Here is a 72,089-nt window from a genome sequence, read left to right on the forward strand (position 1 = left end):
CATCACTGGATGAATGAATAAACGACATACGTATGGAATAGTACTCGGCAATAAAAAAGAATGGAGTACAGTCGTGATTGGATGTGTTCAGAGAACTGCATCCTCGGTGATTGCATCACTATATAAGCACCATAGAGTGCGCCTAAGAAACCCACATGGTATAGAAGAAGCTCTTGTTATGGCCTCTTTATGTAGTCAAGAGATTCAGCAATCATGAGAAGTATAGGACTTATGTTGGTGTATCAGGGCATATCCTTTTATGTAGGGGCACAGCATTGGGAAAGGGCGGGGTGCATCTGGTACCAATTGTTGAGCGCAGGCCCCAGGGGTGGGGAATGGGGGGTGGGAAGAAGAGTTGGGGAAAAAACACATCTCACCAGAGCTTGCTGGCTCTAGCCAGGGAGACACCGAAGACTGTTGCCCGCACCCCCATGCCTTAGGGTGGGTGTCTGGCAGTGAGAAGCCACAGGACCCCAGTCCTCAGGGGTGGGGAGGGAGCAGTTCGGGGTCTCTGGACCTCATAGAGGCCAGGGACAGCAGGTTCTAGCTCTCGGGCATCGGGCATCGCTGTATGTCACTGAATACTGCAAAAGAGCTAAGAATGGGTGGGGGTTCCTGGGGCGACAATGGCCCCAGATCAAAGGGAAATAGGGGCGAGCTGGGGGGGGGGGAGGCATGCTCGGGTGGTTACTGCGAGTCTTTGGTCCTGTCTGGCAGCTGGAAACGCTGGGAGGCGATCCATTGCTTTTAGTGCTTTATTGTAGAAGAGGAGAGAGACGGTAGAGAAGCAGAAGCTGGCTGGCCATGTGGAGAGAGGGAGAAGAGAGTGGGGAGAGAGGGGAAGCAAGGGGACAAGAGACAGAACAAGAGAGCAAAAGTGTAAGAGGGAAAAGAGAGAGGGGAGGGGCAAACAGCCCCTCTTATAGTGGGCCAGCCTACCTGGCTGTTGCCAGGTAACCATGGGGCGGGGCATACCTGGCTGTTGCCAGGTGACTGTGGGGGTGGAGTCCAGCCAGAATACTAGGGGCTTGGGGCAGGGCCCTAGAACATGACTAATGGACACAGGGTTATGGAGCATGAGCAAACAGACCCTCCGTCCCTCGTAGATTAATCTCTACTGGGTCGCCGGGGTTTAAACCTAGCTCAACCAGAACACAGACTGCCTTTCACAGTCCGACACCTTTACACCAAACATTAAAAATACGTAAATAAAGCTCACAGGTGCACACCCTAGAATCACGACAAAAGCGTAGCACAAGTTCATAAACAGGAGCATGGTCGCTTATTATCAACCAAATATTATCGTATGGTTGTTTAACTGCATGGGCTGTATTTGTATCCAGTTGGCAGCAGTGGTGCTGAGTTCATCCGTATTATCACAGACACACCAGTCACATGGTGTACCACTACAACTATACAACTAGTTGGAAGGAATTGTTCAATTCCATTGTAATCTTCTGGGACTACTGATTTACATGCAGTCTCTTGTCTGAAATGCCCTTACACATGATTCAGGTATACTGAAGATACACGGTACAACATGGATGGAAAAAACTAAAAACAAACAAACAAACCCAATTATTCTGGGTGGTGGGATGGCTCAGTGGGTACAGGCTCCTGTTGATGATCCTTAAGACCTGAGTTCGATCCCCAGAACCCACTCTGTTGAAGAAGAGAACCAATGCCGACAAGCTGACCTTTGACCCTGACGGTGCTCCTCGGCATGTGTGCCACCCCAACATATACAACATAATAAATGTAGAAAATATGCTAAACGAAAGGAATCCATTCATAAGTGGTCACAAAGTGCACAAATCTATTACAGAAAATGTCCAGAATAGGTAACCGGAAATAGAAGACTGCAAAGAGATTAGTGGTTGCCTAGGGGATAGTAGTGCAGGCAGGACATGGGATTTGTTTGGGGGAAACAAATGCCTTGGCATTACATTGTGATAGTGGAGTTGTGTGTCACTTGAGTCCTATCTTTATGAAGCTGAATTTTTAGGATGCATTAGACAGACTTTTGGCCCTTGGGAAGTTTCCGAGAACAGCGCGCCTTCAGCAGTCTTTGTGAATTAGACTAGAAATCAAGGCAGAAGCCAGCATGATTTCTCCAGGGGAAGTATTGAGCATTAGGAATTCCAAGTTCCTGATAAACTCTCAGGGCACAGTCCTCTCTTAATTGAGAGTGGATTATACACTGAATTGAAAAGCATCCTTAGGGTCTGCACTGAGACCAGTTCAGAGAAAGAGGCTTTGGGACAAAGAGGAGACTGTTCAATTTGTGAGGGAAATAAGAAGGAGAAAATAGAAGCAGAGGCAAGAGAGAGACTGGTCCCGATAGATCCTGACAGATCGGCATAGAATATGGATAATCTCATGAAAAGCAGGTAGCTCAACTCACGATTGAAGGCTTCCTTGGGTTGCGCAATTCCTGCTAAGAGAGATCTAAAAATTAGAACTGCAAAATCATGGCTTGAGAAGGAGTACAGATTTGTGAGGAGGGCAACACCCAGAGTGTGTGTGTGTGTGTGTGTGTGTGTGTACGTGCATGTCTATGTATGTGTGTTTGTCTGTCTATGTGTGTGTGTATGTCTGTGTGGGTCTGTGTCTATGTGTCTGTGGGTCTGTGTCTATGTGTCTGTGTGTCTGTGTCTGTGTGTGTGTCTCTCTGTGTATCTGTGTGTGTGTGTCTGTGTCTGTGTGTGTGTCTCTGTGTGGGTCTGTGTCTGTGTGTCTGTGTGTAGATGATCTGGGTGGGAGTAAGGAGGCCAGTGAGTTCATAATGCCCAGATATTGGGTATGCAGCTGGCGTGCTTCAAAGCTATCATAGTGTGTACTTGCAGGAGACCAAGGTCACACAGCAGGTTCTAAAGTCTTCACTCAAAGAGGGGAAGTGACTGGGAAAGGGAGAGAAAAGTGCCCTAAACCATCCTGGAAGAAACTGTGTTTGTAATGGATGTGTGGAGTTGTTTCAACTTGGTTTTAATAGGAAGAACTGTCTGGAAGTAGCAGTGGGGTCCAGAGGGTATACCTACCCACTACATAATCCTGAACTGTGGGAGAGTAAGAGAATACTGAAACCCTTGAGCTGCTATTTCAAAATACCATAAACCAGTGTCTTACAAACAACAGAAACTCAACCCTCAAAGTTCTAGAGGTTGGGAAATGCAAGTTCATTTCAAGCAGGTTCCTTCAAGAAGGTCTGCTCCTTACAGATGGTGACTTCTCTCTGTGCCTGTGCTCAGGGCAAAGGACAGTCTCCTTCCAATTTCGATCCCTAGGCCTCTAAATCCCATTCATGTGAACGCTACTGTTACAATTTAATAGACTCCCAAAGGTCTTTTCCTCTTAATACTGTCATCATAGAAGCTAGGGGTTCAGCACATGAATGACAGGCCAGAAACACTCAGGTCATAGCAGATGACACAGTTATCTTGTGTTTCATCAAAGGAAAGAGGTACAGCAGATGCTCAAAGTATGTCTGGGAATGTAGGTGAGTTTGCTAATCTCCGAGCTGGTTCTTGGGGACAGACTGGTATGGGATGAGAGAAAGGCAAAAGTAAGAACTAGTTAGAAAAGGGGAATATTATATAAATATTTATTTATTATATATTGTATATGTATGTATGTATGCATGCATGTAGTGTATGCACATGATCATGCACATGGGTGCTTGTGTGTATGTATATATGTATGCATGTAGTATATGCACGTGATCATGCTATGTATGTATGTATGTATGTATATACGTATGTATGTAGTATATGCATGTGATCATGCACATGGGTGCTTGTTGTGTGTAGAGACTACAGGTCAATGTCAGGTGTCTTGTTCTCAATCTCTACCTTATATTTAGAGACAGGGTTTTCAGCAAGCTTAGAACTCATAGACTGGCTCTTGTGATCTGCTTGTTTCTGTCCCCTGAAGCTGGGGCGCCAAACATGCATGTCTGGTTTTGCCTGTGTGCCAAACTCCTCCTTGTACAGCAAGCCCTTTACCAACAGAGACATCTCTAAAATAGCACCAAAATACCTGGGTGTTTGGTACATAACTTAATATAAGAAATTTGTTGTGCCTATACATCTATATGCATATAAAACAATCTCTGCATCCTTTAATAAAACAACTGCAGAGAATCCCAGTGGTATCTGATTTGGTTTTATTTTTAGCCTTTTTAAATGGCTTCCTTTGTTCTTTTAGATATGTTGGGTGTTCCTTGGTGGTTTGTGGCTTTGATTCTGTTCAGCTCAGCTGGAAAATAAACCATTAGGAAATGCATTTGGGCCTCACTGTGTGCCCAGCAGCGACCCAAAAAGAATATGGATTTCATTAGCACACCAGGATATGGGGAGAAATGAGAAATATCTGGAAATGAAACCACGAAAGTCTAGGAGAGATGTCAGGCAAACTTCACAAATTAAATTTTGCCTTTTTCCCAGACCTCACAGAACTCAAAGCTGCCGGACTAGATAAGGCAGGCGGCGTGCTGGGATGGATGCTCAGATAGAGGCAGCAGGAGAGGGATCTTCTTCCTCCTGAGGGAAAAGGTTTTGGTTGGTGCAAAATAGCACATGAAACAAAGGAAGTGCTGTGGTTCCCAAAGAAAATGAGAACAGGAGACGGCCAGAGTAGTGGTTCCCAACCTGTTGGTTGCGGCCCTTTGGGCAAACCAGTCTCCAAGAATATTTACATTATGATTTATAACAGTAGCAAAATAGTAGTTACAGAGAAGCAACAAACAATAATTTTAGGGCTGGGGGTCACCACGACATGAGGAACTGTGTTACAGGCCTGAGGCATTGTGAAGGTTGAGACCCACTGCTGGAGGGTAAAGCGAACTCACCCAGAAGCTGAGCCTGTCCACCCAGGTCTGGCTGCCGCCAGGGGTGGGCTCAGAACTGCTCCAGCCATCACGACTCTGAAAATAAGACTATAGGCATGTGTGATAGCCTGTATTAGTGTGTTTGTGTGTGTCTCTGTGTGTGTACACATGTGTGTGGGTATTCACCTGGGGGATACATGTGCAACTGTGTGCAATTGCATGAGAAGCCTGAACTCGACATCCAGGGTCTTCTTCAATTTCCTCAATCACTTCTCTACTTTATTTGTGTAAGGAAGTGTGTGTGTGTGTGTGTGTGTGTGTGTGTGGTCTCTGTGTTGTATGTAGATATGTGGTATGATGTGTGCATGTACTTTGTTTACAGCTGTGTGTGATCTTTCTCTCCTCTCCTCTTCTCCCTCTCTCTCTCTCTCTCCCTCTCTCTCTCTCGTGTGTGTGTTTGGTAAATGCAAACGAGTGTGACATTATGACCTCCATATGGAGATCAGAGCATGACTTTGAGTGTCCTCTTCCATCTCTGTCTTATTATTTCGAGGCAAGCTCTGTCACTGAACCGGAAGTTTCCCCTCTCAGGTAGTCTGTCAGGTCAGCAGACTCCTGGGATGTGCCCATCTCCAGGCCCCAATGCTGGGGCTAAAGGCACATGTGGAGCCCTTCCTAAGGACTCAGTGTGGAAACCGGGAGAAGAGTACTTATGGAGAAGCCATCTGATAAACATTTCTGAGCCAGGGAAGAAAGTCAACAATATCCATGATCAGTGATGATAGAAGGATAACAGTGGGACTTTATAGTCCCCATTGAAAACCCAGAACCACTGGCTAATTGTGAGAAAAATGTCAGACTAATTTAGATGAATGTACCTTATACAACACAGCTGACTAGCACTCTTCAAAACACACACACACACACACACACACATACACCATATATACACACACCACACACCACATACACACACATACCACATACACATACCACATACACACCACACACACACACACACACACACACACACACCACACCACATATACACACACACTGTGGACACATACACCACACAAACTACACATATGCATGCATACACACTTATACACCACACATACACATACATACACCACACACATACTTATACATACCACAAATACAACACACACACACACACACACACACACACACCCATCACCAGCAGTAGCAATAAAACTGAAAGATTATCATAGCCAAGAAGAGCAAAAGAAGACAAAAAGACTAAATGTAACATGGTATCCTGGATGGGACCCCGAGCACACAAAGGGAATTATGGAAAATGAACAAGGCGTAATCTTCACTTACTAACAATGTATTGATTTTGGTACAGAAACCATGACTAATACACCATCCTGTGGGCTAAGATATCAGAAATAGGGGGTATATGGGAACTCTGTATTACCATCACAGCTATTCTGCAAATCTTATATATATATATATATATATATATATATATATATATATATATATATATATATAATAGAATCAAATTCAAAAGCAAATGTGAATTACAAAATGGCAAAACTTACAATTTGCTAGGAGTCTTTATAAGAACAAACAAGCAAACCGTGTGTGTGGTATGGATGTGTATATACATTGCTACAGTTGGTTTTAATGTCACCTTATCACAGATTTCAAGTGTCCTGGAACTCCGACAAATACATGCGTGTTTGTGCATGTTCATGTGTGTGAGTATGGACATATGCATGCTAAGGGGGAGACCAGAGGACAACTTGGTGGAGTGTTGGTCCTCTGCTTCCACCTCAGCTGAGAGAGTCTGTTGTTTGTTGTTGATCATGTCAGGAGAGAGTCCCTCACTCAAACTTCTGTATTCTCTTGTCTCCGTCTCCCATCTCTCTTTAGGAGAACTGATCTTAGAGACATAAGCTCTGCATCTAGCCTTACTAGGTTCTATGGATCTGAACTCAGATCATCTTGTGTGACTAGCACTCTGCCGTATTCCTAGGATGCTATCCAAATCTTTAACCTTTTGTCCCATGAATTTGTTGGGTTTGTGATGAGCTTTGGTGGAACTAATGTGACTCTGGGTCTTGAAAGATGTATGTGACCTCACAGTGCCTGGAGGATTCCAGAGACATTTCCAGTCATTTGGCTTTGTTCCTCTAGGTCAGTAAGCACATGGGTCATTTTTTCTAGGCCTATCTAGAGCCTGAATATTACCGGCATCATCCCATTTTTGTATAGCATCCAGAAAAGTGTGGAAGGCATATATTTCAGCATTGCTTAAGTGCCATACTGACTTAATCTTACCAACCTAAACCTTTCTTATTCAATTTCTTCACCCATAAAGTGAAGATAAAATGCTCCCCAGAGAAGTACAAGGTTAAGGTTAAGTTATACAAGATTTGTGAAAGCTTTCTGTGACCTAGAAAGGACTTGGCAATCTTATTTTGGAATGTCTTGGGGGAGATAAGGACCTCCTTCAGTTTTTCTCCTTTTAAGCAAGCCCGGTGACTTGTTCGCTCAGTTCAGTCTGTCAGGCATCTGACAAGTGTCGCTGATACACTAGTTACATTAAGAAGTGCCTCAGACAGTTAAGTGCCATTCCTGGGAATATAAGAAGACAAACTTGGTCTTTTTAGATTCTCATGGCAGGAACTCTAAGCAGCTAGATGGAGAAAGTACTTGGGAAGGGAAGACTAACCCATGAGAGACCAAAATTAGCAGCAGTGCCTGTGGCTGCTGGGGACTGAAAACCCAAATCAAAGAAGAAGCTGTTCAGGCAGCAATGGAAAGACCTCAACACCAAGTGTGCTTCAAGGTTCAATAAGTCATTGTCTCAATCACAGCATCAAGGAACCAACTCAAAAGCAGTCTGTTAGCTTCACTGATGGCTTGCTTTATGTTTAACGTCTCCAGAGTGCTGGGATGGCTGCCAAGAGCAAGCAGCCTTCCTTGGCCCCAGTGGATATATCTGGATGGCTACCTCCAAAACTCAAGCCACAACCCTTGACCTTAACCACACTGAATTAATTACCCTCTAGTCCAAGTCTTCTGTCTGACCTTAACTTTAGATTGTTTCCATCTGAAATATGGAACATCATTTATTTTATTTGTTTTCTGTTTTATCTTTTCTTGTTACTAATCATCTCTCTCTCTCTCTCTCTCTCTCTCTCTCTCTCTCTCTCTCTCTCTGATTAGTAATATTCCATGAGCTCTTGTGTCTTATCTTGGTCATTGCTTGTCCTTAAACCACCTCATAAAGAGACCGTGTCTTTCCACAGTCCACAGGAGAGAATTAGCACCTTTTATGAGGCCTCTCTCTTCTCTGTTCTTCATATGCTCACACTGCTTTTTGTTTGGGTTCTCCCTGCTAACAAGGGGTTATGCCAATCAGGAATATTCCTGAATAAGAAAAAGTTAGCTGTCCTTTGGAGAAGGCCTAGCTGAACCCATTATGGGGTAGTATTGTCTGGGTATCAAAACCAAGACCTGTGACTGGAGGAACCTGTGTAGAAATGGGGAAAGAAGCTTGTTGGCAAGATTGCTTTTGAGGACAGAGGAAGAGCAAGAGGAGGAACAAGACGTGTGGTGAAGTAGGCAGAAAACAAAACAAAACAGAGCAAAAGGCCTGTGGTCGCCAGTGCTGCACTGAGCGTCTACTGTGTATGTTCTTGAGAACTTTTGCATATTGAGGATCCAAGATCCCTGAGTTCTTGGAGTATTATTAGTAATAGTCCTTTTGATTTTAAGAGTATTGTATAACATACTAAGCATGGTCTTCAATGTCTCTTCATCATGTGGCTGTTGCAGGCTTTTGAAAGATTCCTTAAGCTGTAATTAGACATAGCACACTTGGTGTGCCTTTCCTAACACCACCCAGATCAGAGCAGGGAAAGCTTGATGGAGACATTCTTCTTCAAGTCTCAAGTTCATTCTATCTCAGTGTAGCTGGAAAATGGGAAATGGGAGAGTGTCTTGAGATAGTAATAGGTTCATAATCTCTCCAGGCTAGGTTTTCTATCTAAACTTGAGTTGTTGAGAACTCCTGTATGCACATGATGTTTTCTTAGAACACAAAGTTGAGTCACTTGGTCAACTCCTGCAGAGTGCAACAAGGAGAGGTCAGGCCCATGACAGTCAGGAATGAAAGGTTTGAGCTTTAGTGCTTTATGAATTAACTTTTAAAAGGAAAAGGAACATTTGGGAATACAGAAATATATACAAAGAAAATCGCATGCATGCTCAAGCAGCTGCAAAAATAAGAAAAGAAAATGGCACAATGGAATGACTTATTCCCCTGGGGTTTTATATTCTCCTGCCAGATCCTTTAATTATATTTCTATTCTTTTTAACCTAAATTTAATTTTACCTCAGACTTCAATAAAGAACAGATGATGCCTCATAGCTGACTTGGTCAAATAGCCTTTCCTAAGTTACTGTGCCTAAGCTCAAATTTTGGCCGGTTTTCCAACTCACTATGTGGCCACTGGTTATTAACCTCCTAGGAGGGTCTGCCTCTCGGCTGTAACATAGGATTTAGGACATGCGCCAGGCGGTGGGATCCAGAAAATCTAAAGAAGAGCCAGAGTGACAGGCATGAGGTGCTCAAGAAATTTCCAAAGAGAGATGTCTTAGTATGGCGGACACTATCATTCCTAAACCTCCCAAACCGCCCTGGGTTGTGGTTATTATAATTCAGGGATCTCAGCTTCTTGAATTAAATGTGACAGGGCCCTAATTGCCTGTGTGGGTGAAAAGGGACCAGAGCTCCCCAGAGTCTCACCTTCTTTCTGGTCCCCTGGTTGTTTGGTTTGATACAACTTTTATCTCACAAGGTAGTATCTGTTCTGATGTGTCATGAAAGAGTGTTCTTGGAGAATGCAACTAAAGAACAGATACTCTGGAAGAGTATGAATCTTTCTATTTCAGCTTTGTAATAGTTAAAAATGGTAATAGGATTATTATAGTCTTTACTTTGCTCTGAACTCTGGAAAATGGGTGAGGGGTTCTTCATTGATGGGGTGGTGTGAAGGTCTTACGTCTATTGAAAGATATGTCCTCTTCTTTGCTGTCATTATTGAAGACTTCAGTATATGCTAATGGCTTAGGGGACAGCCTGGTCTCTTGATTCTTGTCTTCTCAGTACTCTTAATGGTCTTTCAACGAATGTTCCTTTTGAGATGATACCAGATCTTCATGTCTTCAAGGCATTCTTTCCCTCATTTCAGAAACAAGCTCTCAGTGACGCCCACATGCCAAGAACTTCTTGAAGACCGAAGATTTGAGACATTTCTTTCCCTTGCATTTATTATGGAAATGGGTGGGTGAAATGCAGTGCGACACATGATTAGCCTAATGGAATATAGCAGGAGAGTGTGATGAAGGAGCAGATGCTGAGCCTAGATGGCCAGAACAGGTTCAAGAAGGCTACCCTTGCCTTCGGACTTGAAGGCTTAGTGGGGATCTTCAATGTAGATTGACAAAGGTAAAGTTGGGGGCAGGGAAAGCATCCCAAGTAAAGGATCCTTCTTGTGTGAAGGAGGGAAAGTGAGACCAAGCATTGGTGTTTCCCATAGGAGGAACAACATCCGGCTTGGAAGGGGTACGAGACCCGAATCCCAACAGGCAATCTAGTGGCAGATCCCGTCCTGGGATCATCCCGAGGGAGAAGTGAAACACTTCAGAGAACTAAAGTAGATTTTCACATTAGAAAGAAGACCTGGGCAGGAGGGTAGAGAGTGGATTTGTGGTGTGAAACGGAGGGTGTGAACCAGGCAGCACAGAGACCTATTGGAGTGGTCATAAGCCAACTAAGAGTGGATCAAGACCTTAGCTAGGGCAGTGTCTACAGAGAAGGTGAGTCTGAGACAACATTTTAGAAGAGACTTGGGGACAGTGGCATGTAGAGCATAGACATGCTAGAGGGAGACAAATGTAACTCCCAGGTCTCTGACTTATGTGAGTGTATGGATAATTAGGGTTGGTTGGCATGGGAGATATAGTAAGAGAATCTAGATTGATAGAAAAGAAAAAAGATTAATTCATCTTTGAAAATATTAATATTGACATTGGTGTGGTGGGACACCTGTGCAGAAATAGCTAGTAGATAAACGGGTGGTGGGATCTGGAAATTGGAGGTGGGCACAGGTTTCCAGACTTCTAGATAGATAGATGTCAGTGCGATCACCAAGGGATAGTGAGTGGAGAGGGGAAGGAGGATCATGGGAACAAGATTCCAGGGCCAGTAAGTAGAACAGGAGAAAGCAGTAGGAAGATTTACAACAAGAGGTCAGAAAAGAACATGAGAAACAAAGGCGGCCATGCCGGGGAAGAGCAGGGACAAGGCGAGATGGCTCAGGGCGTCACGTGCTTTTTGCTTTTTAAGTGTAAGGACTGGGATTGGGAATCTCCAGCATTCCTGTAAACATTGCACGGTGTCTCACTGTAACTCCAACCCTCAAAAGGCAAAGACAGGGCATCCCCAGAGCAAGCTGCCTAGGTAGACTAACTCTTTCTGTGAACCCTGGGTTCAACTGAGATACTCTGACTCAGTGTATAAGGTGCAAAACAACCAAGGAAGACTCCTGATGTCAGCTTCCGGTCTTCACACATGGCAACACATATGTGTGCACCGTCATACATGTGGACACACATGTGAACAGACATCCATGCACACACACACATACTACACAAAGATACATGCAAAATGTTAGATCGACAGCAGTATGGGTTTTGTTTTGAGACAACACGGTCTTACATAGCCCTAGCTGGCCTAGAACTTGAAGACCAGGCTGCCCTTGAACTCACAAAGAGCCTCTGCCTCCCAATTGCTGGGATTAAAGGCTTGCAGCATCACGCCCAGCCATTATATAGGTTATCAGAGGGTCTGTATAAGGAAGGTGGTGAGACAGTCATTGAGTATGGGCCAAGCAACTCAAGTTGTGTAACAAAGCATCTATACGGGACCAGGGCTGCCTGCCATTAAAATGACACAAAAGAAGCTAGAGCAACACACCTGCACTGCTGTCTAATTCCTAGCCAAGGACAATTTCACAGCTGTCAGAGCACCTCTGACGAAAAATAAGAGGTGGAAATAGAACTTAGCACATCTTGATTGTCAGGTCCTATGCTAGACACTTCATGTAAATAACTATGCCGCAGCCCTTGAAGCGGGCGACATAACCTCTCCCCATCAAGAGAAAGCAATCAAGTCTGGCCGGGCTAAGTTATCCACCCTCTGTTTTCCCTTCAGTGGTTGCCAGGGTTCATCTGCCTAAGCAATGCTTCTTGCGGCCTTTGGCTCTCACCAACTCAAGACTACTAAAAACAGGAATGGCTGGATGTAGGATGTTTATCTCTGCCAGGGAGGCATCCAGAGAGGAATGCAGCCACAGCAGTCAGTAGCAGGGAGGTGCCACCCTCTAGAGAGATTCTATCTTTCAAAGGAGCAGAGGACAGCTAGGGTGGTGCAGGGAGGGGCAGAGGAAGGAGGAGGCAGAAGCCTCCTTCAGCTGGTATAGAAGCTTCCATCGCTGGCAAGTCCATCCCCGGCCTTCCTCCATCTCCCCAAGAAATGACTCTTCAGGGCTCTTAGGAATCTGCTGCCTTACCTTTCTCTGTAGTATCCTCCATTTTAGGGGGTGGAAAGATGGCTCATTCGGTGAAGTGTCTGCCGTACAAGAATGAGGATTTGAGTTCAGGTCCCCAGCACCCTCACAAAAATCTGGGTGCAGGTATGTACAACTGTAACCCTGGCTTTGGGAGGTGGAGACAGGTGACTCAGGTCACAGGCTGGTCAGTCTCGTTGAACTGAGGAGCTCTCTGTTCAGTGAGAGATTCTGTCTTACGAAAACAAAACTAAGAACAAGAATAAAAAGGCAGAGGATGGCAGAGGAAGACTGTGACGTCATCGACCTTTCACCTCTACACATGAATGCACACACACACACACACATGCATACATACATCTACATATACATGTACATGCATGACAGTGCCCATCATACACTGCACACACAATTTTTTTTAAAAAAATAGATTATCATTTTTGAACTAACATAGTGTTGGTTCTGCTCCGTGAGACTGCTGAGTTTAGCAGGAGCTAAGCTGAGACTAAGGGCTCTGTGCACAGATCCTCCACGTTCAGGAGCCAGGTCTCCATTTAGTATTCAGAATAGAGACGCCGAGATAATTATCATACCCGAAGCATGGGAGACTCTACAAGAAATGTCACCAATAATAATTATGCCATGCATATGTGCCTCTGGGCCTTCTGTGGCCCTGTGTAGCCTGTCATTCAGTACCAGTATTAAAGGAAAAATAACTCATGACATTTCTCAAGGATGGCAAGGCAGAGTTTAGCCAGTGAGACTGTAAGGATGAACTCTGAAAACAAGGACAAGAGGTGATTTCTAGCCCAGAAGCGGCGGTGGGGAATCTCTGGATGGAAAATTACTAAGAAGAAACACGGAGGGCAGGCAGATTCACACTGATGGCTGAGCAAGTGGGGATAAGGAACATAACCCACTCTCCACAGTGGGGAAGTTTACAGAAAAGACCCAGGAGGTAGGGAAGTGGTCAGGAAAAGCCTGACTCAGCCTGCTTCAAGGCCTTTGTTATGCCCCCTCCCCCGCCCCCGACTTCATTGCCTCCTCCACAGTACTTGAGTCAGAGTTTCTCCAGCTGAGGCTTTTGCACTTCCTGTGGCCTCTGCCTGGAGGCTTTCCCCAGCAGGCTTCCATGGCCTTTTGCTCTCATACCCCTTCTACAGCAGGCCTTCCCTTATCTGTGGCTATGTCACTCAATCTCAGCATCCCCTAGGACTCTCTCCTGACCAATGCTTCCCCTCAGAGCTCATCACCACCAGACACACTGTGTTTCCATTTCCTCCAGTCTGTAATGCCTACCCCGTGATGCGACATCTTGTCTTGTTCTGCTTTCTGTCTTCACGCTGACACCTGGAAAAGCATGGGGCTCATGGGAAGGGCTCCCTTACTTGAATGAGTTTAATGACTGGATGAAGCCTCTTCTAAACCTTGATTACTCAATTACACATGTCAGTAGTGAAGCATAATAACTCCCAATGATGAATGGTCAATGACCCGTTATACCATGCTGCACGTGAGCGCGCACATGAGACGGAGGGTGAGGGAGGGAGAGAGGGAGAGAGGGAGAGAGGGAGAGAGAGAGAGAGAGAGAGAGAGAGAGAGAGAGAGAGTTATAATTTCAACACAGGCATTAACTCAGATGGACCATAAAATATTTTTCTTTCATAAAAGTTTTATGGAGGTCCATGACCATAGAGGGCAGCTGAAAGGTAAAGGGATTCAGAAATACCTAGACAAAAGAAATTCACCTGGCTGGAAAAGAATGACCATGCTTTCAAAATCACCATTCTCGCTCTCAAAATAGATGAGTCCAATTTGTTGGTTGCCGATTTGTCATTTTGATGGTGTCCTTTGCCTTACAGAAACTTTGTAATTTAATGAGGTCCCATTTATCAATTCTTGATCTTAGAGCATAAGCTACTGGTGTTCTGTTCAGGAACTTTCTCTCTGTACTGATGTCCTCAAGGGTCTTCCCCAGTTTCTTTTCTATTAACTTCAGAGTGTCTGGCTTTATGTGTAGGTCCTTGATCCATTTGGAGTTGAGCTTAGTACAAGGAGATAAGAATGGATCAATTCGCATTCTTCTGCATGCTGACCTCCAGTTGAATCAGCACCATTTGTTGAAAAGGCTATCTTTTTTCCACTGGATGTTTTCAGCTCCTTTGTCGAGGATCAAGTGGCCATAGGTGTGTGGGTTCATTTTCTGGATCTTCAGTCCTGTTCCATTGATCCACCTGCCTGTCACTGTACCAATACCGTGCAGTTTTAAACACTATTGCTCTGTAGTATTGCTTGAGGTCAGGGATACTGATTCCCCCAGAATTTCTTTTGTTGTTGAGAATAGTTTTAGAAAAGATCTTCACCAACCCTACATCAGATAGAGGGCTAATATCCAATATATACAAAGAACTCAAGAAGTTAGACCCCAGAAAATCAAATAACCCTATTAAAAAATGTGGTACAGAGCTAAACAAAGAATTTTCACCGGAAGAACTTCAGATGGCCGTGAAGCATCTTAAAAAATGCTCAACTTCATTAGTCATTAGGGAAATGCAAATCAAAACAACCCTGAGATTTCACCTTACACCAGTCAGAATGGCTAAGATTAAAAACTCAGGAGACAGCAGGTGTTGGCGAGGATATGGAGAAAGAGGAACACTCCTCCACTGCTGGTGGGGTTGCAAACTGGTACAACCACTCTGGAAATCAGTCTGGCGGTTCCTCAGAAAACTGGGCACATCACTTCTGGAGGATCCTGCTATACCACTCCTGGGCATATACCCCGAGGATTCCACAGCATGTAATAAGGACACATGTTCCACTATGCTCATAGCAGCCCTATTTATAATAGCCAGAAGCTGGAAAGAACCCAGGTATCCCTCAACATAAGAATGGATGCAAATTACCAAACATGTGAAAGATCTGTATGACAAGAACTTCAAGACTCTGAAGAAGGAAATGGAAGAAGACCTCAAAAAATGGGAAAACCTCCCATGCTCATGGATTGGTAGAATCAATATAGTTAAAATGGCCATTTTGCCTAAAGCATTATACAGATTCAATGCAATACCCATCAAAATCCCAACTCAATTCTTCACAGAGTTAGAAAGAGCAATTATCAAATTCATCTGGAACAACAAAAAACCCAGGATAGCTAAAACTATTCTCAGCAACAAAAAAAGTCTGGGGGAATCAGTATCCCTGACCTCAAGCAATACTACAGAGCAATAGTGTTAAAAACTACATGGTATTGGTACAGTGACAGGCAGGAGGATCAATGGAACAGGATTGAAGATCCAGAAATGAACCCACACACCTATGGCCACTTGATCCTCGACAAAGAGGCTGAAAACATCCAATGGAAAAAAGATAGCCTTTTCAACAAATGGTGCTGGTTCAACTGGAGGTCAGCATGCAGAAGAATGCGAATTGATCCATCCTTGTCTCCTTGTACTAAGCTCAAATCCAAATGGATCAAGGACCTCCACATAAAGCCAGACACTTTGAAGCTAATAGAAAAGAAACTGGGGAAGACCCTTGAGGACATCGGTACAGGGAGAAAGTTTCTGAACAGAACACCAATAGCGTATGCTCTAAGAGCAAGAATTGACAAATGGGACCTCATAAAATTACAAAGTTTCTGTAAGGCAAAGGACACCATCAAAAGGACAAATCGGCAACCAACAAATTGGGAAAAGATCTTCACCAATCCTACATCAGATAGAGGGCTAATATCCAATATATATAAAGAACTCAAGAAGTTAGACTCCAGAAAACCAAACAACCCTATTAAAAAATGGGGTACAGAGTTAAACAAAAAATTCTCACCTGAAGAACTTCGGATGGCGGAGAAGCATCTTAAAAAATGCTCAACTTCATTAGTCATTAGGGAAATGCAAATCAAAACAACCCTAAGATTTCATCTTACACCAGTCAGAATGGCTAAGATTAAAAATTCAGGAGACAGCAGGTGTTGGAGAGGGTGTGGAGAAAGAGGAACACTCCTCCACTGCTGGTGGGGTTGCAAATTGGTACAACCACTCTGGAAAGCAGTCTGGCGGTTCCTCCGAAAACTGGGCACCTCACTTCCAGAAGATCCTGTTATACCACTCCTGGACATATACCCAGAAGACTCCCCACCATGTAATAAGGATACATGTTCTACTATGTTCATTGCAGCCCTATTTATAATTGCCAGATGCTGGAAAGAACCCAGGTATCCCTCAACAGAAGAGTGGATGCAAAAAATGTGGTATATCTACACAACGGAGTACTATTCAGCCATTAGAAACAATGAATTCATGAAATTCTTAGGCAAATGGATGGAGCTAGAGAATATCATACTAAGTGAGGTAACCCAGACTCAAAAGGTGAATCATGGTATGCACTCACTAATAAGTGGATATTAACCTAGAAAACTGGAATACCCAAAACATAACCCACACATCAAATGAGGTACAAGAAGAAAGGAGGAGTGGCCCCTGGTTCTGGAAAGACTCAGTGAAACAGTATTCGGCAAAACCAGAATGGGGAAGTGGGAAGGGGTGGGTGGGAGGACAGGGGAAGAGAAGGGGGCTTACGGGACTTTTGGGGAGTGGAGGGGGCTAGAAAAGGGAAATCATTTGAAATGTAAATAAATTATATCGAATAAAAAAAAATAAAGACTAAAAACACTATAAAAAAAGAATGGATGCAAAAAATGTGGTATATCTACACAATGGAGTACTATTCAGCCATTAGAAACAATGAATTCACGAAATTCTTAGACAAATGGATGGAGTTGGAGAACATCATACTGAGGTAACCCAGTCTCAAAAGATCAATCATGGTATGCACTCACTAATAAGTGGATATTAGCCTAGAAAATTGGAATACCCAAAACATAATCCACACATCAAATGAGGTACAGAAGAACAGAGGAGTGGCTCCTGGTTCTGGAAAGACTCAGTGTAGCAGTATAGGGCAAAACCAGAACAGGGAAGTGGGAAGGGGTGGATGGGAGAACAGGGGGAGGGAAGGGGGCTGATGGGACTTTCTTTCGGGGAGTGGGGAGCCTAAAAAGGGGAAATCATTTGAAATGTAAATAAAAAAATATATCGAATAAAAAAATAGATGAGTACAAATGTACGAGAAACGTGAAGAATAGGCCAGATCCATCGTGGGAGTGTAATCAGCATTAGCTGTTATTACTGCCTCCCCTTCCAGACATCTCTGCAGTGTTCCTTCTTCCAAATGCACCCCATGCTGCTCCCCAAGCCTGATCCTGCACGCTCACACTTCCCACTTTTAACCTCCACACCTTCTTGTCCACGACCCCTTGCCAACTCAGCCGAGATGGAGCATCTTCAGGGAAAACTTCTGAGTCCTCAAGCAAGTTAATCACTGCTCCTCTGACAATAACCCCCAGTATAAACACTGCACTGTAGTTGCTCATTTGCTCCCTGTTCTTCCCAGGAGACTGTCGGAGCCAAGCAGCAAAGACTTACCTTATTAAGTACTGTATCCCCAGCCACGACTACCAGGACGACACATAGGACTTGTGTGGATAATAGATTATAGGCATTCCAGATGCAACGACAACATCTCAGCCCTGGTGGGTGTTTCTCAGGCATCATCTCTTGCCAGGGGAAATCAGCTCTACACCCAGAGCTCCTGACAGACAAGAGTGGAGCTCACGTACAGTTCAAGTCATCGGCATGTGAAGATTATTCGTTTGAAGGCAGAATTCATCAAAGTGTGTCCTGTTTTGGGTTGCTCAAAAGTAGGAATGGCTTTTCAAACTGGCACTTTGCACTCAGCCTTGTAGATAAACAAACGTGTGGCACAAAGTAAGGCCCTACATTGAAGATCTAGGTAAGTTGGGATTTGTTTCTCTGTGCCTGTGTTGTTTTGTTTAATGGCTGTTCACACGGTGTCAACAAGCAGGTTGTCAAAAACTGGTGCCCACACCCAATACAGACTGCAAAGTGAGGGTAGGGTGTTCCTGAATCAGACTGGATCCTGGTCTTTTGTTATTAGTCTAACATCCCAATGTCTTGACCAGAGTCTTTGGCACACAGCTGACATCTATTTGTCTAAAGAAACTGATATATATCACTAAAAGAGAAACCAGTAAGACCATTACAGCACTACAGCTGGAAGGCACTCCCTTAAGAAACCACTAGTCTCTGAGTCCTCAAGAGGCAGGCTCAAGTACCAACAGATTTTACTGAGGGCCTGATATGTTACTCAGCATACAAACCGACCTGGGAGCAAGATTAACTCACTTAGCAACCTCTATGAATACACAGGCTCTTGCCTGGAGAAATGTTGAATATTTAAAGAGCAACTGATTTTTTTTTAAACCACGAAAAATCTTTAGAAGACATGGACCATTGTGCACCACATGCATGAGGGTGCCCAGGGAGCCCAGAAGAACATCCAGGAAAAGTAGAATTAAAGATAGTTCAGAAGCATTAGATATGGATGCTGGGAACTGAACTCTGGTCTTCTGCAAGGGTAGGACATGCACTTAACTGATAGGCCATCTCCCCAGGCCCCATGGCTATTTTTAAGAGTTAAAAAAAAAAAAGCACAAACATTTTAAAAAGTGTTTCTTCAGGCTCCTTCTGCATGGCAAATCTCCCCAGGTGGGCTCTAGCTATCATCGAGAAAGCTTGGCCATATGGCAAGGAAGCATTTGAATATTTTATCTAGTGCCAACAATATCCCAGGATGCAATGTATTTTTCCCCCTCATGGCTGAACTGAGGGAAGCAGATAAACCCCTTTAACAAACAGGGATGGAAGTTCAATGAAACTTGCCTAAGCTAACCCAGCCAATTTGTTCTGATCCTATGCTGCCCTGATATCTCATTCACCAACTGGATTCAGAAAACACTGACAGTCTTAAAAAAACCACATACTTGTGATGGAAATCGCACCTGACCTTTTCCTTGGCTGAAATCAACTCGGTATATCTAGAATGCTCTGGAACTGCAACCTCTCCTCAGAGATGGCACAAGACTCCAAAGCCGAGTCCTCCAAACTCCCCAACCTACTCAGACTGTTCTGACTTAATGTCTTGTGCCTGCAGACAGAGGAGAATAGCTTCACTCCCGTGCAAAGCAACCGGAGTGCACGGCGGCAGCATTTCTTGGAAAACTACCACCACTGATACACTGCAGGCATGTAGGTGGGAATGATGGTACAGAGAGTGAGAACATATCGGCACTGCCTATTTAAAACAGACAGAATGGTAGAAAAAACGGGAAAGCAGTAGTCCTAGCCTTGTTCAATGAAAAACACTGCCCGGGTCCTGGGGTGGGGGGGCTGCAGTTGGCTTCATCAGGAGGGGGAGTCCCTTCTTTGGGCCCAGAGTCATTCCCTAGTCCACTCTCTATCTAATTGGGCATGTGACAGGAGCTGTGACCCAAAGACACCACACACACACACACACACACACACACACGAGGAGATAGAAAACAAACCATATCTCTAAAATATCTTCCTGTTGGCAAGCCCATCAGTGAAACGTTGACCTAGAAGTTAAACTGACTCTAGGCTTCCTGGCTCTCAGGCATCACCCTTACTCAGGGCAAATACTTACGCCCCGTATTTACTTCCTTCTGTGTAAAATGGGGACAAGATAAACTATCTAACAACTTTTAATTGACTGAATGGAATAGCTAAGGTAAAACAGAACAGTACCTGCCATATAACAAACATGGAGAGACTGGAGAGATGATTCAGTGGATAAAAGCACTGGTCGCTCTTTCAGAGGACCCAGGTTCGATTCCCAGCACCCATATCGTGGCTGTCCAAACTTTTCCTCCAGGAGAATCTAACACTCTTCTGGCCTCCCTAGGCACTGTACAAATGTGGTGCACAGACATACATGCCAACTACACCCTCACACACAGAAAATGAACATAGTTGCTTATTGCCTTTATACTCAAATCAGAAATACGAGCAGAGCTTTAGGTTCCTTGCATCACTGTTTATAATAATAAAAAATTGAAAAGGAAACCTAAAAATTCTGAAGCTAGCAAAATTTTTACTTCTGGAAAAATGGTAGAGCCACTGAAAATTCTGGCTCTGTTGCTCAGCGTGCGTGAGATCTCTGCTTATAATCACAGCATGGCACCAAAAAAAGAATATTCTGCCTACTAAATGATGTTAAACGTTTAGTGTGTATGTGTGTGTGTGCATGTGTGTTGAACATGTGCTAAAACACACACACACACACACAGTCAGAGGAGAACTTTTGGGAACTGGTTTTCTACTGGAGTTGTGTAGGTCTTAGCAATGGACCTCAGGTGGCCAGGCTTGGCAGCAAATGCCATCACTGGCTGAGCTATCTTACCAGCTGAGAGCTATATATATAATACTTTTAAACTTGTATGGCAAGGCAGGGTGGAAAATGCAGTGCCATATAAGCGCTTTTAAATGATTTGTTTTATTACAATGTTTAATTCTGTATATGTGCATCCGTGTCTGTGGCCCATGGATGAAGGTGCCTGCCGAGACCTAGGCATTGGGCTGCCCTGGAGCTGGAGTTATAGGGCTCTGCAAGAGCCATCTGTGCTCTTAAACACTGAGCCATCTCTCCAGCCCCTGCAATTTTTATATATGGGATAGACATCTGCATAAAACAAAAGCCAAATCCTATAAATATGGGGAAAGAAGACTGATTAGAATTATATGAAGGTGTATTCAAATGAGTAAACTCAGGGATTTAATTGTTTTTCTATACTTTTTCAAAAGCCGTACACTTGCATGATGTGGGGATGAGTATTTTAGAGTTACTTGCTTTTTAGAATGATCTGCATTAAGGCTCCAGGGATGCAGAGCCAAGCGCTGATTCTGTTCATTTTATTATTAAGTCAGAAAAGAAGGAAGGACCACAGGGAAATAAGGACGGCAGGAAGCATTTCCCAAGCTCGTAAACTGTTGCTGGGTTTTATGAAAGCATCGATAAACAAGTGTTGCTTTTCTTTATTTAGGATCGTGTCTAATGTTTACATTCCAATTCCCCAACTTCCTTGTGGCTTATACAAACTTTCTGAAACTCAAAGTCAGGTTCCAACCAGTCCACAGATACCTACCTCTGAAATCTAAATAATATCCTCTTCATCTCCTGGGAACTCTCTTTCACCCAACCAACTCTCACCTTGAGCCCAGTGCAATACTAGAAGGTGAGACAGAGGAAGTTGAGACTCACTTCTCTTTTGACAGACTTCCTTCTCAGGGCAAGAGACCAGGAGATAGCAAACACCATCAGTATGTGACAGGCTGTGGAGAGATGTCAAAGCTGGTGTGTTGAACAGAAGGACTTCTAACCATGCCAGGCACCTGTGTCCACGGCGAGGCGCCTGTGTCCTTAATGCAGGTGGAAATGAGCATGCTGCCGGGTATGCAGGGTTTCGGTAAGCTCAACCCACCCCCAGCTGCTGCAGACACAAAAGCAGCAAGTGGGCACAGGCATTGGGTTGTGAGGCTGTCAACGTCACCAGCTGCGGGGCTGTGGGCTGTCATGGACTTCCTTAAGAGAGGCAAGATCAGACAGAGTCTTTGAGAGAAGAGTTCAGTCAGTCACTGAGCAGGAATCTATGGACCCAGCAATGGAAATTCTGAAGCACAACACTCATGCACAGGTCTTATTTTGGGAAAAGGATGCTGGAGGCAGGGTGGAGGCTGAGTTTGGTCAAAGAAGCTTCAGCATCAGCAGAGATACAGAAGAGCAGGTGGCCTCAGGGCTCGGAGGGGTTGCTAGAGCCTTGCAGTTGGGGAGAGAGGGAAGGAGCCCCATTGTGGAGGGATGAAGACGGTATAGATTACCAGCCTTGAAGACTGGTTGTAGGGAAGGGTTGGCGAGAGAAACCGAGGGTGGATGGACTGACTGGTGGGTGTTCATTTGAAAGCCCCAGTCTTTAAAGACAGTGTTGATGGGAGACATTCAGGGGGCATCACCAGGTGGGCAGGCACGCTAGAAATACGTGATAGAATCCTGGAGACAGAGGACAGGATTCCTGGAAATAAGACTTCAAAGTTCCATGGAAGGGTTGTTTTGGTCCTTACTAGGGCTCATCGCCATAGTCCGTGCTCGGCGAATGTTCTGTTCTTTGATTTTGCTGACTACTTTAAGGCAGTGGCTCACAGCACAAGTGGGGCTGGGGAGCTGGGCAGACCTCATTTAGAAGGAAGTAGTCATCTCTCTTACTGCCCAAAATGCAGAGAGGGGTCAAGGGAGCAGCTCAGAGGTGAAACGCTTGTCCAGCATGTCGGTATGAAGTTCAATCCCCAACATCAGAAAAAAGTCAAGAATGAGTTATATCTAATACTGAAGTCATGGTCAGGGTTATAGTATTAACTATAACCTAGTTATTGGGCATATGGAAGCGTTTAATCTGAATCCCACAATGGATTACATAAGATAAGCAAAAGTTCTGCTAGGTAAAGACATATCTAAAAACATATATATTTTTCAGACCTTGAGAGGAAAGGAGGAACATGGCACTGAAGATGTTATAATATACTGAGGAAGGCTGGGTGGTGGTGGTGCACACCTTTAATCCCAGCACAGAGGATTCACAGAAAGGCAGATGGATCTCTGTGAATGTGTGTGTGTGTGTGTGTGTGTGTGTGTGTGTGTGTGTATGTATACGTGTGTGTATGCACACACATATGCATATGCTGAAGAGTGAACAGTGAAAGGGGGTCTTAGAGGAAAGGCCCAGCTTCCCTATAAACCTGGAGAGGAGCTTCATTTGCAACTGAAAATGAGATCTAGAGAGACAGAGAGAGGGAGCACTCAGGACTGTACTGCCGTGAGAGGGCAAATGGGAGAAGGCCAGAAGAGCCTCTTCAGACAGCAATCTTCAGAGCACCTCCTTGAACAAATCCCCAGTGAAGTCTCTAGACCAATCTCCGAACAAAGGAAAACTGGACTTTTTATGACCTTTAAGGGGAAGTTTCACATCAAGTGATTTAGTTCAATAGCATACGTGCCAAAGAGCCTGGAGGAGCCAGGTGCTGCCTGGAATCCTAAATCGGGGGGCTACACTTAGACCACGGCACGGACAGTTTCTTCTTTATCTGAGAGAGATGCAGGGAGGCATGGAGTGATCTCTTCAAGCTGTGGGGCTTGGCCTTTTAAAAGTGACTACTGTCATTTGGTTACACACACACACACACAATCAGATTCTTCTATCATCCATCTATCCATCCATCCATCCATCCATCTCATCTCTATCTATCTATCTATCTATCTATCTATCTCTCTCTATCTATCTATCATCTATCATCTGTCTGTCTATCTATCTATCATCTGTCTATCTATCTATCTATCTATCTATCTAACTATCTATCATCTATCTATCTAATAGAATCTCTCCCTATGGGGCTTGGCCTTTTAAAAGTGACTACTGTCATTTGGTTACACACACACACACACACACACACACACACAATCAGATTCTTCTATCATCCATCTATCCATCCATCCATCCATCCATCCATCCATCTCTATCTATCTATCTATCTATCTATCTATCTATCTATCTATCTATCTATCATGTCTATCATCTGTCTGTCTATCTATCTATCATCTATCTATCTATCTATCTATCTATCTATCTATCTATCTATCATCTATCTATCTGATAGAATCTCTCCCTAGTTAGTTGGGACTGGACTCAAACTTATTGTATAGACCACATTAGTCTCAAACTCACTGAAACCCTTCTGGCCCAGTTTCCAAACGGAGCTGAGATTACATGTCACATCAATGCTCTCTGCAACCAGGAAACTGGTAAGGTGCTGAATGAAGCCTGAGTTGGCTCTGGCAAGTCAGTATTTACAAGGCAGATTAGATTTTTGGAAGACTACTACACAAATTACAAAAGTGTGACTCATGCAAGCTCACAAATACCTAGTATCATTTTCATCCATATGCTCCAGACAATTAGTCAACCCAAATAACAACTTTATTCTAATCTACAGCACAAGTTCTTACATACAGTTTAGTGGTTTTGACAGTGTTGCATGAGCAGACTTTAAATGAATCCACAAAAAGTTAATATATTTAAAGTAAAATATACACAGTAAAATAACAGGCACCTAAGTGTTCAGAATCATGCATCTAGAGGTGTTATCCTTGGGTACGCTTGACTACTGAAGAAATCCCCAGCAGCCAGTTCTTCGGTTCTTCCTTTACAATTTACCAAAATCAGAGCCGAACATGCATACAAAATAAACTTTCTTTTAAACTTACAGCTGTACAGTATTCCCATTAATAAAGCATTATCTTTAATCTGACAGTTTGATTGGGCAAGCCTAGTTCTAGACAAACAGGCTATATTAATATCTGATCTAAAGGTAAGGTGACTTCATTTCTCTTAAACACCAAGAAAGATTAACCAACAAAGCAACTAATACAGCAATCTTAATATAAGACATCGAGAGGAAACTAAAAATTAATATATAAATATCACTCCACTGAGTCAGCATGAAAACCATAGGCTACTGACATGAGCTATCAATCAATGTTTTATGTATGGTGTGAAAAAAACATAGTATATTGAGAAATGCAGAGGAAAAGGCAGAAATGTGAGTTTGTGTGTCTAGTTCCACGATTAAAATGGATATCAAACTGATACAATAAAGCTAACTGGCTTAACCACAGTGACTTGAACCGTTGGGCACCAAAGTGGCGATTCAATTCACCATAATTCAGAAAGCTCATGAGAAGTGTCCAGCAGATGGGCAACCCAACAATACTATCATAATCCGCACAGGATCCACCTCCACTGTGGAGAGAGACCCTGGAGAATACATGGCAAAGGCATACAGCAAAGTTATGTCTTCTGAAAAAGTGGATGGTATCAAAACACTGTCTTACCCCTGGGGGCCCATACCAGGTCAAGGATGTCAGCCCAAAGCATCACTGAATTCAGGGGTCAGAGATTGGCAGAAAAGTTTGGAAAAAACTGCAGTTTTTCTTAAAAAATTGGCAAGTTCTCCATACTTAATAAAACTGTCAGAAGAGGTATAATGTCTGTTTGTGGAATGTTGACCGCTTGCTGCAAAACTTCGCGTGAATGAGGAACCATGGGGGTGCGCTTCGATGGAGTAGCTTCTTTAAAAATTTACAAAAGAACCAAAGCTTCCTTTTAAAAGATAACCATGTTATGTCAAATGAAACATGGTAAAAAGTAGTGTTAAGTTTCCATGATTCTTTTACACAGTGAACGGGAAACGTGATAGAAACAACTTTTGTTTTTCTTAAAAAGTCGTGTTATTGCACTGACTTGGACAACCTGACTTACGAATTTAGAAAAAAATCATCGTAGTTAAAATCTGTAAAACAAAACTACAAAATTCTGGTTTGTAAACATCAGTTGGCCATGTCTCTCCCGAGTCCTTCATGATAGTGGAATGGAATGAAGAATTGATTCACTACCTTCTCTGTTGCCTGTGAAGAGGAAAACTCCAAGGCACAGCTTTTATACTTTCACAGTAATTATATTAAAAAAAAAAAATTAAACGAAGTCAGTGCAAGTTGCTCATCTTCTTCTGTGTGCGACATTCAGCTCCTACCCCACTCAAGTGCCTCAATCACGATAATACTGATCTGAAAACCTAGCACAGACTGGTCACAAATGCCGAATAAAGTCTGTGGGACTTCGGTACAGGTACTTCCAAATGGCATAGTAGTGTACGGCAGCTGCTGTGGCCACAAACAGGTGCCAGATGGCATGGGCGAAGGGGATGATGCCGTCGCTCTTGAAGAACACAACTCCCAAGCAGTAAATCAGGCCCCCACAGGCAAGCTCTTGAAGTCCGTCAGTGTTATTCTGTCAACAGAGGTGGGGGGGGGGAAGGGGGGAGATCTGATGTTACTCTGATGTGACAAGGTAAGAGTTACTTACTGTCCTTGTCCCTAAAGCTGGTTTTTTGCACACTAAAAAGCACAGAGTGAACAACACGCTTTATCCGTAGACATAAAGCAACTGTACAATGCCTCACCCACCCGCTTGCCCGCCCTGCTCTGGGTCTGCAGGCTTGGATCTGACCACTGGGCACATTAGAGGCTCCACAGGACGAAGTGGTGATTCTGCTCATTTAACTGTGCCTAAGCAGGTTGTAATCACGCTCAGCCGTGATGTACCTGCAAAGGCTGCATGACCCTCCTTTCCCAGATTACCCTTTGGAAGCTTCCTTCTACATGTGGCAGGCCCAAGAAACTGGTTTATAATTTATATCTTTGCCAGGCTTGTCGTATGCCTTTGACCTCTCTCACACCCCCTGTACTGATTGTTTTTGTTTTTCCTCCTGGATCTTTGCAGCATGTATGAATTTAGGGCATCTTTACTGCTGACAAAGGACACGTCACACAGTCTTAGGGATTTCTTAATTTGTCCCATACTTCTGGGTGTTAAAACTAAGTCTTATATGTTTCAAGTCAAAAGCAAGACATTTTAAGGCTGTCTTGAGAGATTCAAAGACCCATCTACAAGAGGAAACTCTAAAGAGACTTGAATGCATGAGGATTTAAGGGAGGTGGTGCTGCAGAGGAAGGAGGTGCCCTGAGGAGAAGCAGAAGCCAAGCCAGAAGGTGGCTAGCTCTTAGAAGAGACAGAGAATGTAGCCAGCTGGGTGCTAATGCCAGCAGCCTTGGGGCAAGTCCATGTGGCCCAATGGCCCTAGTGGCCCAGTCAGGCAAAAGCAGGAGTCAGTCACCTGCTAGGAAGGAGCCCATGGGCCCTAGCCAGAAGCAATTAAGAGGGTGCTGAAGGCTGCTGGGAGGACATGGGGCCCAGTGTGATCATCAATCCTATTTCCAACATACCCATGAAGTTCAGGGGTTTGTAGGGTTAAAATATTAGGAAAGACGCAACTCAAAATGACCCAGGCCAGATTTTCTTTTCCTGGTAAGATGAGAGACATTCAGCTAGACATTAACTAAAATGTTTAAAAAAAAAAATTTAAAAAAAAAAAAAAAAAAAAAAAAACCAAGCCGATTAGTTCAGGTCCCAATTCTGACATTAGGAAACACCCTGGCCTTGAGAAAAGTACCTAATCTCTCCATTTCTCATTAGTCAATGCTGTTGACTCAAGCCAATTAATCATATACTTGTATTGCTTCCTACAGGTTACAGGGCTACCGACAGGGATCACTCTTGGAGGTGCGTTAGGAACACTGTTCCAGACGGACAAAGGTTGCCACAGAGTCTTAGGGGGAGGAGGAGCCCCAAGTGGAAGTGTTACTTGGGTAACAGCACCTCCTTATTTGGAAGGCCGGAGGCTAAGAGAGGCAGCCGGACAGAGTCTTGTGGCTGGGCACTGTCCTCAGAGTGATCTGGTTTCTGGGTTGGTTTTGATAGACTCCAATCTTTTGTCCAAATAAGCTAGAGACCAAAAAACACACACCAATCGTTTTTTAAACACAATCTGTAAAGAGATAGTTCCTCAAACACTTCTACCTAGTCAGACTTTCAAAGACAGGGATGGACTTAACTCAAAAGCAAGCCAGGTTTTTGGGGTTTTTGTTTGTTTTTGTTTGTTTTTTTGTTTGTTTGTTTGTTTCACTCATGAGGTTGCAGTACTACCTGGCAGGCGCTATGAAGCACTTATGTGTATTTATCTAGTTAATCTTCTTGACCCTAACTTGGGTACCATTCGTTATCAACAGCATTGACTAACGAGAACGGAGAAGTTAGGTACTTTTCTCAAGGCCAGGGTATTTCCTAATGTCCAAATTGGGACCTGAACTAAAGTGTTCTGATATATAAACTTTCATTTGGCACTGGGGAAATAGGCGTTTTCCAAAACAGGAGTTTGTGTGATTAATTTTGTGAGGTATACAGCCGAGAATGAAACGTGGAACAGGGTGAGCTTGATTACACTTATTATATCTGTTGTGTTTTATATGAAAAAAAGAAAAAGAAAGGGAAGCCAGGGAAATGTCTGGTAGAGGCTCAGTATGCTTCTACAAAGTACGGGGTGCTTTGTGGGACAACGCTAAGGTATCCCTTCCCCCTGAGGTACCAGACATACAAGGGTATAGTACAGAAGAGAGGTTATTTAGGACATGGGGAGAGGAGTTGAAGGGGTGGTAGAGACAGAAAGGCAGAAGGGAACAGGGAGGGAGGGAGGGAGACCGTGAGCATGTGGAGAGGGGGGAAGGGAGTAGGGAGAAAAGGGACAGAGAGGGAAGAGAGGAAGAGAGCAAGAGAGTGAGGAAGGGACAGGCATCCCCTTTTATAGTGATTCAGGCATGCCTGGCTGTTGCCAGGTAACTGTGGGGAGGAGCCTAAAAGAAATGCTAACAACATCCATCCAAATGCTTCTGTAATGTTCTTTGGCATCTCAGTCCCAATCAATTCTGGACCCCTCCAGCCAACAAGGAACGCACTTTTCTTAACACTACCACCACACACAGGACCACCCACTCTAGAACTTCAGATAAATGAAATTATACTGCTTCTTTTCTGAGAGTCACATAAATCCAGGTACATATTTTCAATTCTCTTTTCCTTTTGTTTGCTTGTTTGTTTTAGGTTTTTGTTTTTGCTGTTATTTTGTTTAGTAGTTCCTTCATTTAACACAGTTTATTAGTTCTTGCTATTATGAGAACAGCTATGACTAGGACCAATTTTAACTTTATGAGTCTTTTTGTGATATATGTCTCCATTTCTATTAAAGTAAACCAGTAAGTCCCAGAATAAATGCACGCTTAATTTTTATTAGAAACTAAAAATGTAAAAACTAAACTTTTGGAGGCAGGCTCTATAATTTTATACATCACACGCTGGTGGGACCCACCCTAGTGCAGGCCTCCAATCATAACTGCTTTTTCCGGTATGCTGTGGCAGCTGGCTGGGGCTGGGGTCCTAATTTCCATTTTCTTGACCACTAATTATATCCACATGTTTTCAAAGGGTTATGAGTTTCTTTTTCTTTGCAAGTTTTTGTCAAAACTTTGTATCCCTCTTTAAATGGATTTAGGACTGATTTGGAGGACCCTAGATGGAGCATATATTTACCAGGTGGCTACTTTTAGGGTGCATGCCCTTTATCACAGACCCAGTAAGTATTTCCTGCAGGACTGTGGCTGCCAGTCCATTTTCTTCAGAGAAGCAAAAGCTTTAATTTTGAGGCTTCCCCCAATTTACTTTTTCTTCTCTCAGTCTTTATTTCTGTGGCTCCCAAAACCTGTTCCTATCCAAAACCATTGCAGTGACCGATGTTTCAGGTTTCCTGGTGTTTGTGTTTCCAAGAAATCTTAAGTTTCTTGCTTCATATGGAGTTTCTGCATGACGTGAAACTGACATTCAAATGTTCTTAACCTTTTTCTTCAAAACATTTCTCTTCTTCCATTGACTTGTTTATATATAAATGCCACTGCTTCCCAAATCAAATAGTTATCAACATAAATAATGTTAATAAATAATCTATAGACTCCTGGACGTACCCATGGTACAGTCCCAACAGACAGGGCACAGCCCTCTGTGGGCTCCAATCTTCTTCAGTCATCCTAGGTCCTCACAGAACTAGTGGTCTGGACCATTGGCCAGAAGAATCTGGTTGTATTCTCCATCCTTCTCCCAGACGAGGAACCCGTCTGGGATGTTATATTGGCCTGAATTCTGCATAACAGTAACATGTGTCCCACCCCATCCACCCTGGTTTTCCAGTGTTCTTGGTGTCTGCTTTCTTTATCTCCACACAAACATGTCTTCTCCCCACACCCTGAAGTGCAGTGATGACTATTTTGCACATCCCACTGATGCTGGTGTTGAGTACTCACAATATGCCTCTACTCCTTAGGGATCAACCAGAGACAGGCCAGTGGCACAAACAGGTGTGAGGTCTCCTGAGGAAGGATGTCGCTACTTCTTTTAACATTGTAGCCAACTGTGCTGCTAAACTCATCCTTGACGTCTAGAACTTTTCTGTAGATCCCGGCTTCTATCCAATGATGAAAATCATCCAAAGATAAAAAGTACGTTTCCTGTTCTTTTCCACAGGCTTGCTTTTGTTTCTCTTATCTCTTACTGAATCCCTAGTACGTCAGTTACATGTTGACTAGAAGTTGTGAGGACATACATTATTGCATTGTTACCAACACTGTCTTTCACCAAAAAATACGGTATTTGCTGGTAGTGTTTCCTTAATTGTCTTTTATCAAATCTGTAAAGTTTCTAAGTTTGTTGAGACTTTTAAATGATGGCTGAATACTGAACCTTGTCAAAGCGGTTCCTTCATCATTTGAGAGAACCACTCTTTCTCATTGAGTCTCACAAGGTAGCAAATCTCAATGACTGATTTCTAAGTGATGTACCAATGGCTCCAGGAACTGGCTTCAGGAAAACCTAACCTGATTATGATTCTTTTGCATCTTCATGAAACTAAATTGCTGATATTCTGGTGGAGCCTTTTCTGCTTCAAGAGTACTGGTTTGTAGTGTTCCTGCAATGTGCATTTGATTCTCAGAGTAATCGTGGCTTTATACAATGAACTAGAAAGTGTTTCTTCCAATCCAGTTCTGTTTGTTTCATTCATTAATTAATTTATTGTTCTCAGGTAGCCTAGGCTCGCTTTGAACTCTTGATCTTCCTTCCTCCACCTCCCAGGTACTGGAAATGCAAGCATGGCCCACCTCACCAAGCTCCACTCTACTTGTGAAAGTCTGTGAAGTATTATTACTCTGACCCTAAGTATAAAATTTGCTATAATGTATGACTGGGACCTTTTTCAAAGAAATAGTTTTTGGTTTCATGGATTTTTCTCTAGTTGTTGAGTTTGTGTTCTCTCTCTCTCTCTCCCTCCCTCCCTCCCTCCCTCCCTGTGTGTGTGTCTCTGTGTGTATCTGTCTGTCTATTATTTTCAATACCAGGGATTGAACCCACCACCTCATACATGTGCTGTGAAGTCTACATCACTAAGCCATATCCACGGTCCTCTAATAATAATAATAATTATTATTATTATTAATTATTATTATCATCATCATCATTGCTATACATCATCATCATCATCATCATCATTATTGCTATAATGTTAGTTACCATAGGCTTTACTTATTCTTCCCATCTTTCTTTTTTTTTTCTAAATTCTTTGTTTACATTCCAAAAAGCTTTCCCCTTTCCCAGTCGCCCCCCCCCCCTCCATACATCCCATAAGCCTTCTCTCCACCCATTCTCCAATCACCTCCCTCCTTTTTCTCTGTCCTGGTACTCTCCTACAATGCTGGATCAGGCCTTTCCAGGATCAGGGCCCTCTCCTTACTTCTTCATGGGAGTCATTTGTTATGCTTCTTGTGTCTTGGGTATTCAGAGCTTCTGGGCTGGTTAATATCCACTTATCAGTGACTGCATCCCATGTGTATTCTTTTGTGATTGGGTTACCTCACTTAGATAGATGTTCACATCACTAATTTTAAAACTTCCTTCTTTTTAACAGTGTTACTCAGAGTTCTTTGAAGAAATGGAGCTGTGGAAGCTGAGGAAGTTGGAGTGAATGTGTAACTCCCACAGGCACAGGCAGGTAGGGACGCCAGTGCCTCAGAAGCAAGAGATGGCCAAGCACCCCCGTGGTCCAAATATTAGTGTTCACCAACACCTGACCTACAGGAGTGTGCAAAAGCCAGCACCTGCAGCATCGCCCTTACAGATGACTGGACTCTGAGACTTCTCCCCTATGAAACCCCCAAAGGTTAGCTAATGCCTCCCTACCCAGGCTTGTACATGATGAACTCCCTCAGGTTTTAGGTTGCATCTTTGGTGTCCCACCATCAGAATGAGAATACCTTAGCTGATCCCAGATTTTCTGTGTGTGTGTTTGTTCTTTCTTCATGCTCTTATCATTCTAGTCAGGGTTCCAGACGACCTTGTGCAAGGTGAGAGACTAGGTGCAGAGTCAGTAAGATGGATGTGCATATCTGCATGCAGAACAGGTGTGTGTGTGTGTGTGTGTGACTTGCGTAATTAAAGAGCCGCAAGCCTGAATTCTGCAGGGGGCTGGCAGACAGTGGTCCAGGTAATGTTGCTACTGCAGCTGACACCCAAAGGTAGGGGAGGATCCTTGCTAGGAAGGCCTCTGTCCTTTTATTTTAAGGCCTCAGGTTGGGGCCCACCCACACTACAGGGAATATGCACTGGGTCTACTAAATGGAAAGCTCACATTACTCAAGAAATACCTTCACAACAGTCAGGCTGTTCGTGGACAAACATCTAGGTACCATGGCCTAGTCAGGATGATTCATAAAAGCAACCTGCAGTCTCACAGAGGCATCTAAAGCACCGCACCTCTTTCCCAACCCCGCTTGGGCTGCAGCCCACAAATTGTCAGGCTGCGTATTCATTACGAGTCACTTCAAAGACACAAGTGTTTATATAGAAGCGTGCATTTAATCTTTAAACATTTGGAACATCTCTATCTTTTTGTGGAACAGTTCTAATTCTTTAGTACCAAAGATTGCTTTATTGTCTAGGCATGCTGTCTATTTTAATCAGAAGATTTTGTATGCTGACCTATTCGCAGGCGGGGCCTTCTGGGAGGAAGCTGGTTGGTCAGAGCATGCCTCTCAAGGGCTTAACTTGTCCTGACTCCTTAGCTATCTGTCTGCTGTGAGGTGCTCCACCCTGCCTCACCATGTGCTCCCTCCACAGTGTGCCTCCCCATGCAAGAGCTCACAGCTAATAGTCAAGTAACTACAGGCTAAAGCCGCCAACACTATGAGGCAGGATAAATCTTTCCTCCTTTTCTTTTTTGTGTTTTGTTGTAGTTTTTATTTTGTTTGCTTTTTGAACTTTTTTTTTTCTGTTACAGTGATAAAAAGCAATTAAGACACAGGGGCAGAGGAACTCTGTCCTAAGGTAACCTGGCCACCCGAATGCCAGAGATGTTTGATATCTGACGTGGTTTTACCACTTGGGATGATGGGCTTCACTCTTGCCCTGAATTCAGTGCCTCTGGAATCACTGTTTGGCTCCTCACCTTTAAACGGTTATTCTCAGCGAGGGCTTCCAGAATTTTGCCCTGCACAAATCCAGCTTGATGCTTGGCCAAGCATATTCCTTTGTAGATTCCTGGAGGTCGGTCTCCTCCCCGGGTCCCTGCCCCACCAACTGTGCCCTGTCTGATTTCTAGGAAGACAGCTGTTCTCTGTGCTCTCTTTTATTTGCTATTTGGAAAGTCTACAGGAAAACAATGGGGGAGGCGGTGAAACCCAGCGTCAGCTTCTGGTTTCTCTTCCTCGAAGCATCACGCTCCGCACTATCTGTGCTTGATGCTTGAAAAGCCAGAGGCTTTAATTCCTTATCGAGTCCCATAGCTCTCTGCAGCAGGAGGGTGAAGTCTGAGATCCACGCCTCAGCTCCACAGCCCAGCATTCACTCTTACATAATCTTTCTGATCTGGACTCCCTCTAGATCCCCAGATTATCAGCAGCTCTCCAAAGCTGGCGGTGCCCTTCCAGGCACGCTGTAGCCTCTGTTGGTAACACCTGTCTCACTCTGACTGCCTCCTGCTTTCTTCTTGTCTTTCTGTATCAGCCTACCTATCACTTATTTTAGTACTTCAACCTCATGTTCCCATAGCAACCTGAGATTTCCCCATCCCCCCATCCCCTGCCATCAGGGACATTATAAAACTTTATTGCAGTCTTCTAGTGAACAGAAACTGTGTCTGTCTGTTGGACCCTAAGTTCTGTGACAGCAGTATGTGAATTACCCTGCTTCATTTTCATAAACATTAGTCACTGGCTATTATAGCACCTAGGAAAAGGCCGATTACAGATTCAGGCCAGTAAAAATACTGGATAAACCTGCTTTTATGACAGCCAGAGGGAATTGACTTGAAACCCTGCTCTAATAATTAGTAACCAATCCACGTAGACTTTGCTATTAGGCTCTGGCTGTCCTGAACTGCCCTCTAAAGATGCAATAGCCGTGGCCCATTTTTCTCACTTCAGTCACACGCCTGCCTCCCTTTTCTCATCCTTCTTTGCCAAGCCTTTGCCAAGTGAAACGTATACATCTATGTATATGCACACAAAGATGTCGACATATGTCTTTATCTGTGCAGTGGTGCATGGTAATTATTAAAGTCATCATCGAACTCCTATCTCAAGGAAATATAATTTTTGACATTTTCTCAAGCAATGTTTCCTTAAAACTCATAACCAAATTTTAGCTCCAAGGGGCATTCTTCTGAGGAGGGTAGGTCCTGGAGAGGGGGAGGGGAGGTGGGCCCTAGGGAGAAAGAAGTAGGTCCTGGGAAGTGGGAGGGGCGGCGGGCACTGGGGACAGGGAGGTGGGCACCGAGGAGTGGGAGTAGGAGTGGGAGTAGGAGTGGGAGGTGTGTCCTGGGAGTGGGAGGCGTGTCCTGGGAGTGGGAGGTGTGTCCCGGGGAAGTTGGAGGCGTGTCCTGGGAGTGGGAGGCATGTTCTGGGGAGTGGGAGGCATGTTCTGGGGAGTGGGAGGCATGTTCTGGGGAGTGGGAGGCATGTTCTGGGGAGTGGGAGGCATGTTCTGGGGAGTGGGAAGTGAGCACTAGGGGATAGGACTACATTCTCACATTGTATGTAGAAACTCAGTAATGAAATCTCAGATACAATCCTGACTCTGGACAACTGAAAATAAAGAGATGAGTTGAATCTAAACAAGCCGCAGTTCTTTAGTTAGTACAGTGGCCAGTGCTGAACACAGGGCACAGGAGAAAGTAGGTCAGTGGTCAGCAGGGCTGGATGAGACTGTAAGGTATAGCTGTGGCTCAAGGTGACAGATGCGCATGGATTTCTACATAGTAATTCAACTGGAAAGAGAACTTAAAACACACCGCATACAAGAATCCATTAAAGATAATGTAACACTTTTATACTAAAGTTCCCAAGTTATTCTCAAGCAAAGTTAAAAGTAAAATAACAGATTTCACTTTTTTTTAAAAGCCACTTTCCTTTCTTAGAAAGGGAGATAATACTATTTCAAAGCAAATGAAAAAAAAAATGAAGTAAAAAGGAATTGAAAACTACCGAGCAGTTAGCTGGGGCAGATGCTTGGCTTTGTCTTCTGAGCTCAAACTTACAGCTTTCCCTCCTCAGCTGGGCAGGGACCGCATGGCGGGCCATCACAGCCATCAAAGGTCCCTCTAATTGTAAAGATTTTATGTCAGTAATTCATGTTCCCTTCACCATAACAGATCTCCAAATAGCCTCTTCTAGAGATTCAGGCTTAAAGAGCCCCATTAATTACCCTGAAATAGCCACCTCTAGTCTTTTAGAGGAGTCTCTGAGATAAGATGGGTGAGATAGTGTATGTGGGGTGGGGGGAAGTAGACCCATCATCCAAAACAAAAAAAGTACAGAACAAACCTGATATATACACAGCGTTGCCAAGCCTTGAGAGCAGCCAGTGCAACTCGGTGACAGGCCACATTATCTATGTAGGCTTCTCTCTCAAGTCTACAGTTAACGGATAGATCATAGCTCCAAAAGGGAAAACTGCACACCTGCCATTACATCAGAGTATCAGGGATTTAGGAAAGGAAGTAACCAAAATTCCAAAGCCACGTCTCACCATTGATGTCACCACCAAGGCTGGAGAAAATCCCATCGTGAGATAGAAGAAAAGTTCAACCACTTTATACCTGCAGGGACACAAATGGTTAGACACACGCACCAGGGGACTGCTTAGACCATACACACGCCCGCTTCCCTTTCCTTTATTTTGAAAGAGAAATATAAGCTTTTAAACTACTCAAAGGAGATGAGACCACCAAAAAACTCTCCCTAACATACCAAACTGAGTAATAATGAGGTAAAGATTCTCTCAGGCTGAAAAAGGTTGCTTAGAACAGGCTTGCTATCAGAGCTAGCTGTACTCTCGGCCAGGATACCATTTTTCCTTGGCCCACCTTCTCAGGTTGGCCTATCACGACTTCCATCCAGAGTTGAATGGACCTTGAAATGGTGAGGGGAGGCAGAATCACAGCTTTCTTCAGGGGTAGCCAGCAGCCAGAGCACAGGAGGCATGGCCTGTTTGTCTCTTCATTTTGCATGCATATTTCTTGTCTCATCCCACTAAGCTGCAGGCTATCTGAGAACTTTAGCCCTAGTGGAGGAAGGATGGACTGCAGACCTTGGTTTATCAGAAAGGTCTGTCTTTACTTGCTATGCTATCTGGAGCAATAATCCAGAAGCCTGAACCAAGAAGCACATGCCTTTAGATTGATATGCTTGATATTACTTAGCATTTGTTACATTCAAAGAGGCAGGTACCTATGATAAGCTTCAGGATCAATATGTTATTGGTGTTCTCTTTGTTCAGATCTTGTGTATGCAGCTATGGTAGTGAACTTCATGGATGCAGCTTCTAACTATCTATGGGGACAATCTCATAGCAAAGTTCATTTTCTTCCTGCTCTCATGTTCGTAATTTTTATGCCTACAGACGAAGATGATGACCTTGAAGGTCTGTCTCCTTTGGATCCAAATGCTACACTCTAATATGCCTTTGTTTATAAATAGCACTTTGTTTATTGCTCACACTTTTGACTATAGCACTGAGTAAGGGGGAAAGCTGTGTCCAGGGGTAGCTCTTTTCCTCAAATACCCTCCAAATTTCTATCTAGGTGAGTGCTGTGCTATGACACTTAACATCGGTTACCCCCCCCATCACCATGGAAACTGGAAGAGGCCAGGTTTCCACTTAAGACATCTGTCAAACAGATAGGACTAGCTTGCCTCTGGATAAGAAAAAAAGGTCCCCATGGCTCTAAACTGTCCTTCAACCTCATCATGACACATTTATGCTTTCCTACCTGAGCTGTCTGGCAACAGTGCATTCCGAATGGCATTAAAGATTTACTAAAAAGCAATATGTTTTCTTTTATGTATTTCTGCTATTGTGAAACACCAGCACAAAGGAAACTGCACTGTGTCACAGGGATAATTTAGGCAGTTAACTGTTAAAACTATCAAACGGAAGTGATCTTTCTCTTACTTTTCATGGTAGAGAAATACATAGATGGTCCCTCCAGCTGCCATGAGCCAGATAAACCAACGCATATGAGATGCCAGGGGTCCAAGTTCACGGAGATTTAACCTAGAGATGTAAACGACAATAAAAGGTGTAAATGACAGGAATCGGGAACGTACGCTCTCCTAGTGACACCAAACAGCAAACAACGGGGTGACTGGAAGATATGGCCTTCAACACAGCAAGGAAGCTTTTGGTAAGTCTGGGTGAAAATAATCATTCAGAAAAAAAAAAAGATTGTTGGTGGAATTTTAATATTCAGAATTACACACGATTTGAAAATAGCACCAGCTAAAAACAGACCTGTCAGTATGCCTGTCAAGTCTGACTTTCCCTAGCAGGGACACAGTGAAGAAAAGGCTACTGGCAGTTTTATTCCTGACTATACACTGAGGACGCTGACAAAGCTTATCAAGCACCCAGAATAAAATCCTGAACCAGGATCACGTACCCGCTGCGGACACCTAATATACACGTCTCCTTTAGCCACCTCTCTGCCAAGACAGAACAGGAGAACTACTTCAACATGTGCTATGGGACGTGTTCTGTCAACATACTACAATATCACGTGCCCTGGTATACTAAAAACAAATATGAAAAAGAAATGTTCAGGTTGGCTAGAACTATAAAACTAATATACCCAAAAGGCAAATTAACTGTGGACATATCTAAAACTACACAGGAACAGACTGCCTACTCTACGTGTGATTCCGGAGTTCATACTTAATTTTTTTAACATATTTGCCCACTTTAAATTGCTTCACAAAAGCTTTTAAGTATGCTTGTTCGTGTATGAATCAGACCTATAATTTAGTGAGAGGTACTGGAGAGGCCTTGGACATTTTTTATTCAAACAGATAATTACATTTCTTTTGAGTGACGGAGCCGGCATGAGCCAGATTCTAGAGGCCTGCTGTTTCTATTGACTACAGCAGTGGATGGCTCAATGGGAAGTTCTAAGTATTTAAAACGAGGCTAGGTCTAGAGGAAAAAAAACTATGATTTCTTTAATTTTGGCTTTTAAAGCAACGAGAGGCTGCATCTATGTCAGAAGGGCAGTAAGACCAAGAAAGCTGCCCAGGAGACTAGATATTTTAAGTGGTTAACTAGTTCAGTTAGTTAGCAGAAATGAGAACTGTGTGGATGGCCAGTAGCTACTGGGCTACTGAGTGGGCAGAAACAAATGGTATTCATTGCTAAAGGATGCCTGCTTTTCCTCATATGTATTTTACGGAATTTCCATTCACCAAATTCAATCTTCCCATATTCTGAAATGCATCGGAGGTATACACGAAGAAGATGGAGGGGGAAAGGGAGACTGCTAGCTCTACCCAAGTCCACAGCACCTCCTTGAAAAATAATCTCATGCACACAGTCCTTCCAAGCCGTGAGTAATGTAACCAAGTAAGTCAAATTGGGGGTGGGGGTGCAGGTATGCACTGTGGGAGGGCAGAGTACATGCAGGAAGCCATCGGGACGGTGGAGAGGAAGGCAGGAAAGGAGTGAGGACCTCTGACAGCAAGGATGCTTCTCCGGGGTACAAGGACGCTATCTTACCACGGGGCGTAGGAAGCAGCGATGAAGAAGTAGATGACCATCCGATCACACATGTGGAAACAATGCTCCACTGTCCTGTCGTGGGGAAGGGAAGAGAGCAAGGGAACTTGTCAAAACCTTCCGACAGGAAGTATGGGCTACCACTCTACAAGGCTACAATCACTGTGCCTGCTTCATTTCCCTAGGGCACCCACAGCTCACCCTTCAAAGCCACAGCTCTTCTTTTTAATGACAGGAAGCCACAGGAAAAGCTTTACGTTTTTAGGTCATATACAGAACGGGACATGAGATGGGAGAGCCCCACCACCATCAGGTGATATGAGTCTTTTCTGATATTTTCCTTTTCTTTTGGAAGATGAAATTCTGTGAGGCATTTGTGAACCGCTCGCCCGTTCTTACCACAGTACATAGCTCAGTCCTAAGGCCCAGCTACCGTGCCCTGAAAATCCTTTAATCTTTGCTTTAAACTCATTTTTTGACCATTTCATATATATATACATAACACATTCTGTCAGTCACCCCTCCACAATCTCTCACCAGCCCCTACTTCCCTCCCATCCTTATACCACAGTGGTTCTCAACCTTCTTAATGCTAAGACCCTTTTAATAACAGATCTTCATGTTGTGGTAACCCCCAATCATAAAATTATTTTCATTGTTACTTCTGCTACTGTTATGAATCATAATGTAAATATCTGATATGCGACCATATAAAAGGGTTGTCCAACCCTTAAGGGGTCTCAAACCAGAGTTCCCTGTTCTACCACAGCTCTGCCAGATCTCCCTTCCATTTTACAGACTTCGGTTTGCTGAGTTCACATTCTTGTTTTCTTTTTTTTACACATCTTAAACAAGCTTTTGCTTTAAACATGCCAGGGAAGACAGTAAGTAGTAAAAAGGGGAAATTGGTAGTTTAGGGCCAGCAATAAAATACATAAAATATGGCATTTTTGCTGTGAAAGGGTGGCGACTACATTTTAAAACTGATCCAAAATCAAAGTCAGAAAGTGTAAGCACGAAATCAGACCGCCTGAGTTTGACTCACAAAATACGCACTAAAGCGCCTGTGCTTTACTGAGGTCATTTTCAATTATAAATGCAGGAGGCTGGAGAAATGGGTCAGCAGTTACACAGTGCTTAGTGCTCTTCCAAAGGACTTGCATTTGGTTCCCAGCACCCATGTCAGGCAGCTTGCATAGCTTCAGAGAATCTGATATCCTCTTCTGATCTACACACACACACACACACACACACACACACACACACCATACATTCACACAGATGCACATACATACATAGTAGTTTAAAACACAAATAAATAAAGGACTGTCAGCTATGTAGCTGAGCTAGGCATGAACTCCTGATCCTCCTGCCTCAGTGTCTTCCAGTGCTGGGATTACAGGCAGGTGCCATCCGCCCAGGTCCACAGTGTTGTTCTGAATCTAGTTTTGGTTTCCAGGGTACGAACCCTCTCATTCTGTGGGGCTTGGGTCCTTGACATTGCCTCACTCTACCTGGGTGCTGTTGGCCAAGCAGACTGACAGGGTCACGAGAACAAGTAAGTAAAAATCAGATCTGTGTGGAAGAATGGTACAGAGGCCACAGTTTATCTACGATCACTTAGTTACAGGTCTAAAGAAGCAACCGTCCAATCAAACCACCACGTCTAAGAATCACCTGGGAATAAAGGTGGCGACAGACTCACGGATACGGACGCTGGTCTCTACTTTGAAGGAGCCAGGGAACAGGAGGGAGAAAGTGAAGAATTTAATCTCTTGTTTTGAACCTCTGAGATAATTCTGGTTGCCAGCAAGGCTTGAGAGCTTTCTAATTCTGCTTTCTAGACATTGTTAGGGCAGACAGTCAAACCTAGAGTCTTACATGTGATCTGCCACCAGCTCGACCTTGTGGCACAGGTCTGTGGTTCCAGCTCCCGAAGCTGAGATGATATTAATTACCTGGGAGATACAATGGGTTCAAGACTATCCTAAGCCAGACTTGGGTAAGAAGGAGCAAGAGGTCTGGGGATGTGGCTCAGTGGCAGGACACCTGCCTGGCAAACATGAAGCCCCAGAGGCAATTCCCAACACCACTGTCTCATAAGATGGAAACGCTCCACAAGTCACCTCTCCAAGAGTCACACTATCTCATAAAAGGGGGGCCAACCTGAGCACACAGAACATTAAAAGGGGTGACATTGGCTAGGTTCTCATGACACTACCTAGCACATAGTGAGAAACTGGGACTTCCCTTCACTCTTCCAATTCTGGCTTTGTTAGGCATTTAAAGAATGGTATGATTTGGGCTGGGCTTAGGTCTCCCTGCACAGCTGAAGCAGATGTGCAGCTTGGTCTTCATGTGGGCCCCAAACAACTGGAATGAGAACTATCCCAAAAGCTGTTGCCTGCATGTGGGATATGTTCAGCTGGGCTGCCTTGTCTGGCCTCAGTGGGAGAAGAAGCACCTAGCCTAGCAGAGACTTGAACTGCTGGGGTTGGGGGCTGGAGGTGGGGGGTGGCGGTAGGAGTAGGGAGCGGTTCCCAGAGGTGGGGTCCACCCGCTCAGAAGAGAAGGGGAGGGGAGATGGGGAAAGGATTATGGTAGGAGGTGACCAGGAAGGGGACAATGAGTGGGATGTAAAGCGAATAAATAAATTAGATTAAATTAAAATTTTTAAAAAGTCATGTGATTGAAGGCTGAGGAAAAAAAATCTACATGTGGCGTGTGATTCTAGCAATACTCAGAGAGTCTTGATTCTATTAAATCTCCAGCCTCTGCCAGAGTCCCCGAATACTGAAGTAGGCATCTACAACTCTTTATTGATTCTGAAATCTAGACATCAGAGCCAAGTGTGCTGAGACAACCACAACCGTCAGGCCATGCCAAGAAGATAATGAAGTGTCCTCCTCCCAGATGGGCATCTGGGTCCTGAGGCTGTGTGTCCTGGGAAGCCAGCACAGGTGCTTTGGTGAATCTCCTGTGCGGTGTGTGTGTCTCAGACCACCCTGGTGGTTCAATGCTGTGGTTTCATTTTAATCCCAGTGAACTGTCACCTTGTAGGAAAGGGTGGCAGAATGTAAGCTCCAGGCAGTACTGTAAAGGATACAGCAAAAAATGGGGACAAGAGGGACACTCTCCCAAAGCCTGCCTCCTCGCTAGTGACATTTTTTTCTGGCTTCTTTGTTTTGTTGAAACAGAGTCTCACTCCGCACTTCACTGGGACTCACTCTGTAATCTAAGGTGGCCTCAAACGCATGACAATCCTCATGTCTCAGGCCCGCAGGTACAGGGATTATAAGTCTGAGTGCCATCCTGCTTATGACTTTTGCTCTGAAATTTATGAAACCGAAAGGTCTTTTCTTACACCTCTGATTAGAAGTACAATCTCGTTTATAGAGCTGAAGGTGGCCCCACACTTCTGATCCTTCCGCTTCTGCTTCCCATAGGCTAGGACTATGAGCATGTGCCACCATGCCCAGCTCAAAGTCCATGCCCCTCTCCATCAGTGGTCCCCCGCTCCAAGACTACCAGGGTTTTGTGAGAACTGTTTTCCTCCCTAGGGTTTAATCTATTTAATTATTTAAGGTTTTATTTGATAAGCACCCGTTTCCACATAAGTGATGCTCCATCTTCCAGCCTAACTCTGACAAGTGTAAACCCTTTTACATCCTTATTACCAGGCCAAGGACCTTGATACCATTTGGAAAGCACCTCAGAGTTAATCTTCACTGGGATGGATCTCACGCTCACCTCGTCCTACATTTTATACCTTTCAGATTATTTTCGTATTTATCACCTTATTCACCATATGGCATCACAGTAACCTCACGCGACAGCATACTAATTCCTTTCATAATGAGGAAACTGGGGCTCTTTGTATGAGGCGGAATTGCTCAAGGTCAAACTCAGGAGGCCTAGGCTGAGAAGTTCAATGTCCCTCCTTGCTAGGTCACAGCTATGGCTCTCTTTTGCCATCGTGTCCCTGGTGTACAGGAGAGAACTGGAAAGCTCTCAGGACCTTAGCTGCAAGACCCAAAAGTCAGCTAGGGTACTGCTTTCTTAGACGCATACAAGGCAGTTAGGTCTTCAAAACTCTATCCAACCCCGAAGAGTATGTCTTGAATTAAGGGGTAGCTCCAGGCCTATGGGTTAGGAAAAGGCACTATTCTTCAACCCACCAAAAGCTCAAAAGCCTGAGACCTAAAGACTTGCTTAGTCAATGAAAAGTGCCCCGCCCACCGGCCCCGCCCACCGTACCTCAAGTGACTCTTCTTCCATGATACTATGTGAAACACTGTGGAGACGATGAAGAGGGCGCAAAGGCCCATCCCGTAGATCCATGCTGTTATCTTCTCCCAGCAGTCATCAGACAGCCGATGGAGGAGGGCGCTGCCCACAATGGCTGGAACAATGAGGAACTGGGACGAAGGCAAAGAGAAATAAATGAGCAGGCGCACCCTGGCGTCTGCGGGATCGAGACTTTCGCTATTTAAAAAAAAACAAAACAAAACAAAAAAAAAAAACCCCACACACAACACAAAACAAAACGAAACAAAAGATGGAGGTTTGCCAATTGTGGAAAAAAAAAACGTGCTTTAAGCAAACATTTGTCTTCCTTGGATCATCTGAACGAGAGGTGGGAGAGGTTAGCTGCTACCCTGGAAGCAGGTGTTCCTGGTTGCGGGAACTGAGTCAGCCAATGGCTGCACAACCAAGCAGAGAGACAGCATTGCCCAACTGTTGCAAAAGACTTGTTCTTTATCCTAATTTCATTAAACAAGAGAGTATTCCATTCTCCTCTGTAATCTGATCTAGAGGAGGTATTTAAACTATGCAGACATCAAGCATGTGCCAGCATTCCCAGAGAGGTCCTGACTCCCAAGCACTCCATCCTGTCTGCAATCCACTACGTAAGTGAAGGACGCATGAGTGAATCCGTTCATAGTCTACTGTACAAAACACACACACCCCAAATCAACTGCAGAATTAAGTTTGTCCTAGTTTTCCCTTTGAACTTATTTACTTATTTGGGAGACCCTGCAGAAGAAAGGGGGTTGGGGGCTTCATCATTTTAAATAGTGCGTTTCAAATAATCCATCTCTGAAGCCGGAAGTTTGAGAAAACTAGAATCTTAGAATTCTGACTGCCACTCCAACCTCCTTCCTCCCTCCCTCCCATTTCTTTCCTTTTCAACCACTAAACAGGTAAGGATCCTGAGCTCTGGACCCCCCCCCCTCCTCTATGTCGTAGCTGATGGGATTTCAGCACCCTGCCACCATGGTTGGCTTCTATGTTACATTTTTTACCACAGACCCAGATTTCAGCATCAGCTGTCAGTTTTCAGTGGTCTAGAACAAAACAAGAGTAGTAACTGTACTAACAGGTTTTTTCATAAAGAAAAACTTACTTGTTGGGGGAAAAAATCCCCCCTAGAGATTCCACCCCTTTTACTCCTGTCGCGGGAAAGCATCTGCTGTTTATCTTGTTTGTGGTTGTATTGTGTGTTGAGACAGACTGGCACAATCCTCACTCGCCTTCAAATTTAGGGGACGTATCACCACACCTGGTAATACTTTCTCTTTAAAGACGTGGTGGTGGTAGATATACTTCCTGTCTTTAGAAATCTCACGGGTCTATAATTCTCCCAAATATGCATTTGTTTAATAAGATCACACTCACACTCTGCTCTAAAACATTACCCTAGAGATATATATCAGTTTTCAATTCATTTCAGTTTAAGCACTGTTCTGTAACTTGCGACGTGTTGACAAATGTTAAGGAGAGTCTGGATGCATCCTACACAAATGTTCCCTCTGAAGGGGGGCTGTGCACCTTGCACACAGGAACACCATAAAGCCTGCCCAACCTCCTCTATAACTTAAGCCTTGCCTAATCCTCATCACTGCAGGAGCAAATTCACCATCTCCCCTACTGGTTTTCAGTATATCTCAGTCACTATTTCTCTCCAGATGTCTCACAAAATGAAACTCTCAAGGAGAATAAAAAGCAAACAAAACAAAAACAAACAAAGATAAAGGGAATGTGCAACTACTTAAGAAAATGCAAAGACATCTGTGTGGGTGAGAACAAAACAGAAACCACCACCACCACCACCACCACCACCACCACCAACAACAACAACAACAACAAGCCCTCCTTTCCAACACGCCATGACTTGCCCCAGTCAAGTAAGCCCTATAGCTGTCTTGAAAAAGTAGACCCTTCATTCAAGGTCTCGAAGCGTCCATAAGCAAGCTTCCTAAGGTCCCCTCACTAGGGTGCTTACTTCCTACTATTCTTATGAAGATTTCCTGAGGCACACAAGGCCAGGAGAGTGTGGGCTACAGGTCAGAGTGTCCAGAGCTCTCTCCACACTGTGCTTTCAGATTCTGAAACCCAGCACTGACCTTCAGGTACTTAAGGTCACCAGTCTGAGTAGGTCCAACAACTACTGCCCAAGTTACTGGAGAAGTCGCTCCATCCCACCAAAGCCGCGTGGGAAAGATGGAAGGACAGCAACGGAAAAGCTGTACTCACTGCGTGTGTGTAGCAATTGGCAGCATGTTCGTAGCAAGTTGGTTTGTAGCGGCCATTGGCTGGGGCCCGATGGTTCATGAAACTGTGGAAACAGAAAAGCCACCATGTGAGACACACTCTAACCTGACCTGCGGGAAGCCTGCAGGGGTCACCCAGTCCCTTCTAAAAGAAAAAGTTGCTGTTATCAAAAGAGAAAACTGAAGCCATTTAAAGGTGTCAACTTGGCAAGCAGCAACGAATCTAAAGCAAACACCTCGTTTATTTGATGAAACAGCCTTTGAGTTTGCTCAATAAACTCTGCCAGAGAAAAGCAAACAGAAACCACATCAAATTCATCTGGACCCCTCAAATTAAAGGGGTGCTACATGACCAAGATTTTCAATCTTAGAAGAAAGGATTTCTGCTTCTCCCACCCGAATTTTGTGACTGTCATTAAACAAAAAGGTACACACCACATTTGCCAGGTTTCTGCTTCCCCACTCAGAACACATAAAGCTTTATGTACGCAGGTCTGTACAGCCTGCATCCCACAGTAGAGGGCCTGTCAGACTAGTTTTCTCGTATTGTATTACCTGTTCCGGCACTAGGCAGCATATTCGATACCTAGCTACCTCCAGGCCACCTAAACAAGGAGTCATGTTTTCACCTCCGTTCTTCCTAAGTGAAAAAGAGTTTGCTTCTGACACCACACCCAGAATCAGCACTTTACGCTGTGGCTCTAAAGCACACACATCCACAGTCTGGCACACCGGCATTGGATGCTCGCAGACCAGGCTTCCCTTCCAGCTAACCTTCCCAGAATCAGCAGGATGAAAACCGTGTAGCACAAGGCTGCAGTTCCATTCCAGCGAGAGGGTGAAAACAGCCCTGTCTAAACCTGAACTACACTCACGCAGGGATCATGCTGAAGTGTTGGTTCCCACACACAGGGTGGGTGTGGGTCTGCAACAGCTGGGTCAAAGCCTTACCGGCTTTGAGATCCTAGAGCTCCATCTGTCAACATGCTCAGTACCAAGAAACAAAAACAAAAATCAAAACAAAAACAACAACAAACCACGCCTCTCACCTTTTTAAATTCTAGATAGTCCAGAAAGTAGTTAGCGTTTGTTTGCCAGTATCCAATCTGACCAATCACATGATGGGAAGGTAGAGTCAAATTGCCAAAATCAACAACAATAAAATGGCTAAACTATATAACCAAGCCATTTTAAACACCTTTTAAAAAATACAAAAGGATCATATGCACCTGGTAACCTCCAATCAAATAATTAAAGACACAACAGATAGTTCCTGTAAAGTCTATACACAGTGCAAGCTGGACATGGGGACTGTGACGACATTTCACCTGGTCTAGATGTCTAGCTAGAGCCTAAATGAACATGCTGAAGGCAGCTTCTAGCCAGCCTGAGAACAAATAACCCACCCGGTAGCTTAGACATGTATCCAGCCAGCCTCACATAGAGATATGCAAGTCCAAACTCCATCTTCTCCCCTGGAGATCCCCTAAATTATATCACTCATTTCCTACGGGAGGCGAATACCGCCATACAGCTCTTATTAGTAAAAAGAAAAATAATTACACCCTGAGGAGGAAGGCTTTCCTCCTGAGGCTCCACCACATCCTCACCCTGACAGGTAGGCGACAACTGAGCTCTGTGCGAGGCTCATCCCTACTAGGAATTTCCAAGGGTGGAGACCGAGCTTCCAAAATGGCTGAGGATGGATGAAATGGAAAGCACTCCATATAGGGTGAAGTGGGAGCTGTCTACCCACCACCAGGCTGCAGACTAAAATAGTAACTTCTATCCCAAGCAGCCCCGTCTAAAAATAGTCAGACCATTACATTACACAGCATGGGGGGTGGGGGGATAGACTTTCACATTTTTTCTCCTGCAAGCGAAAGAAGCTGGATGGCCACGTCTGCCCTGCAGAAATAAATTCAGGTTAAAAATAAAGTGGAAAGGAAGGAAGATGGCCTTGTGGGTAAAGTGTTTCCTACGCAAACTTGAGGACAAGTTCAAGCCCCAGTGTGCATGTTTCACAAAAAGAAGAAGAAAAAGAAGTAATTAATGTAATTCCAATGCTATGGAGATGGGCCCAGGTAAATCCCCATTACTGAGCACTTAGCCTACAGTACTTGGTAAGTTCCAGATTCAGTGCGATGCTCATTCTAAAAAAGTATGGGGATGACTGCAGAAGACACCTGTTATTAGCATGCATATAATATGCAAATGCCCATGAACACATATACACATATCTGTGCATACAGGTGGGGAGGAGAGGAGAAGCCATAGAGAGAGGCACTCCTCTCCTGCGGCCTGCGTACCCTGCCCTGGTGGATGGGTAAGCGAGAGACTATCAACAAAGGTAAAACGCAGCTCTCCTGGGAGCATTTTCCTGTCTGGAGCTCAGTGAGAAAGACAGCACAGCTGTCCTGCTGGGAAATAAGAACACAATTTTTCAATTTCCCCCAATCTGTCGGGCTGCAATCATGTCTCCACCACCTCTAGTTTCTGAAGAAATCATTCCCGAGACCGAAATGGAAAAGCAGATGCAAAATGCAAATGAACTCCCACACTTTGCGTCTAGGCGCTCCAACCCACCTCCCAAAAGAATGAGAAACACGTATGTTTGTATGAGAGCAAAAGAGGTCCCCGTTTATGGAAATCCTGTCTACTGAACAAGAAGCAAGCTGATGGTACTCAGCCCTGGGCAGAGTGGCTAGTGTGCACGGGTCTCCAACCTGTTGACACTGTGACATGATGCTAGTTATCATCTACAAATATTTTAGGCCTCACTCATGGCTATCCTGAGACATTCGTGGGTCTCGGATTGGAGAGACACACATACAGGGGCTCTGACTTAGGTCTGAGTGTGGCAATCACATTTACTGAGGTAATTAGTGAAGCAGAGCTTACTCACTTTCTCTTGCAATATTCTCTTTTATTTATTATTAGATATTTTCTTTATTTACATTTCAAATGTCATCCCCTTTCCCGGTTTCCCCTCCAAAACCCCTATCCCATCCCCCCTCCCCATGCTTACCAACCGACCCACTCCTGCTTCCCTGTACTGGATTCCCCTACACTGGGGCATCAAGCCTTCACAGGACCAAGGGCCTCTCCTCCCTTAAATGTCTGACAAGGCCCTCTGCTACCTATGCTGCTAGAGCCATAGGTCCCTCCATGTGTACTCTTTGGTTGGTGGTTTATTCCCTGGGAACTCTGGGGGGTTCTGGTTGGTTGATATTGTTGCTCTTCCTATGGGGTTACAAACCCCTTCAGCTCCTTCAGTCCTTTCTCTAGCTCCTCCATTGGGGATCCAGTGCCCAGTTCAATGGTTGCCTGTGAGCATCCACCTCTGTATTTGTCAGGCACTGGCAGAGCCTCTCAGGAGAGACAGCTATATCAGGCTCCTGTCAGCAAACATTTGTTGGCATCCTCAATAGTGTCTGAGTTTGGTAAATGTGTATGGGATGGATCCCTAGGTGAGACAGTCTCTGGATGGCCTTTCCCTCAGTCTCTGCTCCATACTTTGTCTCTGTATCTCCTCCCATGGGTATTTTGTTTCCCCTTCTAAGAAGAACCGAAGTATCCACACTTTGGTCTTCCTTCTTCTTGAGCTTCATGTGCTTTGTGAATTGTATCTTGGGTATTCCGAGCTTTTGGGATAATATCAACTTATCAGTGAGTGCATACCGTGTGTGTTCTTTTGTGATCGGGTTACCTCACTCAGGATGATATTGTGTAATTCCATCCATTTTCCTAAGAAATTCATGAATTCATTGTTTTTAATAGCTGAGTAGTACTCCATTGTGTAAATGTACCACATTTTCTGTATCCATTCTCTGTTGAAGGACATCTGGGCTCTTTCCAGCTTCTGGCTATTATAAATAAGGCTGCTACAAACATAGTGGAGCATGTGTCCTTGTTATATGTTGGAGCATCTTCTGGGTATATGGCCAGGAGTGGTATACTTGCGTCCTCACGTAGTACTATGTCTACTTTTCTGAAGAACCGTCAAACTGATTTCCAGAGTGGTTGTACCAGCTTGCAATCCCACCAACAATGGATGAGTGTTCCTCTTTCTCCACATCCTCACCAGCATCTGCTATGCCATGAGTTTTTGATCTTAGCCATTCTGACTGGTGTGAGGTGGAATCGCAGGACTGTTCTGATTTGCATTTCCCTGATGAGTAGGGATGTCGAGCATTTCTTTAGGTGCTTCTCAGCCACTCAGTATTCCTCAGTTGAGAATTCTTTATTTAGCTCCGTACCCCATTTTTAATAGGGTTATTTGATTCTCTGGAGTCTAACTTCTTAAGTTCTTTGTATATACTGGATATTAGCCCTCTATCGGATGTAGGGTTGGTAAAGATCTTTTCCCAGTCTGTTGGTTGCTACTTTGTCCTATGCAATACTCTCTTTTGCCTCCATCTTTTGGGTTCTTCTTATGTGTTCTTTATCCCACCCCAGAACTCCAAAACTATGGAGGGGAAGAACAATTAGGCACTGACCTTTATACATTAGTACACTAAATCCAGAAAGAAGGACCAGGCTCTCAGAGCAGGCAGGCTGCAAGTCTTCCAGCAGAATTCATAACAGAAGACCAAACCACACAGGTTAAGTCTCCTGGGTTCCCAACTCTCCAAGTCCAAATATTGACAACATTATCTTCAAAGTGTATTCCAAATCAGCTCATTACTACCCTGCTCATTGCCCAAACTGAAATCAAGACCAGCACACAACATCTCCAACCTGTGAGGCTAGAGCCTCATCACTGGCCTTGCTTCCTATTCCCATGGAGACACTTCTTCATATGGCAGCCATAACTGTCTATAAAAAACAGACCAGATTGTGTACCTCTACTTAAACTATTTCTTCACTTCCCAAAATGCTTAAGGTAATACTTTGATGCATCCCTGACCCATAAGGCTCCAACCACTCCTCATGCTCAAGATGCCACCTTTCTGCCCTTCTGTGTTTGCCAACCTTCTCCTTCTAGTTCTTTAGACCCAGGAAGGTATTACCCACCTGAGGGCACTGGCTCTTTATTTCTTCCTAGAACATTCAACTTGCTTCTCTTCTGTCAAGCAAATGCGTCATCTACTAGTAAGAATTTGGTTCCTAAACTTAAAAAAAAAAATCCATCCTTCCATGCTGTGGATGGGTTCTAAGGCTACTTGTGTTAATTTGGCTCCCAAATTTACAGGGGAACCCGCACCTCTGCATGGAAGATGCTGGGAGTCCCTCCCCTAGTTGGCTTTGATAAAGTTTCCTAAATAAAGTTGCCAGGGGCCAATGGCTGAACACAGAGAGAGAGACTTTTAGGTGCCCGGGCAAGGAACACAGGGCAGAGGCAATACCACCTTGCCAGGGAAGCAGAAGGACCAGGCCTGAGAGCTACAGAAGAAAGAGCACACAATCATGTAAGAGGGGGGGAAGAGTGGTCCCAGGCCCTCCCAGTATTGGGTCTAGAGTAGCAAAGTTGGAATACAGAATTTTAATTCACGAGTATTGGAGGGGAGGCGTTAGCAACGTGAAAGTTTGGGAGAAGCCCAACAATTGAGCTGACGAAGGCATATTAAATATAAGGCTGCATGTGTGTCTTTCATTCTCAAATCCACAACACTAGGGTGGTAGTGAGGAACTCACACGCTGCCACTGCCAGGGAGATTAGAGTGGATTAATTAACCAGCCCTACCTTTCCCCCCTATGATATAAGTCTTTACAATTTTATTTCCACTGTTTTTTTTTTTTTTTTTTTTTTTTTGGATTTTGGTTTTTTTTGGAGACAGGGTTTCTCTGTATAGCCCTGGCTGTCCTGGAACTCACTCTGTAGACCAGGCTGGCCTCGAACTCAGAAATCTGCCTGCCTCTGCCTTCCAGAGGGCTGGGATTACAGGCGTGCGCCACCCCCGCCCGGCCTTATTTCCACTGTTAAGCACAGTGCTCATCTTTTGCTGAAATTTAATAAATAACTGTTAAAAACGAGTAGATGAAAATCTCTCGTACCCTCCTGTGTACAGCGATAACCCCTAGTCAATGTGTCTTTAATGGAGATAACACAGGTTCCGTATAGAAGAGCAACAGGCAGCCTTGGAGCTAAAAGAGCCTGAGGTCTTAGGAACAGAAAACGCAAAGGCCAAGACGAAGGTTATCCTCAGGGCCGCATCCACATTACTGAATGCTGCAGCTTCAGCTGGTCCCTCTGCACAGCGCCCTGTGACCATGCCAGCTCCCTTTGAGGGCTGAGCATGGCATCTGTTCAGTCAAGGATGACACTCTTGGAAGTTACTAAAGGGAGAAGGAAGAGAGAAGACCAGCCCGTTCTATGGCTCAACACTGCAAGAACCAGTCCAGAGGGACAGCAGACAGCCGCCCACCTCACCTGCCATAAGACTTTCTAACTGCTGCAGATTTCCAAAGAGATACTTTTCTGTGCACTCGATTTAAAATCTAATCAGTAGGGTAGTCACGGCTTGGGCTGAGGAAGAAAAATCCTTTTTCAGCTGAGAGACAGAAAGGGTTAACAGCTCAGCTAGCAGCTGCAGAGATATGAAACTGAACTCCACGGTCTGCCTCTTCCTACCTGTAGCTCTCTGGGCAAGGACTTTGTTACTTTCTAAACTTCTCTGCTCTTCAGTGACTTGTAAGTTGAAAAATATGCAAGTACCCAGCCAGGAGCTGGCACAAACAGGCAGTAACTGAATAGTAACAGTTATTATCACCTCTCAGAGAGGTTAGAAAAAGAAAGTGTGTGTGTGTGTGTGTGTGTGTGTGTGTGTGTGCATGAGAGAGAACACACACACAAGTGCAGGCAAATGTGTAGTGTCTTCAGACTGAGGGAGATAAAGCAAGGCCGAAAATATGCAGCAACCCAGAAGAATTATTTTCACATCATAAGGTTTTTCTTGTTTTCTTTTGTCTTGTTTTTGTGGCTTTAGCTGTTCCCTTACAGTCTTCCTCATATAAATGGCAGAAGTCTAGAAGATGATCCAAAGCCACAGTAACCACAGAGGTTCCACTTTGAGTGGCTCTGCAAGGTGTTCTTTTATTTTGGCAGAGCTATAAACCATTGTCTTATGAACTGTTCCTCAACCGAGTACCAGCATATCATCAAGGAAAAGAACAGATTAGTTCAGAGACAGTGTGTGCCTCTCATATGATCTGCCTGCAGGTAACTATCTTCGATGCACACCAAAATGTTTAATGAATACAAAAGGTGTGGAAGACTATTTTAAACATTTTAATGTGTGAATCATAAAACCCAGGACTTTTCTGATATTGCTTTGTATCTGCAGGCTTATTTTCAAGTTCAAATTGATGTTTATAAATAGCTTTCCAAACTAGGCTATAATAGAGAAAGAGGTAATGAAGGGATTACATCAATCAAAATCAAAGGAGACCCAGGGATCACCAAGTAACATTTTCAGAGCACAATAATATATACTTACACAAAATTACATTCTGTGATACCCTAAAAGATAATCTCTATGTATTCTAATTTTTGAATGGGTAAGACTCCAAAATAGGATGAAAGTGAATTCTGTCCATCAAAAGAGATTGCTCAATCAGCTGAAGTGGTTTTTATTTTTCCATTTTAGAGCTGTCTGAAATGTTGGTACAACAAACAAAAACAGACATTTCCCTTCTTTTTATAGAATTCAAAAGGATAGAACAGAAACCCAGACTCTTTGTCAAGTAATTTTGCAGAATATAGCTACTGTTCTCTGAAAGCAGGAAGCTCACAGACATGCAAAGGAAAGAATCAACCAAGCAACCCACACGCACAGAGCATGAGGTTCACACATGTTACAGTCTCTCTTAAATCCATGAGGTTCTAAAAGAGAAAAGACCAGGGCTCCCTTCTGCCTTTGACATGGATACGAAGTTCCCCTCCAAGGATAATGCCAGACTTTCAGCCACCAAGTAATAAGCAATATTCAGAATGCAATCCAAATCTTCAAGCTGATTGCCCCTGCACTGATAGCAAAGACCACCCTCATCCCGTGCATGGTGTATTGGCTCCTGTACCCTTGGACAGGAAGAAATGAGATAAGCATTAATGATTAAATGAGGGGAAAGAAGAGAAAGGAAAACTAAATGGTGTGTTTACATTTTGAAATAAAAAGAAAGACCACTTTAAACTCAATGGCCTGTTTAGAAGATTTTACGCATTTCTGCTTCTGAATTCTCTGGCCCATCACACTAAGCCAGCCTGTTGGTAGTGTAGGGCTGGGAATTGGTATTGCTGCCAGGCTCAGACAATGGGATGGAGAGTTACCAGAAACCCGATGGGTGAACTTTCACCCACTTAGAAACATTAAAGCCTAGAGCTTTCTTTGGGAACAATAGGTCGGCAGCCTTCATCATTCCTTCCAGGCAGGTATCCACCCAAACCCTCCCAAAAAACCCAAATAACACTCCATTGGGTTCTTAGCCCGAGAACCCCTCGCCGCACCCCGCCCCGGACACCATCAGGCAAAGCTGGACTCAGGGAATCGTGCCTCAGTTTCCCTGTCTCTAGGGCCAGCCACGACAAAACATCCCAAAAGGCTCACGCCAGATCCCCCTACCTCACCATAGGACAAACATAGCCACAGAGTTCTGCAGCAGTCCCAGGAGACCTCACGTTGGGGGTTTGTACAAGGGTGGAGGCCCTTAGTGGAGTCGCGGGGAGGGGACTATGAGGCTGGAGTAGTCAGCTAGGGGCTAGCAGCAGCCCTGTCTGGATGGGGATCTCAAGGGCCAAGCTGGGTTTGCAAGCGGATGGAGGAGGCAAAGCAGACGCGGGGTCCCGGGGCACAGATCCCAAGCTGCCCGGAGGAAGGGGATAGCAGGACTGGGAGTCTTCCCGGGAGCCGGTCCTCGTCAGGGCTCGGATCCCCCGGGACGGAGCACGCGCCACGCAGAGCTCACCGCTGGAATCGATTCCTGAACCGCATTGATCCTCCGCTCTACCTCGGGGGCCGGGAGCTCCGTCTCTTCTGCACCGGCGGCAGGGCGCGTCGGCCTCATGGGCTTGAGCTGCTCCCGAGGCTGCCGGCGCGCCAGGCGGGAGCCACGCAACTGGGCAGGGCCGGAGTGGGCCAGGCTGGGGGTCGGTCAGCACAGGGCCCGGGCCAGAGAAGGCGCCTGGGGGCGGGAGGGAAGCCGCTTAAACGGCCCGGCGCCTCCCGCCTCCCGCCTCCCTGGCTCCTCCGCCCCCGGGTGCCTGCGCCCCGCCCCGGAGCCTGGCTCCGCCCCTGCCCGCTGCTCTCGCTGCGTGCGCCCGCAGCCACCTGCGCGTCACCGCGCCCAATGGCCAATCAGTGTCCGGAGCGGCGTACAGCTCCGCTGCCATTCATTTTTCCTTGGAGCTCGGTAGGTGGGGTGAAACTTCAGAGCTCGGGGGCGTGGCTAGACGAAAGGGGAGGGGTGCTGGGAGGGCGGTGCTTTGCATTAAAGCTTTGAGCGATTGAGCTGCTCAGGAGAGGAAGAAACAAGGGTATGTAGGAGATGGCCCACGATCTTAAAAGTAGCTGTGCCGGAAGTGGCAGCGAGCAAGAATCTATCTTTGCCTTCTGATCTTGGCCTCATGTCGTTTATTCAGCCATCATTCATTTCTGCGTCCTTCTTTTCATTTCTTTCTTCACCATTTACGCTCTGTAAAGACAGATTGCTAACGCGTCTGTCCTATAAAGAAGAGATTGGAGTTTCTCTAGGGGGATTCTTCTGCAGAGATCTTTTTATATCATCCGTTTTACTTTCTATTTTTTAACCCAAGAAATTTCCAAGGAAAGAGTAGACTTGAATCGGCCCCTTCTGCTAAACCTTTGTAAAGATAAAAGCACTTGCCAGAGAGCAGATCATAGGTAGAGAAGAGATAAGAGGTAGTGAATACACTCAGAGGAATACTGGAAAAAGGAAAGTAATTGACACGTGCCTGTCAGGAACACTCCTGAAAGCTAGGTGTGCTCCCTTCCAGGAAGCCTGCGCACACCCATCCCCCACTCCTCAAACTTCACCTTCTCTAGGGACTGAGGGCCAGCTTCATAGGAGTATTTACTCTACTTGAAATGAATGAAAGGTGTCAGAAGCTGGAGAATGGTTTCACCCACAATTCTAGAGTCCTTTTCTTTAAGTGCCCCGGGGTACTTTCCACAACAATTGCTTTGATCTTGGCAGGAATCCTTAGGATCCAAGTCGTGTTGCTCACTTCACAGGTACTGGGGCCAAGGCTTTGAAAGGTGACACTATTTACAATAGCCAAGGTATTATATTAGCCTAGGTGCCAATCGAAGAATGTAGAAAGATAATGTGTTAGAGGTGTGTATAGAGGCAGCATGGAAAATTAGTCAACCATAATGACAAAATTGAAGATGTGGGAGTGATCTTTCCATTCCAAAGCTGTACACTTGGTTTAAAAGGACAAAGATCTCCAATAGAGGAGGACCAGTTCGTTCTTCAGTGGAGGGTTCGAATAACTACATTTCTGGGACAGGACTTCCAAACAGGCTCTCAGGGGCAATGACATCTTGTCCTCAGCAGGGAAATGGATGGAACTAGATATCATATGAAGTGAAATAAACCAGACTCAGAAATACAAATATTAAATGTTTTCTCTCATATGTTAAATGTAGAGAAAGGAAGAAAGTCATCGATGTAAAAGGGGGTGGGGATTTAAAAAGGGCACAAATCTGCTCAAAGTACAGTAGGCATGTGTTCTGTTTTCATGTCTGCTACTGTGCTAAAATACCCTTACAAAAAGTAACTATGGGAGGAGAAAGGGGTTAATTTGGCTTACAGTTCCAGGTCATAGGCAGCAGTATGGGGGGAGTCCAGATAAGAATTTCAAACAGCTGGTCACATCATATCCACAGTCAAGAGGAGGGCAAAACACGAATGCATACATGTTCACCTGCTTGTTTGCTTTTGCTGGGCTCAGGTTCTCTCCTCATACAGTTCAGCCCCTCCCCCCACCTAGGGAATGGTGCTGCCCAAAGTGGGCTGGGTCTTCCCCATGTCGATTAATTTCATTAAGAAATGAATTCCTCTACGTGCCAAGCCAAGGTAATCGACTTCTTATTGAGAGTCTCTTCCCAGACGATTCTAGACTGTGTCAAGTTGAGAAGGGGAGCCATCATGGCCTGTGTGAAAATGTCGCAGTGAAACCTATCGCTTTGTACAACGAGCCTGTGCTGAGTGAAAAAGAAACTTGCCCGATGCAAAACAGATTCCTATGTGGCTTCCTCTACCATGAAGCCCCAGATACCTGTCAGCATGCCAACTGCCTCTCCCTAAGTTTTAAAACAGCACAATTCTTAAAGCAAGCACACCACTCCATTTGCACCCCCAGCAAAGCCTGACAATTAGCATAGCTTGAAAATCTACCAACTGACTATATGGCGCTCCCCTTCTGAATGATAAGTGGTTCAAGCGGTGGTAACAATGTACCTAAAAAATAAAAAAAAGATAATTGAAAATTAGCAATGGGAAATGACAACCTAAGGATAGGAACAAGGAACTGTAATCACAACAAATGTGCCACTTCCTTGGAGAACGAGGGGAGGCATGAGAATTCGCTGTACTTTCCTTTCCATCTTGCTCTGAACCTCAAGCTGTTAAAATGATTTGCTTTTCTTTTTCTTTTTCTTTTTTAAGAAAAAGAAATAAGATGCTGATGAATACTTCAACATGAACGGACTTTGAGAACTTTATGTGAAATGAAAGAAGCCAATCAGAAAGAAAGTGTTACATGTTATATAGCTGTAGAGCCAGCCAGCCTAAGTTCAGTGGGAGACCGTGTTTCAAAGGTAAGGTGGCAAAGGGAGATATCTGACATTCACCTCTGACCTTCATACAGATGTGTTCACATGAGCACATACTTGTACACATGCCCACAGGATCATGTGCATGCACAATATACTTGGGAAATAAGATGTCCTTTCACATCCGCTTATGAGGAGAAATCCCAAGTATATTTCTAGAAAGGAAGTCCCGGCTTCAATTTAGAAGCCTAGATTGCAATGGTGGGAGCAGACGAAAATGGAAAGGTTTTGTTTTGTGTTGGTTTATTTTGGTTATTGGTTGTGTGTTTTTCTTTTGTTTGTTCTGCATGAACAGAACATAACGTGCTTAGGTTTGGGGATATAGATCTTGCTATAAAACTGCAGATACATTTGCAACAAAACAACCTGTTCCTTACAGGACGGGAGTTGTCACTGCATAGACACCACATGCTGAAGCAGCTTTGGGAGAACACCTGCTCTGCAGACTGAGGTACACTGGCTCCCCAGACAGGATGCTGATGGGACTAGTGTGCACCTGGGCCCTGCTTTCCTGACAGTGATGGACCAGTCAGAGCAGAACAGACTCCCTCCAACTTTAACTTAAGATGCCCTGGGAGGATTAAATGAACTTTTCACTCAGATACGTTACTGGGTTTTGCTATATCTTTGCAAATGACAGAGTAAAGCCACTACGGTAACTGAAGCCTCCCGGCCTTTCACCTTTCTTCAGAGGAGGAGTGCTGCCTTTTCCTGTTCTTCTCCCTACATCCCTAAGCTGTCTCCAGATTTGTCTAAGCATTTGTCTCCAGATGCTCAGTCCATAGGCTCTCCTGATGTAAGCAACTGGAGAAAACAATGGGAAATAAAATAATTATGATCTGGGCAAATGGGAGGAACACAGCTATTAATTGTTATTGTCAACGTGACTGGGCTTACAATCTCTGAGCAGGCACATCTCTCTTGTGTTGTTGGTAGAACTTCTGGGAAGGTTTAACAAAGAAATACCCTTTCTGAATGTGCCTAGAATCATCCTGTGTGCCAGGATCCCAGGTTGAATAAGAAGTGGGGCGTGAGAAAGCAGACTGAGCACCAACGTTCATTTCTCTGCTCAGGACGGTCAACAGGGTGACAGCCACCTCTCGGTCCTGCCGTCATTCACACCCTTTCATGATGAACTGTATCCTTCAAACCATGAGCTAAAGAAAACCTTCCTCCCATCCATTGCCTTTTAGTTGTTTGCTTGTAGCAATGAAAAACAGTAACTAATACGGGTCCATATATATATTGTTCTCTTTGGTGAGGATGAATAAGAGAAAAGGTAAACCAGTGCAGAATCCAGAGGATGTTGCTTAAGGTGTTTTAAGTGTTAGAGAGGGTTTCAGCAAGTACAAGGGTTTGTAGACATGCAAGAAGAGGGAAGAAGGACTAGAGTAGAAAAAAGATTGTGAGAAGTTTCCCTAAGAGTATTTCCCCACAAATAGAATCTAGAGGCCTATTTAAAAATTATTATCGGTGCCAGCTTGTTAGTATTGGTTTTGAAAATGTTCCTCTTAGAGCAGGTCACATGGTACAATTTGGTAAAGTGGTTACCCAGATTAACTTTTCTGACAACTATGTTTGCATGCATTGATTCATTTTTTCCCCCTTAAAACCATCCCGCCAACACGAGGCAAAGTGTCACGAGTCCGTGTGCCTGTACTATCAGTTAACCAGAGGGTGAAGCAGGAAGATCATGTGTTTAAGCCAAGAAGCTGGACATCAACTGAGGCAGCATAGTAAGACCTCATCCTCACAAAATACTAACGATCCTGCAGGAAACATTTCGTGTCTATTTTATAAATGAGGAAGTGGAAGCATCAGGGGGACTTTGTGAGTTGGTTAGATGTGCAAATATCAGTGAAAGGTTAAGAGTGCAGGCTTTCTGGTCCCCAAGCCCAGAGTTTGTTCCTCTAAACTTCATCATGGTGCATGCGCTGTGCTTCCCTGCATGAAACAGAGTTCCACTCTCAACAGAAAGTCAGTATATGACATTGTCCTGGCTGTAGCGTTCGCCTTCCTCAACTCAGCTGCACCGGCTCTGTGAAGGCTACTCCAAACAGCCTCGTGGTAAGCCTGCTGATTATGGAAGGTTCTGGATAGCTGAGGCTCTCCCTTTAGAGGAAGGCATGGTAGGGGCAGATTTTGGTAAGCAAAGAAATGCTGCTCAAACAAAGGAGAAGTTACTGGCAGTGCCTGTTACCACGTGGCTCTAAAGCCATGAGAGCATACTGGGGACGTTCACACTGGTTTGTAGAAAACCATTGTCTGTGCCTGTTTTTATCCTAGCTGAGAGAACAAAAAAAAATAATTTTTTGAATAAAAATGAAGTCTTTAAAAATCTAGGTGTCCCTGGATTTGGGTGATGTAGGCATTTAAACTCAACACTTCTTGCTTTTATAGACACAGGGATTAGGACATCAGTAGGGCCAAAGTCAGCCACAGATAAATGGGCTCGAGAGAAACTTCATAACTTTGTGTGTCTTGGATAGTCTTGCTGCTGTTGGAAACAACAAAACATAACTTCTCTTGAAGAGAGAAAAGTCGAGCTTGTTGGTGGAATTGCTGGAGAGTATTTCCCCATGCTCGCACATCCCAGGAGCTTCTCTGAAACCTTAGCCTCCTGAGAGGATTCAGACACCGCTCACCTCACCCTTTGTACTCCCTGTCCGGCCAGACCTTCTTGGACAGCCCACAGAAGCCTTCCGACACACTTCTATGCAGCTGATGCTCTTTGTCCATTGGCTGTGTGTCTACATGTGCAACTAACTGTAGAATGGAAGGACTTTTTAAGAACAATTGCAGAAAAAAAAGAACAATTGCAGAAAATTCCAGAGAGTAAGACTTTGAATTTATTATGCAGCAAGTACTACACTGAATCCTTGTAAGTGAAGTGGTGTGGCCTATAGGCATTGCATTGGGATTTAGATGTACGTTAGAGATAACAAACTATACAAAAGGATGTGCCCAATTATATGCAAATTGCATGTAAGTATGTGTGTATGTATATATGTATACATCATATACAATAATATTGGAGGAAGAGACTGTTATTAAACTCTTTTCCTAATGGTTAGGACTTATTTCTAAAAGCTAGAAATGCCATTCTCCTTGTAAACCCACCATAGAATTCTATTGCATAAATAATAAATATTACTGATTCCCATTCAGTTTCATTTAGCATGTTTCCCATGCACACAAGACTTGAACCACTATCCCAAGTTCGCCTTTTAGCTAAATATAAAATTATAGAGTCTCTTCTCTATGTATGTATGTGTAATCTATCTATCTATCTATCTATCTATCTATCTATCTATCTATCTATCTATTATCTATGTATCTATGTATCTATCTATCTATCTATGCATGTATGTATGTATGTCTAGTTATCCTGGTATTTTGGTATCCTTGAAGGTTCTGGAATCAAATCCCATGAATACCAAGGACCAAACACAAACCTAAATGATACTTTAAAATCATAGCTAAGTGGTACTAGTTGTTACTAGTATTTTATGACTATTGAAAGAGAAACATTTCTCCTGCCATACATGTTCTTCATGGGCACTTTCTGCACACTGTCAAATAAGTACACTGGGGCTAGGTAGAAAGTTTGCTAAGATAATTCATGGAGGAGATAAACATCCGGCATTAAATAACAGCTCACTGTGCGATGCTCTAGTGGAGCATTGCTTGGGATGTTCCAGAGCCAATGGGACAGGGTGGGAAAACGTTGAACAGCAGGTGACAAGGAGATTTAGCAAATTAGTCAAGAGGGGAAGGAGAGCAGGTTGAGCCTCAAGGGAAGAACAAGGAATGTGCAATGACCTGATGTGTTTGAATTCCATATGTTGCAAACTAGAAACCTTTGTAAAGAAGGATCCCGGATGGTAGAGATGGTGGATATATAGGCTCCATAGTAAAGAAAGAATGGGAGTGTTAAAATAATGTTTGGGGTTCCTATTAAAAAACCTTGTAACACCCAGGTGACGTGATCCTATGGAAAGATATGTGGGAAACATCTGGGAGGGGCACAGTTGAGAGTCTTGGTGATTGACAGTAACTCTAGCCAGTAGAGTGTCGCATGAGGATTGAGATGGTCTAAGTCTATGCTGTCATCCTTGGCTATTGAATACCTTAGAGGTACTCTGAGGAATGTGACATTTGCTGTTACTGAATTTTAATACATTTAATTTAAATAGTTATACATGGCTTTTACATTGCACAGTAAACACAGGTCTATGTTCTTATCCTTGTTGTATGAAGAGAAACTCCAGTTTTTAGCTGACCACACGACTGCCCAGAATAAAGATTATGTCTTCCAGTTTCTCTGGCAACAACTGTGGTCATATGGCTGAGTTCTAGATAGTTCCATGGGAGCTATAATGTAATTTCTGGGCCATGCCTTTAAAAGTCAGGGCCTCTGTCTGCTTATCCTCCTCCATAGGTTGGGATATGGACACGGTAGATGGGCATGGTGACTCTGGCGTGACAGAACAGCAAGATTGAGCCTAAGTTTGATTACGTGGGTACAGCTGCCATACAAGTTCATAACGTTGATTAAATTTCCATCTCGCTCAAGTTGCTTTTATTTGGAACTTCTCTTACATTTCCCCAATCCCAGCAAATGCTGTTTGAGAAATTGACAAACCGATTACAGTAGTCCCGGCAAGATGCAATAAAGCTGAGAACTAGAGCAATGTCCTGGGAGTGGAATACAGGGGAATAATCACAGTAAGATAGAAGAGTTCGTGTGTGTGTGTGTGTGTGTGTGTGTGTGTGTGTGTGTTTGTGTGTCTATGTCTGTGTGTGTATTTATATGAATGTGTGTGTGTGCATGTATGTGTTTGTATGTGTGTATCCATGTATGTGTGTTGGTGTGAGTATGTATGTGTGTAAGTTTGTATATGTATATATGTATGTAAGTTTGTGTATGTATATATGTATGTATGTGTGTATCTGTGTGTGTTGGGGTGTGTGTGTGTATGCATTCAAGTTTGTGTATGTATGTGTGTTGGTGTGCAAGTGTGTGAGGCTAGAGAGTCATTCCTCAGGATGCCTCTACCTCTTATTTGAAGATAGGATCTCTGTCTTTTCCTAGAACTCCTTGGTTGGGTGAGGCTGGCTGGCTAGTGAATTCCTCAGTACCTCTGTCTCCACCTCCCCAGTGCTGAGAACAAGTGCATACCACCACACTCAGTTTTTCTCCTGAGTTCTGGGGATTAAACTCGGGTCAGAGCTGCACATAAGAATTGCTGTATAGAGCTCGGTATCTTGGTGCATGTCTGTGATGCCAGAATTTTGGAAGTAGAAGCAAGAGACGCAGGAATTTAAGCCAGTCTTGGCTGCATGATGATGTTAAGGTCAACTGGGAGAGATAAGGCATCATCTCAAAACCACAACAAAAAACAAACAGTAAACAAACAAACTCAGGCAATAGTGGCACTGCTGGTGGGAGTAACCAACCTATTTCTAATCAGAATTGAAGCTCAATTTATGGAATCCATGCCTGACACTATAAACTTGGTTAAAAAGCCATGATGAAGTAGGTTATGGGCCATAGTAGGGAGCTGAATACTGCTGGTTAGCAAAGTTGGCATATGTTGCGAGAAATATTAAAAAAGACTGACCTGCCAACTCTCTGCAGGTTCTGAGCATGCTCCCATGCTCCGGCCACTGCCTTGAGCTGCTGGTCTCTAGGTCTGCAAACTCTTCTGCCATCCCTTTGTTAGCCATCTCTCCGGTGGGGGACCCCCGAGTTCTCTCACTACCATGCAATGCCCCACACACTCACGATCTGCCAGCTTACCATCCAATTACCCGGTAGAAGTTTAACTCTTAAAGCTTGATTAGTTAGCCAATTAGATTTATGTATATTATAGACACAATTACAAGATGCCAATACAGTAAAAGTCTTATCCCAATATTTCTAACCTTTTGCAAAAACCAGAAAATTGTCTGAAGCCTTCTTGGTTCTCTCTCTCTTCCAGTGTACACCAAGCACCTTCCTCCCTCCCACAACTCCTAGCTCTGCCCCCTATTTCCCCATCTAATCAAAGACCCTCTCTGTACTGATGAAATTGGACAGGAAAATTTCTGCAACAAACATAGCACCAAAGTATCTTCTAAATAATTGTGACTACATTCACAAACAATGCTCTCAGCCTTAATCAGAGAAACCTCTCTCCTCAGCTAAGGACAGCAAATAAGATCATGGTTGTACAAGGTGTTCAGAATGCATGACCAATGAGTTTTCAGGCCTGAGCTATATATTTATTTATTCTATGTTCTCTAATGTAAAAGCCAGAAGATAGGGAGAATGGCTACAAAATGTCATCTTCTGGGCAGATCCACCATTATGATCACAAACTCAAAGCATCTGTGAAGGCCTACAGTGGGTCTTCAAAAGAATAGGCTCATTAATAGTCAGGAACGGATGGAGAAAGGACTGGGAGGACTACACACACACACACACACACACACACAAACACTCATTGACTATCTGTTTGCTACTGATGGATTCTCACTACTGACACCACCAGATTCCAGTGGGGAATCTCAATCCGATAGCCCTGGCTAAACTGAATGGATCACAGATACAGCCAAAGCTATAAGGGGAGAGTAATTAACACATTACATACATTATGAAATTGTCAACAAACAAAATTTAACTTTAAAAAGTAAATTTTTAGAAAAGACTTATCTAAACCTAAATCTTGCACTAAAATTTGACCAAACCTATGATGAATTCCAGCAGCCTAATGTGGCATGGCTAGGTCAATTCATCGCCCCCCTCTGGAGTTGAAAGCTGTCAGAAAAGTTGACTGTCTAGAGCTGACCCTGTAAGCCTCTGACCTCCCATAGTTGCCGCAATATAAAAGGGGGTCAAAGTGGGGAGTCCTTCCCCAGGTCCTCTGAGGTTTATATGACCTCCTGTAACTCAGGGACACCTTTCTCAAGCGTCTGAAAGCCTTTCTTTGGCAAAGGAATCACTAGGAAGGATGTGGCCAGGGATGCAGATGTGGCTTTGTGACTTCCCAGTTGGCAAAGGGAGCTGGGAGCTGACCTAAGCACATTTGCATGGGTCAACCAGCCCTCTGTGACTTATCACTTCCGTGGCTCTGCAGGGACTCAGTATCTTCCTATGGCCTAGTCCCTCCTCCTTTTAAAACAACAGGAAGAAATCAGAATGCTGGCCTTTCCTTCATCCTCCGCTGCTACCAAAGAGAAACTCTTCTCCTATATAACTGACATCCAGCTTTAGTTATTCATGACGGAGGCATAGGCCAGGTCATCCACTGGCTGCATAGGTCTTACTTTGAAGATAAAGAAATTGATCCAGCAAGAGATTAAATACCTTACCTAACAGCACTCTCTCGCTTCATTAGCATCTGAGTCACAGAATTGCAAAACTGCTGAGTTGCAAAACACCTTAGGTTTGTTCAGCCTTGAGGAGCCCGAGGGCTGGAGAATTTAAATGCTGTCTGCCAGAAGAAGTAGACCTGGACCCCTTGGTAAAGTTGCCCCAATCAAATAAAGATACAGGATAACCCAGGGGATTCGAAGTTCAGTTAACAGTGTTTTTTTGTTTAGTATAAAAAGTGTGCCCCCCTTCCTCACCCCTCGTGCAAGATTATGTGCTGATTAATTAGTTCTCTGAAATGGAATTTTAACTCAGCATCCTGTACTTGATATGTCAGTCCTACCTCGGGGCAACCTTTTCCCAGGCTGCTTTGCACTCCACAACTTAATGCGGGGTGCTTTAGCTAGCTCACAACTTGTTTGTGTGCAGTTCTGGTCATGTGCTCTTGAGAGGAAGATTGGGATCAGTGAGTTTTGCAATTTCTGTCACGGCCTAAAACCATTTCAAAGTTGGAAACAACACCAGGTAATATTTATAAGACAGGCATGCTTCATTTACAAATAAATCCACTACAAAACTCAATTAAATGTGACCCCCTTTGTCTGTCTACCTAATTGTATCAGGGAATTATAAAGTGGGCTCAACCCTCACTCTCTCTGTCCCCTTGCCCCGCGGCCCACTCAGTTTCTCTTCCAACAATCTGGTAAATGTTGAGCATGTGGGGTGAGACTCAGTTGGCAGGGGACCAGGTAGATCTAAATGGGCAGGAAAGTAAGATTTGGCCAAACAAAAACCCAGCAAGAAGAAGGACCTGTACAATAGACAACCAACCTGCAAAGACTGCTGTAAACAATGAGTAAACAGAGCTGTGGAAAAATAGACTCCTCTCACTGACAAGGAGCCAGGTATCTACAGAACTGACAGAGAACAAAGGGACGTGGGTATTTTTTGGCAATGCTGGTGACTTTGGAAACAGAGCCACGAGAGTGAAATGGAACCTAGATAGATAAAATTACCTTCTCTTCTACCCAGCCGGTAACATGGGTTCTACCACACAAGCCCTAAGTAATGCTACACCCCAAAAAACAAAACAAAAAACCCAACAGCAACAAAACAGGACCCAAAAAACAAAAAAACAGAAACAAAACAGAAAGGAAGGAAGGAAGGAAGGAAAAAGGAAGAGAAAAACAAAAACAGGAAGAAAGAAGAGGGGTCACATCCGGCATCTTAGCTTAGCTGCAGCCTCAACTCTTTACTGTAGACACTCCGAATGTTATTAGCCGTTCCCTTCCTGCCTCAGCCATTTTATAAGTGAACCCGTGGAAGGTCCTGACACATTAAGGAACAGACATCCCAGTGAACAGGGTAGGAAGTCAATAAAGCTGAATGTGAATAAGAGATCTTTCCCGTGGGTGACAGTCTGCAGTCTGGCCTGAGGGGTGGACTGTGCAGTGTGCTTTCTGTTGCCATGGTAAAGCACTGGCCAAAGCTCTTGGGAAGGAAAAGGTTATTTGGTTTACTCATTTAGATCACAGTCTATGATGAAGAGAAGCTAAGGCAGGGACTGAAGCAGGCAGGAACTTGTGGGTGGGAACTGAACCTGTGTTCACAGAGCAATGGTTGTTGCTTACTGGCTAGCTCAACTAGCCTTTTCCCCCCTGGACCCCAGGACCATCTGCCCAGAGTGGCATTCCTCTCACTTTCCCCCCCCCCCCCAGTGATTTGGGCTACTCTAACATCAACCATTAATCAGGAAAATACCCCTAGCAACTTGCCTATAGGCAATTTGATGAAAAGTTTTTTCCCCCATTGATGTTTCCTTTTATCATAGGACCCTAGCTTGTGTCAAGTTGACAAGGGATAAAAGAGTACATGGACCACGTGATATGGGTGATTTCTGAGTCCACACAGGTTTTCACTAAGTATGCATGAGGTTCTTCTCCTTGCAAAGAAGCCCCACCATGTAAATGATACAAAGGTCAGCCCAGGTTCACAAATTCTAAGGCAGGAAACAGTATGGCCAAACCTTGGGGACTCCCCAGCTGATGGGACTTAGAGCTACTTGGTATTTCATTCTCCCTGGTACGTCTGATGTTTTCTCGCCAGATTGACATTTGTAACCCTTAAGAAAGTGCCCTGATAGAATCTGCTACAGGACATTTTTGCTTCACTGTCATTCCTGGAGATTCACATTTGGTAGTAGAGATACTATCAAATTCAGAGTAGAGATATTATGGACAGAGGGACTGAGTGTCTCTATGTTCTGGGTTCCTCATCTGTGAAATGGACTCAGCTGTAGCGTGGTAGGGACCAACAAGAACTTTCCCTCTTGCTACTGTGGATTTGATAGTTGAGTTTGTTGGGCTGAACTAACAGTACGTAGATTAACATCAGAAAATGTGTGCAAATTATGTGTACAATGATGTACCTGGAAGGTGAAGACCCAGCAACCCACTGAGTCTTAGAAGCATATACACTGTCATCAGGGAATACAGAGAATGGGAGAAATGGGGGGGGGGAGAATCTAGGCAATTCAGGGGGGGAATAAATCATTTTTTAGGGAGACCAATGGGCTTGAAGAATAGAAAATAGCCTGAGATCCAGGTTGTCTGAGCTCTAAATGATGTCAACCCAGACACTGAAAGGAAGGAACTTATCTTCTGGAGGATCTGACCTGTAGTCAAACAGGGAGAAATTTAAACAAAGCCTCCCTCTTGAGTCTCAAGGGCTGAAAAGGGTGAGAGACAGGGGGTGCTGGAGATGGGCAGTCAAATCTTGAAATTTATTAAAATACTCAACCTGCCAATGCTGCTTTCTTATATTTTGTGTTCTTGTTTTCTGGCCTTTTAATAGCTTCAGCCTCCCAGGAACTTTGAGAAGCGAAGCTGATACCTTGAGATGTTCAGTACTGAGGCTGGTGTGTAGTGCCTGCTCAATGAACAAGGTTTTTGCTATCAGTGCTGCTCTTGTCATAGCAACTCTGGGGGTTGTGGCTCCTGGCTGAGGATTCCCAGGTCTCCGTTGGAAAGTTGCAGTAGGAGGGTGCTGTTGGCAGAACTCATCTGGTCTTGCTAGGGCAGGGGTAACTGGCTTTCTGTAAATGGGCTGTCCTGGTCCCCTTTAGGTTAAGCTGCAGATGCGGTGGAGTAAACAGGAGTCATCCACTATCTTCATCATTGGAGGCTGAGAGAGGATATTGTTATAGAAGGGAACTATAGTGGCTAGCTACTGAACGTTGATAAATACTAAGGGTGTATTAGAATTTATTCTCACATGATAAACATCTCATTTTAACATGTACTCACATGCAGGCTAGATAGGGAACTTCCAAATCTCTATTCCAATTATATGCTTCCCTGTATTCTCGAGATTCCCAAGTCAACCCAGGTTTATCAACTTCACACAGTGTGTGAGGTACTGTCATGTAACTGGGTATTGGGAAGGCAGGATGAAGGGATCCAGTCAGAAGAGGAGATATAAAGATAAATAAGATAAAAGTGCTTTCAAAGCACTTCAGATCTAGGGGTAGAGGTCACAAGACAACTGTAAGCGAGAGGGGTGTATGAAAAGTTCAGTAACAGGCATAAAGTTGTAAGGGGCCAAGGGGAGGCAGCTGCTGCCAAGTGTTGTTGGAAGAATGTCTTCGGGATAAAGTCATTTGGCCTGGGTGGTGAAAGTTTGGAAAGACATTGACCATCAAAGATAAGTAAAATTTTTTTACATATAGATTGAGTAAATACCATAAAGTGTTCTGAGTTTTTGAAAGAGTGCTGCTTAGTAGGTCTGCAGCAAGTAGCCTTCTTTGGTTGCACTTCTTTGTTAAGCTCACTTAACAAAGAACATATGTGTATATTATATATGATACATAATAGAGAATATATGTGTATATAAACACATACATAAAATATTATATATATATAACATATGATTTGTATATAAGTACATATATTTTTTTCTTCTAGCAATTCAAACTTAGAGCTTTGTATGTTAGGCAAATGCTGTCACAGTGCGCTACATCACTAACTACTCATGAAGGACTTCAATAGATAAGACAAAGTGATAAGTTGGTGACTAATTTCATAAAGCTAGTCTATGTAGAAGAGCCAAAGACTGTGTTACCATAGTTTTCACCTTATGTCCCTGTCGTGTTGGCCACTGTGTTGTAAGAGTGTGTCCATGCAAGTGCAACTTTCTCCCAGCTACTGGACACTAGGAAGTCTGTAGGAAGCATAGCTAAAACCATTTTTCCTGCCCCCCCCCCACTATTCTAAATATGTTACATGTATTATGTTCTCATAGTAACCCTTGGGGATATGACTGTTCTTATTTTCCCAAGGCTGGCACTTTGCCTAAGTCACCTATCTAAGGTCACTACTTGCAATGCAGTAAAAGCAATAATGTCTAAACCTAACGCTGCGTCATTATACTGCAGAAAGATGCATTTGCTATACCGCTTCATCGCAATTCGCCTCATAGTGATCCTGGGACTCGGGAATATGGTTAATTGTAAATTTTGCAGGAGGTGGTGTTTTTGACAATCACTATGACATGGACTGAGGGGACACCTAGTTCTTATATCCTACTGACCCACCTACTGATCTCTGGATGTGAGAGATGAAAAAAACTTCATCCCTGATCTAGAGAGATGGGAGATATTCACCTCAATCAAATTTCAGGGAAGAATTCCCTGAAGGACTTGAAACCCTGAATAATTTATACAGTGATTCATTCCCTTCTTATAAGAGGCTTTTTACTTTCAAACAGAAGCTCAGATGGTTTCCTAGAATCCCAGCATCTTAGGATTGGAAAACCTTAGGCTATTGTCCAATGCAATATGCCTACTCCATATTCTACCACACCACAGTGGCTACATTTGTGTTGTTGTGGCCACAACACCTACCAGAAAAAAAAAACATAGAGGAAAAAAACTTCTTGCTTATAAGACTCATGCTTTTAAAGGTTCTTACTCCTTTGTGGCAGGGAAGCCAGGACAGGGTAGAGCTCAGATATTGTACCTGTGTGACACGCACAGGTGGCAGAGGTAGTTTCTTCAGATCATTGTGGACCAGGACTATGGGACAAACACAGGAAGTGGACAAGGATAACCTATTTTCAAAGGTTCCCCCAGGGACCTGCTTCTTCCAGTGAGGTTCCACCATGCTCCCCACCCCCAGTATGGCACCACCATTTGAGAAAGAAGAGTTCAACACGTAAACCTATGAGGGGTATTTCAGACTCAAAAATCACAGCGTAATACTGCCTGTCTCACTAATCATTGGTCTTTTTGTTTTGCTTCTGCTGTCTCTGTGGTAACATTCTTGTGAGGGATATAATAGTTCTGCATCCAAGATGAAGCTTGCAGGTTGCCTGCAGTTCATGGACCGCTTATCCATCACCTTTCCTTTTCCTTCCACTCTAAGTGAATTCATATTGAAAGTAATTAATAGTGGCAGCTGAACACACACGACCTTCACAAGTTCACACAGGAGGAAAATGCCAGCTCTGAGAAGGGCAAGCAGAGACGAAGGCTTACCCCAACCAAGAAGCTACTTGTAATCGATATCCACTGGTAAAGGGGAAATCAGCTTTCTACAGTGGAGTGTAGCTGGGTGTATTGATTACACTACAAGGCAAGTCCCACAGGTGTCCTGGATCAACACAAAATAGACTCCATAGTTGTTTGTTGTTCATGTGTGTGTGTGTGTGTGTGTGTGTGTGTGTGTGTGTGGTGTGTGTATGAGGGTTTGTTTGTTTGGGTTTGGTTATTTTTTTATTTGTTTATTTTGATTTTTCATTTTGTTATTTTTAGTTTGTATCAGAGGGAAGAGAGGAGAGAGGAGAGAGGAGACAGGAGAGGGAGAGGGAGGGGGGAGACATGAAATTTGGAGGGGAGAGTATGAGAGGAATTGGGGGAAGGAAACGAATATGATTAAAATATATGAAAATATTTTAAATGAACCACAATAAAAAAGTAGTAGGAAAAAAGGGACAGCTGTTATGTAAGGTTGATCCATGTTCAACCTTTATTATAAGTTAAATATATTTTTGCAATCATGTACTTGCAAAGTTTGGCCCTTTAATTATTATTACCCCAAATCACTAATAATACTGTTTGGCTGTTCTTGATGCATATGGGATTTTTTTTCTGATTTCACCCATGATAGAGATCCCCACACTGGTAATTCCCTGTATCTGATGTCAGCCCAGGACAGTGCACAGTTCTCACTGTCAGCAAATTCCTCTTTTTACTCAGTTAAAAATGTTTCTGGCTGCAGCTGGCCTTCTACAGCACTAGGAAGCCCATTTGGGCTCCACTCTGTGTCTTCCCCTAGTGTTTATAGAACTGCTTTGAAACTGTCACAATTCTCTTGACGTCTTTCACTTTACTTTTGTGACCCATATTCAGCAACCAAGCCCTTGATTGCTGAAAAAGTTCCCTGGCTAGCAATCTTTCTATGTAAAAGAGTTGGCATGGATACCCCTAATTCTTTTTTTTTATTCAAAATATTCTTTATTTACATTTCAAATGATTTCCCCTTTCCTGGATCCCCCCCTCCCCGCAAGTCCCATAAGCCCTCTTCCCTTATCCTGTTGCCCCATCCACCCCTTCCCACTTCCCTGTTCTGGTATTCCCCTACACTGCTGCAATGAGCCTTTCCAGACCCAGGGGCCACTCCTTCCTTCTTCTTGGATATCATTTGATATGTGGATTGTTTCTTGGGTATTCCAAGCTTCTAGGCTTATCAGAGAGTGCATACCATGAGTGTTCTTTTGAGACTTGGTTACCTCACTTAGGATGATGTTCTCCAGCTCCATCCATTTGTCTAAGAATTTCATTAATTCATTGTTTTTAATGGCTGAATAGTACTCCATTGTGTATATATACCACTTTTTTTGTATCCATTCCTCTGTTGAGGGACATCTGGGTTCTTTCCAGCTCCTGGTTATTATAAATAGGGCTGCTATAAACATAGTGGAGCATGTATCCTTACTACATGCTGGGGAATCCTCTGAGTATATGCCCAGGAGTGGTATAGCACGGTCCTCTGGAAGTGTTGTGCCCAGTTTTCTGAGGAACCGCCAGACTGATTTCCAGAGTGGTTGTACTAGCTTGCAATCCCACCAGCAGTGGAGGAGTGTTCCTCTTTCTCCACATCCTCGTCAACACCTGCTGTCTCCTGAGATTTTAATCTTAGCCATTCTGACTGGTGTGAGGTGAAATGTCAGGGTTGTTTTGATTTGCATTTCCCTAATGACTAATGATGTTGAACATTTCTTAAGGTGCTTCTCAGCCATTTGAAGTTCTTCAGATGAAAATTCTTTGTTTAGTTCTGTACCCCATTTTTAATGGGGTTATTTGGTTTTCT

The 72,089-nt window shown here is 44.0% G+C and overlaps 1 protein-coding gene and 1 long non-coding RNA gene across 3 annotated transcripts; one reads left to right on the plus strand and one right to left on the minus strand.

Moving 5' to 3' along the window:
• Positions 1-21,692: 21,692 nt before the first annotated feature.
• On the plus strand, positions 21,693-32,464 carry LOC127694057 (uncharacterized). Its single transcript, XR_007979780.1, has 4 exons — positions 21,693-21,844; positions 30,249-30,423; positions 31,055-31,108; positions 31,884-32,464. It is a non-coding gene; the product is annotated as an uncharacterized LOC127694057 (long non-coding RNA).
• Mmd (monocyte to macrophage differentiation associated) lies at positions 24,386-54,769 on the minus strand. Of its 2 annotated transcripts, none has more exons than XM_052195440.1 (7): positions 54,475-54,769; positions 45,554-45,635; positions 43,274-43,434; positions 39,017-39,091; positions 37,424-37,525; positions 35,999-36,068; positions 24,386-26,272 (listed from the first exon to the last, which is right to left on the minus strand). In XM_052195440.1, the coding sequence occupies exons 1-7, from the start codon at positions 54,498-54,500 to the stop codon at positions 26,072-26,074; spliced, it is 717 nt and encodes a 238-aa protein (XP_052051400.1). In that variant the 5' UTR covers positions 54,501-54,769; the 3' UTR covers positions 24,386-26,071. The 2 variants fall into 2 exon arrangements, with proteins under 2 accessions (XP_052051400.1, XP_052051399.1); XM_052195439.1 differs by lacking the exon at positions 54,475-54,769 and adding an exon at positions 47,134-47,312.
• Positions 54,770-72,089: the final 17,320 nt, after the last annotated feature.

Source organism: Apodemus sylvaticus, chromosome 10 (assembly GCF_947179515.1).
Source record: "Apodemus sylvaticus chromosome 10, mApoSyl1.1, whole genome shotgun sequence".
Lineage (NCBI taxonomy): Eukaryota > Metazoa > Chordata > Mammalia > Rodentia > Muridae > Apodemus > Apodemus sylvaticus.

Coding starts and splice junctions, on each gene's coding strand:
- Mmd (XM_052195439.1), bottom strand. CDS start 47,297: ATGGAGTGCTTTCCATTTCATCCATCCTCAGCCATTTTGGAAGCTCGG. Junction 43,435..45,553: donor CCAATTGCTACACACACGCA/GTGAGTACAGCT, acceptor CCTTCGTCCCAG/TTCCTCATTGTTCCAGCCAT. Junction 36,069..37,423: donor GTATTTCTCTACCATGAAAA/GTAAGAGAAAGA, acceptor GTGTCCCTGCAG/GTATAAAGTGGTTGAACTTT.